Genomic DNA, 72,089 nt, shown 5'->3' on the forward strand with positions numbered 1-72,089 from the left:
GTTTCAGTTTGTCAGAAACATCTGCAATGGTTTCTAATGAGTCTGGTGTGTGTGTGTGTGTGTGTGTGTGTGTGTGTGTGTGTGTGTGTGTTTGTTGTTATTCGATCCATGTGTATGGGTGGGTTGGCCGCGCACGCGCAGTGGTGACAATGAGAACTGGCATGGAGGTACCACAGGCATGCCACACCCACAACTGTTTCTTTCTTCCATTAAACTTCAGCAACAAGTCCATAACTTGGGTAATGGCAGGACAAGCCGCGAGAGTCCTTACTTTAGCAGACGACGCCATGTTGATACAGGGCATGCAAGTTCTTTGTTTACGTTGTAGATGTGGATACGGGCAACCGAACTTGGCCGTGTGTGACGCACACCAGGAAAAGTTGGAGTTGCCGGTTGCCCAAGATGGCGCCAACGCGGTGGGAAGAAAAAAGCCCTGTGGGACACCAGCTTACGGATAACCGTGAACTCGCTCCCGGTTGGGCGCACGGGCGTTGCCCGTAGCCCCAACGGTTGGACGAAAACGGCCATTGTGACACCGCCTTAATTAAGGCAGTGAAGCCGCTGATAGGGTGGGCGTCGGTGATGACGTCATCGGACAAGCGTGTTTTCACGACTGCCCGTTTTCTCTTCCCGTTTACCCCCCCCCCCCCCTCTCTCTCTCTCTCTCTCTCTCTTACCATAGCCACATATGTTTGGAGGAAAACGTCCAGTGTGATACTACCTTTAAAGGTAAGTAAAGGTAAGTAGACGTGACCCGTACGTGTCAAAGCAGCGCGAAACTCGGAGTGATAATGCGCGAAGGTCGGGATGGTAAGAATTTAGGACTAACCGCGAAACTCGTGGATCGCGAAACTCGGATAGCGCGAAACTCGAAAGGGTACTGTATATATATATATATATATATATATATATATATATATATATATATATATATATATATATATATATATATATATATATATATATATATATAATGTGTAGTGTGTGGGGGATGGATGGTAGAGAGATAGTGAATAGTGTTGCCCGCCTGTTATGGGTCATACAGCGACGCGCCCTCAACGTTTTCTCGACCATGCGTGTGAAGTCGAGCGTCATCGAGTGGCTAGACGAGGGGTGGTCGCGCATAGTCGCCAGGCCCTGCGTTCATTGCGAACCGTCGCAACGGGTTTTACTTTCAAAATTGGGCTCCTCTGAGTACAGTCGCGCGCATTCACGCACGATTCAACTCGACATCCCCTCGCGAGCGACCCTCCCTCGCCATGTTGCTGTGAGATGAAACAGAGGCAAACTCGCAGAGACAATGGCGATGCTCCCACGATTTCGTGCATTTTCAAAATTGCCAACCGTCGCAGAGCGAAATTGCAGAGGTGTGATCCCAGCATTACCACTCAATGTAAATACTTTTGATTTTATTGGCGTTATCGTTCGACGTAAACACTTTCAGTTCTATTTGCATTACCGCTTGACGTAAATACTTTCGATTTTATTTGCGTTACCGTTCGACCTGAATACTTTCGTTTTCTATTTCATCTCTCCTCGCTCCACCTGCTGACGTCATTTTCTGCGCATCGGTTGACCATGTGTCCTTTGATCTTGTATATACCCACGTATGTACTGCAGGCTCATCATGCTGTTCTTTTCACTCTTGTCCATCCATACCTCAGAGCACTTGTATTCCTGGGTGTTTCAACTTATTAATTCCCTTACAGTCTCCAGCTGCCACTTTTCCCCTTTTTTTTTTTTACAACAGAGGAGACAGCTCAAGGGCACAAAAAATAAAGCAATAATGAAAAAAAAAGCCTGCTACTTGCTGCTCCTAAAAAGATTACAGAGTGGCCAAAAGAGAGGTTAATTCCAGGAGAAGATCGAGGTGTCCTGATACCCTCCTCTTGAAAGAGTTCAAGTCGTAGGCAGGAGGAAATACAGATGAAGGAAGATTGTTCCAGAGTTCACCAGTGTAAGGGATGAAAGAATGAAGATGCTGGTTAACTCTTGCATAAGGGGTTTGGACAGTATAGAGATGAGCATGAGTAGCAAGTCGTGGGAAGAGGGGAGGCCCTATTTACTATCATTATCTTGCCTTTCCCAGTTATTTTTTAGCCCTTCAACTTCTTCTGTTACACATATCTGCAGAATATTGTGTGGTTATGTGTTTTGCTCTGAGATGGATGGAGTCTCTTCACACCCTTACCTGTTACTCATCAGTGCTTGGGTAGTGGGTGTACGCTGGGTGTTATGGGTAGTATCCTGGGAGGGTTGCTGCATAGACGTCCTCCTTTTCCTCTGCTATCTACCAGTCTTAACCCCTTGGCTGCAAATTTCCTACAATAAGACATCCCCAAGCTACAGGAATGAATAAAAAAATGGCTGCTACAATATCACTGAAGAAAAATGTAAAGTGCTGCACCTTGGGAGGGGAAATCCAGTATACCAATACCACATGGGAAACACTCCACTATCCACCACAGAGGCAGAGAAAGACCTGGGAATATATGTTACCAGGCTACCAGTAAAGGCCAAATCTGTGCCAGTCGCAGCAGAGGGGTTAAGAAGTGGGTACAAGATGCATGTTGTGGCCAGGATCTTGCAGAGGCAACCCACTCCTACGTTTTCAGTCCTATCACTCACCTGTGGCACCCCAGTGAGGCTCTGAGGAGATGGACCTCCCTTGCACAGGGGATCTGAGTGTCTCAATGATTACCATCACACTTCTTCCTGTTTGAATACCATTGAACCTTTACACTTTTTATTGTGACATTTGAAAAGTGCATTGCATTGTGCTGCAAGGGTGCTACTGTAGAATATTTATAGCTGCCACATGTGGGGTTAATATTCTTTACAGCTGAGGGGAACATCTAACATAGCAACAATACACATAACAAATTAATTTATTTAATTATTATTCATTTTACAGTGGAAGTAAACCAAGGTTAAAACCAATGAAGAAGTCCAAACAAACTCCATCCATACACACTGATAACACCACAAAGTTTGGTCTTTATCGCTTCCGTTTGGAGAGTCGTTTGACGGAGGGCGTCGGTTTGCCAGGAACTTTCCTCTCCCGGTTGCGATTCTTGACATTGGTCACCTCATAAAAGTTGCTTCCCACCTTCTTTGTTTTCTGTTCTCGCTCCTGTCGCCGGCGCTGCTTTGCCGTCAAGGGTTTGGGGTCATGGAAGAGCTTGTGTTTCCTCCTCAACTTCCTTGTGCTTGTTGGGGCCTCTGTGGCAGGCTCCTCTTCCTCACTTGACAACAGGTCCTCCCCAATCATCTCTTCTTCATCCTCTTCTTGGTCCATGGCAGTACCTTCCACACACTGTTTCCCTTCCTCTTCACTCTGTCCTTCATTCACCACATCACTGTTCTGTTTCTCACTTAAGTTTCCTTCATCTTGTTTACCTTCATTGTCGTTTCTTTTCTCAGTAGTTGCTGCTGAAGCTGTTTGAGCACTGTCATTCATGGTGCACTCCAGTGAGCTGTCTTCTTTCTCAGTATCCTTTTCATCATCCTCACCTTCACTGTCTATATCTTCCTCCTCTTCATCATTGTAGTCTTGAGGGTTCTGCTGGGTGTCCTCCAGAGGTTTGTCATCGTCACCAAAGTACTGCAAACTTAGTGTGATCTTGCCTAAGTTTTGGCTCACTCCCACACCACTGCTGCCTTGGCTCTTTGCTGCCTCTTCCTCTGCCTCCTCTTCCTGCTGGAGTATTTTGACAGCCATTTCCTGGTTCTCTTGGTTCTTGAGTGCATGGAAGTCAGATGAGTCGTGTCCAGGTGGAGGTACAAAGTAGGGTATTTTTCCGCGCTGCCAATCATTGAGGACCATTTTAGCTACTGTGTTGAGGTCTGGCTCTCCACCCTTAAGTAGCTTCCCTGTGCGTCTGGCCACCTGTTCCATGAAGTCCTCTGGAGTATTCCATTCATCCACACGGTATGTGCGGCAAATGTAGTCTCGTTTGACGCGCTCCAGCAGCGGCAGGATGTAATCAGCGGGGTTCTTGAGGTACTCTGTACGCACTGCTCCCTTCAGCACCATGTCTATGGCACTCTCATGGGAAGGAGGAACAATGCCAGGACAGTCCACCAGGTAGATCTTCCTCATGAGAGTGACATACTGCCAAACTTTTGTCTCCCCGGCTAGTGGGGCTACGTTGCACACCTTCTTAGCTTTCATTGTGTTGATAATGGAGCTCTTGCCCACGTTGGGGAAGCCTATGAGGCCCACACTGATTTGCTTCTTGTCCTGATGCAGCTTGCCAAACTGTCTCAGTAAATTGATGAGGGCACCCTTGCCATAGGGATTTGTGATGGAGGAGTGGAAGGCCAAGGTGGGGTACTCGGAGCTCAGGACAGCCACCCACTTCTGGGTCACCCACACTGGTACCAAGTCAACCTGAGGGTAAGCAAGCAGGAACAGTGACAGCAGTACTCAGTGATGGCCTTTGTTCTTTGAATATGAATAATAGTAAGACTGATAGAGAATTACTGGTGACATTGACAGCTGAGTCTTTTCAGTCAACATTTTATTTAATTTTATAATTTTATGTTACAGTAAAAGGAACAGCTCAAGGCCAATAAGTGAAGAAACAGCAAAAAATATTATTACTAATTATAACAACATATTACTGTACACTTGAATTCAAATGCAATTTCCATCCTTGTTGTTGGGTAACCTTGAGATGGGTCTGGGGCAGAGCACAGGAACAGTACAGTGGAGTATAAAATTACATCGTGATAAGGTATGGATGCTAAAAGAACAATAGGATATTATGGTATGTTTTTTTAAAAATTTTTATAGTACAGGTATCCCTCATGTATCGCAGGGTTGGCTATTGTGAATTACCTATATCGCGGTGACATAAAAAAACTACATTTTGGGGCATCGCAGACATTTCTCGTTTATCACGGGCATGTGTTTTGATTGGTGGTGGTGACCTGTCAGTCTTCTGCTTCAAGGGGATGGGGAGAAGGTTTGTAAACAAAGGGAACATCATACTTAATGAGTGTGGCCAGTGTCACCTTTGTTCCAAATGGACGTAGGGCAGCCCGGCACAGTCAACCCGTTAGCCACACAACTCCTGCAGGTGGGTTGGCAGGTCCAACAGAACAGTGGATCAGCTGAATACAACAAACATTGAGTCCCACAAACAGTTCCTTCACAATGCTCCCTCAGCTGCTCTTGCCAGACATGGGGCGATTACGTATGTTATGTAATCGATTACGATTACTTCATATTTTCACAATTACGATTACGATACAATAAAATTAAGTGTAATCGATTACGATTACATGATGTATTAATCGTGATTACAGGATGGACTGAAGGTGAACTTGCAAATTTCAATCGATAACCTGTAATAACCAATGTGTGCTTGTGAATTAGGTGATGGTGCGGCCGGGCAGACATTCAGACAGACAGACGAACCAGTGACGGGTCAGCATCGCGTGGATCTGACTCATAGTGAAGGTGCCGAGGATGGTTAAGTTAGGCTTTCTTTTACGGGGAGCAACGAGTAGGAATTTTTCACTTAAGTCAAGTGGGAGAGAGGAACAGCTGTCTCTGAACTCCTGAGTTAGCAGAACAGGCCAAATATCTGTAACACCAACCACCGTTCGGTGCTAGTTAGCCGGCAGCCACGCCAAAGGGGGGGAGGAGGAGTCGAGTTGGGGAAAGCGCAAGAGCTGCATATTCAGTCAAGCCTCGCCTCTGCTCCTAACAGGTACGTGTTAAGTTAATTCCAACGGACAGTTATTATTTAGTGTTACAATGTTATTATTATACCTATAACGGTTAAGTCAGTCAAGCCTCGCCTCTCCTCCCAACAGGTTCCCTACTGACTGGGTGGTTACCCCCTTGTTGTGTTAGAATGTAAAGTTACCCCTTTGTTGGGCTTCCATGCCCATCCTCTGGTATTTTAGGAGCACGAATGTCTCATCCCATGATTAATTCAGTAATAGAAAAGGATACTTTTTCTTGTTAGTGTCATTTGTTTATTCCAATGCTTGTGGGGACTCATGACCACCTCCTTGGTGTCCTGAACCCCCATGACTACCGTGCTTCCATGATCAACCCTGTGAACACATATCGGTGGTAGGAAATATTTTCAGTAATAATCAAGTATCATTGAACCCTGATTAGGGTAGCTGTTATTTAACAACGGTTATGTGTTTAGGCTATGGCCAGTGTATCACATCTTCATGTAATTGTAATAGTCTAAGAGATGAGTGAGCCCTTTAAGGTGATTGGAATGACGAGTTGTAATCAGTATTGTAAAGTAACTCGGTAAAAGCTCGCTACCATTATCAACAGAATAATGAGTTGTCAATAGAATTGTTAATTAATATCAGTCTGCTCGCTACCATTACCAACAGTGATGAATTGTGAATAATATTGTTACTTAATTCCAATAAGCTCACTACCATTATATATCAACATAATGTGAATAAACCTCATAATTTAACATTTGTGTTGCGTCACCCTAACAACTAGGAAGCACACTTCTAGTAAAATATTAAAAACAGAGTTGAAGGCAACACACTAGTGGCATAAGCAGTGGGATACTCATCATTATTTGCCTAAGTGCTTACTAATCACAGACCATGTGGAAATAGCTTTATTAGGCCATTGCCAAATTCAAAAACAGCTCACCTTTTAAGTCAGGATTGTTAAGGTTATTCCCAAGTGAAGTGCAAGTATACATTCCTGAGTGAAGAGCGAGTATGCAAATGCAGTTTTATTACTAAAGTTTAAAAATATTAATCATTATTATTCTTAGATTAAAATTTATTTACAAGACTTACATACTCATACTTTGTTTTACTAAATTTACCGGTCGGGGAAAAACTTGTGAATAGGCCTCCTATTACAAGTTAAATACGGTTTTAAGAATCTAGCGGAATCTAAATATGTAGAATTTAAGTTAGAAATAGAATAGGGATCTTACTTAAAAAGGATCCATCATATTGCAACTGTCAGTTGAAGTGGTTTCTAAACATGGGTTCGGAAGTGATAATTTTCGTTTTTTTTTTTTTTTTTTTTTACATTGCAGCCTATTGCGCCGGTAGGCTTCTTCCGGTGGATCCTGATGGTCGGTCCAAGGCTTCTTTCCGGTAGGTCCTGATGGTCGGCCCAGCCCGTTCTGGCGCAGGCGAGTGTTTATAGTGGCGCCATCTTGCATTGGCTCATGCTGCCCTCCCAGAGCTCATCTTTGATCCTAGAATCTAGAGTCCGGGTTGATAGGTGGTCTTCTGGACAGCATGTGGGTAGTTTTAAGCCACTCGGCGGCGGCTGAAAAATCCCAGCTTGGTGGCACCGGGCGGGGATTGAACTCGCGTCCTCCTGAACACGAGGCCGTTACTTTGACGACTCAGCCACCGCTGCTAAATGAGGTATCTAAATATGACCTAATGTAATATTTCGTGGAAAAATCCTCTCCATTTTGATAAACGTTTACCTTAGTCTGTTAATCACAAGTAATATTCCATATCGGTGCAACTTGAAAGTAGTTGTCTGTCACTATGTAGAAAAGGTCCAACTAGAGAACGATTCAAGGACTATAGCATCCCTGGCAGGAATTACCATCAATAGGGAAACCGTTGTAAAAAGGTGCCTATCTGACCGATCTGTTTGCGGGAGGTCAGAAAACCCGATATGTGTTCACCCTCATCAGTCATTATAGTAGATTCGTAACATCCCACCCCCTTAAATCTAAACACACACAAGTGGTGGAGGCTCTAGGACAGTATGTGGCTGACTACGGGACGACTGAGAAGGTATCGACCTGGACAACGGGGGCGAGTCCGAATAGAGCGCCTTCCCAGATTTCTGCCAGATATTTAGAGTACATACTTGGTGTACGAGAAACAATTAACTAAAACTTTGCTAATGTAATTGCAAAAGTAATCATGATTATGATTACATTTTTAATGTATTTGATTACGATTACTTAAAAAATAAGAGGGTAATTGATTACTATTACTTGAAAAACTGTAATCAATTGTAATCGATTACGATTACCCCATGTCTGGCTCTTACAGGTGACCCTTTACTGCAAACAGCAATCACAGCTGAAGAAAAACTTTGGATAAAAAGATGCAGCAGAGGTGACAATGGCCACACTCACCTTGGCCCCTTTGTCTACACTGTCCAGCTGACCATGCACCCCCAGCGCGGCCTGGTCTTGGTTTTGGTTCAGGCCGCCACCTTGCCAAAACTAATTAGCTGAGCTCCGCTGCCATTGCCATTACAAAGGCACGATGGTACGACTGGTAACTCTGCACAACATTGGGTGGCTTCAGGCTCAACTGAACACAAGGCAGCCCTACTCTGGGGGTGGTTGAAGTGCAGCGTGGGTATTTTATATCTTAAGCCAGTTAGATATTCATAACTTTTCAATGATTTTTCTTAAATTTTTTTCAATCTTTGAGTGGCCAAATTTTTGCCATATTTTTGAGGTTTTACTGTATGCTGTCTTATTATCAACCCCTTCATTACTGGATTTCTGAAATGTTGTACTTGCATACAACATGACAATGTCTGTGGTGGAACTGATGTTGTACATGTGTACATCATAATTATAACAGGATGTATGGAGCCTTTCTGAAAGTTGGTTTGATATGTATTGGTGAGCACCCATGTTGTAGCTCATGGCATCCATGCAGTGATGTCATGCCATCATCCATGGCACTGTAACATGACATGAATATATGCCAAGTGCTTACATTCATTTTGTATAGTAATTATAACTCATTTATTATTTTTCTATTTACATGCTTTGATCTAAATCATATAGAATATAAAATGTAAAAAATTATTGCTGCTGGCACCTCAGCCATGCGTCCCTGAGCGGCAGTGCTGCCAGCCAGGGAGACAGCAGGTATAGAGGCTGGCAGGAAGAAAGCTGGGCAGGATGAAGTGCACGGACTGGTGTCAATACCTGCTTCTGAGGCCAGGAAAAGACCACAAACGCATTGCAGTGTGTCACATGGAGGGCAAAGTGGAAATCTTGCCCCTTATGCCCTGGTGTGCCTGGTTTGTGTTCTGAGGAACACTTACGAGCCTGGCACACCCAGTAGCACCCTAGCGTGCGCTGGTGCACCTGCCTTGGAGTGCACTGCCCCTGGATTTACACCACACAATTAATTAACCCTTTCCTTGCTAAGCGCTTGCATCGAGACTATCCCCTCAAGTGCGCTCAGGCACCCCAGCCGGGAAGGGGATCTCTTTTAACCGCTGTATCTCAAAAACTATTCATCACAGCTACAAAACAAAAACACCATTGGAAAGAGAAGGCCAAGATCTATAAGATTCAGTTATGTAAGCCTCTCTTGCAAACATACAGGCACGTTCGGGGGGTTTTTATTGCTGTGAGAGCAACTGGCGCTCACAGCGAGCTTTTAGCACCACCAGCAAGTGACGCTAGTGCTCGCTCTTTTAACCTCTGTATCTCAAAAACTATTCATCACAGCTAAAAAATAAAAACACCATTGGAAAGAGGAGGCCAAGATCTATAAGATTTGGTAAAGTAAGCCTCTCCTGCAAATGTACAGGCACGTTCAGGGGGTGTTGCCTGTGAAGACGTACATTTACACGTGCGTGACGGTCAGCCGTAAGGCAACTGCTGAGTAGATCTCTTGATGATGGGGTGCTGGCAGGGCACTATTGCCAACTGCAAAATTTACATCTATTTGGTCAAAATATCAGTCAGGTGATAGGTGAAGCTATGCAAAAATGCCGCTATATTGGACAACAACATCCACCAGTTGTTCGTCTGTAGATTTTCCGCGCTAGGCTGATATGATTTTCCACCAAATTTCGTGGAAAACCCACTGAATTGGCAATGGTGTGAGAAATAGTGTTGGACACTCTCATCCGCGGGAAATTTGAGTGTGACTGGAGCTCGCAGCAAGCATTTAGCACCACCGGCAGGTTATGCTAGTGCTCACTGCAAGTGTTTAGCAACGAAAGGGTTAAAACAATATTTTTAGAGTATAATTTTTAGGTTTCTTCTCTCTTACTATTACATTTACACATAAAATGAACACTGAATGTATTTGATTATTTACATAAAATGGCTTCAAATCTTATGTTCTTTCATCATAATATCATCTAGCCAATATGCATTTGGTGAAACACAAAAATGTAATATATACCAAAAAGTACTGATGTCACTCTGAATCATAAACACCCCTATTTTCAATGGCGTGGGTAGTGAGAGTCGGATCAGTAGGGGGAGGTTAGCACAGAAGTGGGGGGTGCCGGTAATGAAGGGGTTAAAAAGTCTAGCTGCTTGTATTTTATCATAAACACCCCTATTTTCAATGGCATGGGTAGTGAGAGTCGGATTGGTAGGGGGAAGTTAGCACAATAGTGGGGGGGAGTGTTGGTAATGAAGGGGTTAAAAAGTCTAGCTGCTTGTATGTTAAAGTGAGAGAAAAGGGTGAAGAATGGGGAAGACACTGTAAGTTGGAGAGGGCAAGGGACCAATTACAGTACCCTCACGAATTTCACACTATCTGAGTTTCGCGATCATCGAGTTTCATGCTTAGTCCTAAATTCTCACCATCCCACCTTTCACACATTATCACCCAGAGGCTTTCGCGCTACTTTAGCATTATGGGTCACGTCTACCAACTGTCGGCACCACACACGTTGCCTTAGCCCGGTAGCAGCGATGGGCCAAATTTGTGGCTTTAGCGTGTAGCAGTGACGGGCCAAATTTGTGCCAGGATATAAACCCCCCAAAATTGATGATACATAATCTGATCACAAATGCTTTGATAAATATTATGAAATGGTTTGTGTGAGGGGTGATTTTTTCTCATTTTTCTCACTTGGAGGGACCATTAAGAAACATGATCCCTGCTGCTACTGGGTTAAATCAATACGAACAGATGTACCAAACACAAACGAAAAGGTGACAACAAGCCTTGATCACACGGCACTTCAGGAACCATGACAAGCAAGAAGACACACCACCTGCTGATGCTGTTGCTGAAAAGATGATGATGATGATCTGTTTGAGTGTGGCAATGTGGCCCTCGAGGATTTGGGCAGCGACTTTGAAGACTTCACGTTGGCAGACCTTGCACCAGAGTGAGGCAAGGAAATGTTGATGATTTTCTTTTCTTTATTTCCTTTTTTTTTTTTTCTTTTTTACTTTTCAATAAAGTCTGTATCACAGTTTTTTGTCTTTACAAGAGCATCCTTCACTGAAATTACAACACAACAAACTATTTAAAGGTATGTATTTTGAGATAACAAGGAAGTGGGTAAAAAAAAGTCAGCTTCTCCACGGAATGGAACAAATAAGCGCTTTTTCAGTGTTTTCAATACCCCGAGTTTCGTGATCCTAGAGTTTAGTCGTATACCTTAGGAAGAAAGCAAGTGCAGAACTCAGGAGGGTACTGTAGAATAAATCCCATTAATTCTATTGTTTGGCTATCATGATTTTCTATATTACGGGGGTTTCATGGCCCCAATTAGGCACAATGCATGAGGGAAAGGTGTACGATACAGTACAAAGTTAAGCATGATTTTTCCCTATCTTTTTCGAACCAAGCCACAGCTGCTTGAGTCTGGGTGTGAACCTGCTTTTGACTCTCAGACGGGATCCGAGGAGAAGCCAGTCGGGTAGGAACAGTATTTATCCCAGCCTGTCTTAACCCCTTGACTGTGGATTTCCTACCAGAAGACATCACCGAGCTACAAGAATGGAACGAAAAGTGGCTGCTACAATTCAATGAAGAAAAATATAAAGTTATGTACCTTGGGAGGGGATATCCAGCATACCAATACCACATGGGAAACACTCCACTATCCATCACAGAGGCAGAGAAAGACCTGGGAGTATGTGCTACCAGGCAACCAGTGAAGGCGAAATCCGTGCCAATCGCAGCGGACGGGTTAACATGAACCCTGACTCCAGAAGCTAAGTCACACAGCTATGTGTGGTAAGGAATGTGTGGCCTCGGCTCAGCCTTCACCAAGGGACTCTGTGAAGTACGATATCAAATATAGGGTGATATTTTATTGTACTAGTATATACATTACAAAGGCAATTCACAGGTATGGCATGAAGTTCCAGTAGTTTTTTTGGTATGAATTCTTTTCCTCCTCTTCCTTTCCTTCTTTGTTTACTCCTCATCCTTTAGCTGTTCTTGTTCTTGTTATTCTTGTTTTTCACTACCATGACCGCTACCTCCTCCTCCTCCTCTTCTGCCACTACTCACGCTGCCCCTTCCAACACTTCCTTTGTGCCATACTGCTCTAGTAGGGTCTAAGTCTAAGATCTGAGTGTTTCCAGCTCAAGGAACATAAGAACGTAAGGAGTCTGTAAGAGGTAGGTCTGTACAAGGCATGGCTTTTTCTTTCTCTGCCATCAGGTCTTCAAGGGTTATGAGGCCAGGCATGCATGTTCTGAATATCCTCTATTGTTGTGCTAAAAGAACCAGCCCCTGGGATTCATGCTGCCTCCTCTGCATGTACTTGAACTTGTGGAGTGTTGTGGTGGTGTGGGAGGAATGAGACGGCCGTTGTGCCGCCTAAGCCATAAACAGTTCTCCTCCTATTACTTTTCCAATTTCTGCTTCCTTTTCTCACTTCTGTTTCTCCACACACTCGTACTCACCCTCACTCTCCTTTTCCTCCTCATCTTTCTAGTTTTCTTTCTCTTCTTTGCACCAGGGGTGTGGAGTCGGAGTCGGTGGAGTCGGCTACTTTTGGTCGGAGTCGGAGTCGGTAAAAATACCCCCGACTCCGACACCTTAACGTAATCATTTATCGTGTAATGTAGTTGTGAATTTTTTTTCTTTTACATCATCTGAATGTTGTCTAATAGAGTGCATGTAATTTGGATGTAAATACATATAAGAAAAAGGACCTCAAGAGAGTCTACAGGCAGCATCTAAAAATAAATAAATAAATAATAACAATAAAAAAATTTAAAAAATGCAATAGGGGGAGAGGGGCATGGAGGTCGGAGTCAGAGTCGCAACTTCAAAATTTCCCGGAGTCAGAGTCGCAACTTCAAAATTTCCCGGAATCGGAGTCGCAACTTCAAAATTTCCCGGAATCGGAGTCGCAACTTCAAAATTTCCCGGAGTCAGAGTCGCAACTTCAAAATTTCCCGGACTCAGAGTCACAACTTCAAAATTTCCCGGAGTCAGAGTCGCAACTTCAAAATTTCCCGGAGTCAGAGTCGCAACTTCAAAATTTCCCGGAGTCAGAGTCGCAGCTTCAAAATTTCCCGGAGTCAGAGTCACAACTTCAAAATTTCCCGGAGTAGGAGTCGCAGCTTCAAAATTTCCCGGAGTCAGAGTCACAACTTCAAAATTTCCCGGAGTCAGAGTCACAACTTCAAAATTTCCTGGAGTCAGAGTCACAACTTCAAAATTTCCTGGAGTCAGAGTCACAACTTCAAAATTTCCTGGAGTCAGAGTCACAACTTCAAAATTTCCTGGAGTCAGAGTCACAACTTCAAAATTTCCTGGAGTCAGAGTCACAACTTCAAAATTTCCTGGAGTCAGAGTCACAACTTCAAAATTTCCTGGAGTCAGAGTCACAACTTCAAAATTTCCTGGAGTCAGAGTCACAACTTCAAAATTTCCTGGAGTCAGAGTCACAACTTCAAAATTTCCCGGAGTCAGAGTAGCAACTTCAAAATTTCCTGGAGTCAGAGTCGCAACTTCAAAATTTCCTGGAGTCAGAGTCACAACTTCAAAATTTCCTGGAGTCAGAGTAGCAACTTCAAAATTTCCTGGAGTCAGAGTAGCAACTTCAAAATTTCCTGGAGTCAGAGTCACAACTTCAAAATTTCCTGGAGTCAGAGTCACAACTTCAAAATTTCCTGGAGTCAGAGTAGCAACTTCAAAATTTCCTGGAGTCAGAGTAGCAACTTCAAAATTTCCTGGAGTCAGAGTCACAACTTCAAAATTTCCTGGAGTCAGAGTCAAAACTTCAAAATTTCCTGGAGTCAGAGTAGCAACTTCAAAATTTCCTGGAGTCAGAGTCACAACTTCAAAATTTCCTGGAGTCAGAGTCACAACTTCAAAATTTCCTGGAGTCAGAGTCACAACTTCAAAATTTCCTGGAGTCAGAGTCACAACTTCAAAATTTCCTGGAGTCAGAGTAGCAACTTCAAAATTTCCTGGAGTCAGAGTCGCAACTTCAAAATTTCCTGGAATCAGAGTCGCAACTTCAAAATTTCCTGGAATCAGAGTCGCAACTTCAAAATTTCCTGGAGTCAGAGTAGCAACTTCAAAATTTCCTGGAGTCAGAGTCACAACTTCAAAATTTCCTGGAGTCAGAGTCAAAACTTCAAAATTTCCTGGAGTCAGAGTAGCAACTTCAAAATTTCCTGGAGTCAGAGTCACAACTTCAAAATTTCCTGGAGTCAGAGTCACAACTTCAAAATTTCCTGGAGTCAGAGTCACAACTTCAAAATTTCCTGGAGTCAGAGTCACAACTTCAAAATTTCCTGGAGTCAGAGTAGCAACTTCAAAATTTCCTGGAGTCAGAGTCGCAACTTCAAAATTTCCTGGAATCAGAGTCGCAACTTCAAAATTTCCTGGAATCAGAGTCGCAACTTCAAAATTTCCTGGAGTCAGAGTAGCAACTTCAAAATTTCCTGGAGTCAGAGTAGCAACTTCAAAATTTCCAGGAGTCAGAGTAGCAACTTCAAAATTTCCTGGAGTCAGAGTAGCAACTTCAAAATTTCCAGGAGTCAGAGTCGCAACTTCAAAATTTCCTGGAGTCAGAGTCGCAACTTCAAAATTTCCTGGAGTCAGAGTAGCAACTTCAAAATTTCCAGGAGTCAGAGTCGCAGCTTCAAAATTTCCTGGAGTCAGAGTCGCAACTTCAAAATTTCCCGGAGTCAGAGTCGCAACTTCAAAATTTCCCGGAGTCGGAGTCGGAAAATTTTAACTCCGACTCCACACCCCTGCTTTGTACACTCCTCCTTTTCCTGTCCTCATTCTTGTTATTCTTGCTTTTCACTACCATGACCTCCTCCTCCTCCTTCTCTTCTGCCACTACTCACACCACCCCTTCCAACACTACCTCTTCCCCCCTAGAAGCTTGCTCACAAGATATTACTTACACCTGTTTATACGAATGCAAGTGGTGGCGGGAGAGCAAGCCTTAATTTTGATCTGTGTACTGTGCAGATGATCCGTTATCGACAGATCAGCACTTGGGCTTCCTTCATATCAACTTTCATGCTTAGGGGACTCTTTCTCGATCAATGACTGCACAGGGAGGCACTATAATGAACCTAATAAGAGAGGAAGACAAAGCTAGGTCACCAACAATCATCACACACGCCCGCGATACACAAGAAACGTCCGTGATGCCCCAAACGTGTAGTCTCTAATACCACAGCAATATATGAGGGATACCTGTATACTAGTGTCTGATAGAAAGAGGTGGTGGATGTTGGGAAAGGTCTAACAATGGACTACTAATGGAATGATGTGGTGATGCTGATACTTGCCTTATTCAACACAAACACGAGGTGCTTGTGGGGAGTCTCTGTGCGCAGGTATTTTTCCACCAGCTTAGACCTGGTGCCCATGGGGTCCCGCGCATCCAGCACCTGAACCACCACGTCCGAGGAGTCGATCACCTTGTACAACTCATTCCAGATGCGTTTGCTCTGCCCAGCCTAGGAGAAAAATTGGTGCATTAGGATCAATTAGAGTGAAGAAGTTAACAGCATGGTAAGATGCTCTATACTAAACCTTTTGCCTTATGCTAATACAGTAAACCCTTGATTATAACAGACTAATTGGGGGGGAAGTTAGTCCGTTAATGCTGAAAGTCTGTTATAAGCGGCAAGAAATTAGAAAAAATGCAAAATAATGCCGACGAACCTAATAAACGTAGGTATAGTTTTTTTTTATTGTGTATGTTGTGTGTACGCTGTCTGTATAGCCACATAGCACACCTGGCGATGGACTATGAGGCACTGAGGCTGCCAAGTTGGCAGTGGTGCCCTGCGGGGGGCCATATTGTTATGGGTATGGGTAAAATTTTACAAGTGCGCCAATATCACACCGGCAGATGAAACTTTTTTTCTTATATAGTTTTTGGAGTGTTATGAAATAATCTGAACTGTTTCTGTCACAAATCATTAAATGATTGAGTTTTCAGTGCCTGTTGTACACCCGTCGCAGCCCAACGCTACAGCCGCAAAATAACTTGCAGAGAGAGATGTTCAACTTGCTTACAGTTGCTACATTTCACTCACCACTTATAAAGATCTCAAGTGGACAAACTAGAACAAAACCAGGCAAATGTTTTTTCCTGCCATTTCCCCCAGTGCGCATGCGAGGTGGACAGCAGAGCGACTTATTTTTTCGAGAAGGTATTTCTCACAACATCGGCTGCCATGTCATGTCCCTCGCTGCGTATTTCCGTGTCCAACACCGAGTGCCGAATGAATTTAAACTAACCAAACATAACTAAGCATAACCTACTTAACTGCACGGCTTAGCCCACCTTGACCCCTTAAGCTGTGTCAGTACCGACACTCACAAACACTTGGCTATTTTCCATTACGTTTACATCCTGGATTGATGCTCAAGACTTTTTTGTGGTATAAATACATTCTTCATTTAGTGGAAACCACAATGAGGAAAATATTTCATCAGGTGGGCAGAAAAAGACTACAGTAACCAAAGAATGGGGCAGCAGATAAAGGGAGGAGGGCGAGGTGGCCAGCAGACGCTTTTGTAATTACAGGTAACTCTCGATTTTTTTCCACTTATTGAACAACAATACAGTACAACAATATTTCTTCCTCACACGAGTGAGCTGAGACTGAGTGCCTGCCTGAGATATCTCGGTGTTTTTGATATTCTCTCTCTCTCTCTCTCTCTCTCTCTCTCTCTCTCTCTCTCTCTCTCTCTCTCTCTCTCTCTCTCTCTCTCTCTCTCTCCACTGATTGAAGTGAATAAGCATATTATTCCCACCATCTGCAGCTGTTTGTTGTATGGGTGTGGTTGTAACAATACAAATGGCGGCCGGGCTGGTATTAATATCTCCAGACTCGTGATGTACAGTTTCTGATATCATATTTAATTATTCTCACTAATATTAATAATTAATAATGAACACATGGATATTTTTTTCAATATGATTTTTTTATTAGCTTGTAGCTGTCATAGTCATACAACATCAACCTGTGACATCAAGATCAAGATCATACAAATGGCGCCTAAACGAAAAAACGAATACAAGGCATGGGCAATCCTCCATCGATTTCAATTTTGTATAGTAGTTATTAGATCGCCCTGTATTCTATGGTAACATGTTATAAGACAGCTACGGACTATGAAGGATTATATACAATGATAAAGGAAAGTTTGCCGTTGTTATTGGATAAGACAAAAAGACCCTTAAAACACCCCAAAAAAAAATCATTAAAATTTGTACATTTTTTTGAGAAAAGGAGAAACCTACCTCTTGTTTGATTTACATTGTTTTGATTTCGAGAGTTACCTGTACTGGAAGTGGGTGGTTCAAAAACTATTCTCGGTCGATCACTGTGGATTTCTGACCATCTGACCTTGTCCGTTATATCTGAAATCCGTTATAAGCGGGTCCATTATATCGAGGGTTTACTGTACTGTCTTCAGCCTCTCAGAGTCCAGTTTAACCCCTTGACTGCGGATTTCCTACGAGAAGACATCACCAAGCTACAGGAATGGAACAAAAAGTGGATGCTACAATCAATGAAGAAAATGTAAAGTCATAAACATCGGAAGGGGATATCCAGCATACCAATAACACATGGGAAACACTCCACTATCCACCACAGAGGTAGAGAAAGACCTGGAAACATATGTTACCAGGCTACCAGTGAAAGCCAAATCCATGCCAATTGCAGTGGATGGGTTAATGTTGCTTCCCTTGCTTCTTTTATCACTGTTGCTATGCTAACTACTCTTCCAAACTTGTTAACTGCTTCACTAAGTATTAACTTAATAATGCAAGAAAGGATCATGCAAAACTCAACCTTATGGTAATTTAAATGATCATAGGTGCTCATGTTGAAGTAAGAAAATTTAAATTGAAATTGGTAATGGAAAGTGAGCAATTTTCAGTAAAATGTCAGAACATTGGCACATGGGGAGAAATGATTTCACGTAACATCCCCAGCCTTCAGGGGCCAAGTGTTTAACCCTCAGACGGCGGCAGTATTTCAAGAGTATCTCCCCCCAAAAATGAATCGTCTATATATAGTCCCTGCCGACCTTAGGACAGTAGCATAAACATAGCTACACTGAATAAGAGATGTTTTAACTATTGTCTATAAATAGATTCTACCACAATCTGGAACTGTTGTTACCTTCTGGCATACAAAACTGACTGACTGAATTTTGGACCGTCTATGTAGAGTTCCACCTCCGTCTAAGGGTTCATGATTACATTGTGCTTCAGCATGTCAACTGTTACTGTACAGTGCCATCATTTCAAAACTGTGACCCTGATAATCTTGCTGTTTACCTTTAGGAACCACTCCGGGGGAAGGTCCTGGTTGTCAGGCTCTGGCCGCACTAGATTGCTGTCTTTCTCTGCATCATACTTCTCTGAGGCTTCCTCTGCTGTCTTTGCATAATCAGCTAGGTCCACAACCTGAAAAGATTCAATGGTGTGAGATTGTTTTTCTTGGGAATCTTTGGACAGGCAAGTCTAGCTTAACCCTCTCATGCAGCATTACGTGAATTGCATCAAAACATAATCATCTACAACTCAGCTTTTGACATGATTGAAAAATCCTCAAAAAATAAAGTTTTCATCAGAATCACGTCAAAATTTGATGCATTAAAGATCCACGCCAGACCTACCGAATAAACTAATTGTCAACTCTCTTGCTTGGGTGGATTTGAAGTGATCATAGGAACAAATTATACATAGAGTAAATTACGATATGGTGAACACAACCATTTATCTTTCACTATACAAAGTTTATTCAAAGTCAGCAAAGTTCACTGTATATCTCTTGTCCTTGGTTCTTTTTCTTTTATTAATGCAGAATAATCTATTACAAGACAAATGATGTATAAAAATGTCAGGGAAAAAGAAAATCCACAGGTGAAATTGAAACAAAAACTTATTAAACTTTCAGTGCGTGAAAGGATTAATGAATAGGTTACTTTCCAAAGAAACCATTTGCTGACTAAAAAACTCAATGTGTGAAGTAATGATGACATGGCTTCAAAGGAGTTTGGTTCCAGGACTTCATATTTTCCCCAGCTAACCATTTTTCTTTTTTCATTATTTTGCTTAACCCGATAGCAGCGACGGGCCAAATTTGTGGCTTTACCGTGTAGCAGAGACGGGTCAAATTTGTGCCATGATATAAACCCCCAAAATAGATGATGCATAAACTGATCACAAATGCTTCGATATATATTATAAAATGGTTTGTGTGAGTGATGACTTTTACTCATTTCTCTTGCTTAGAGGGACCATTAAGAAACATGATCACCGCTGCTATCTGCTTAATCTTATTTGTGTATTTAAAGACGTCCTAGGCAAGAACTCACAAATGTTAATGTAAGTACATGAATCTTGTCAACCATCTCTTTTCCCTTTATGTTATACCTCTGTCAGTCATCTTGAGAATCATGCACAGAAACTGTTGATAATTTTAGTTTTGGGCTGTTTTTGAGACTGAGGTCACGGGATTTGGGTGGACTTTGGGATGGTATTGGGCGGGAACACAGTCCACGACCCGGCAACTCAGGCTCCGGGGGCCCAACGTAGAGCCCTCCGAAAGCTACCCCCAAAACCAAGAAAATAAAAAGAGGGGGGAGGATGCCTTCCTCCACTGTAATGCAAGGGTCCCGTAGGCAGGCTCGCCAAACACAGATGTATTAGGGAAGTCGGCCACACAGTTGGGCCCCCAGCAAAACTGAATCAGGGTCGAGGCAAGTGACGCAACCCCAACCTCTACCTTTTTTTTCTTTTTTTTTTTACAGCTAAGAAGACAGTTCAAGGGCGTAAAGAAAAATATATAAAAAAAGCCCGCTACTTACTGCTCCTGAATAGAGGTCAAAGGAGTGGCCAAAAAGAGAGGTCAATTTCGGGAGGAGAGGTGTCCTGATACCCTCCTCTTGAAAGAGTTCAAGTCGTAGGCAGGAGGAAATACAGATGAAGGAAGATTGTTCCAGAGTTTACCAGCATGAGGGATGAAAGAGTGACGATGCTGGTTAACTCTTGCATAAGGAGTTTGGACAGTATAGGGATGAGCATGAGTAGAAAGTCGAGTGCAGCGGGGCCGCGGGAGGGGGGGAGGCATGCAGTTAGCAAGTTCAGAAGAGCAGTCAGCATGATAATATCGATAGAACATAGAAAGAGAGGCAACATGGCGGCGGAATTTAAGAGGTAGAAGACTATCAGTATGAGGAGGAGAGCTGATGAGACGAAGAGCCTGTGACTCCACTCTGTCAAGGAGAGCTGTGTGAGTGGAACCCCCCCACACGTGAGATGCACACTCCATACAAGGGCGGACAAGGCCTCAGTAAATGGATAGCAACTGTGCGGGGGAGAAGAACTGGCAGAGACTGTACAGAACGCCCAGCCTCGAGGAAGCTGATTTAGTAAGAGATGAGATATGAAGTTTCCAGTTGAGACTTTGAGTTAAGGATAGACTGAGGATGTTTAGTGTTGAAGGTGATAGCTGAGTGTTGTCGAAGAATAAGGGATAGTTGTTTGGAAGATTGCGTCGGGTGGATAGGTGGAGAAACAGTGTTTTTGAGGCGTTGAAGGACACCAGGTTCTTCTTGCCCCAATCGGAAATAATAGTAAGGTCTGAGGCTAAGCGTTCTGTTGCCTCCAGCCTTGAATCGTTAAGTTCCTGAAGGGTGGGTCTTCTATTAAAAGAAGTTGAGTAATGCAGAGTGGAGTCATCGGCGTAAGAATGGATAGGACAGTTCGTTTTGGAAAGCCGATCATCAATGAACAACAGAAAGAGAGTGGGAGATAGGACAGAACCCTGTGGGACACCACTGTTAATAGACTTAGAGGAAGAACAGTGACCGTCTACCACAGCAGAAATAGAACAGTCAGAAAGGAAACTGGAGATAAAGGTACAGAGAGAAGGATAGAAACCATAGGAGGGTAGTTTGGAAAGCAAAGATTTGTACCAGACCCTATCAAAAGCTTTTGATATATCCAGCGCAATAGCAAAGGTTTCACCGAAATGGCTAAGAGAGGATGACCAAGAGTCAGTTAGGAAGGCAAGGAGATGACCAGTAGAACGCCCCTTGCGGAACCCATACTGGCGATCAGATAGAAGGTCAGAAGTGGAAAGGTGCTTTTGAATCTTCCGGTTAAGGATTGATTCAAAAGCTTTAGATAGACAGGAAAGTAAAGTTATAGGACGGTAGTTTGGGGGATTGGAACGGTCACCCTTCTTAGGCACAGGCTGTATGAAGGCATACTTCCAGCAGGAAGGAAAGGTAGATGTTGACAGGCAGAGGCAAAAGAGTTTGACCAGGCAGGGTGACAGCACGGAGGCTTTGTTTTCGGCAAGAGGGTTTTTAAGTGCAGGATGGGGTGCAAACCCTTACATGAACCAAGCCAGACACAGGACACAAGACCCCTAGGAGGATAGGTCCAAAGATAAGTCCAACGAGAGAAGCGTGAACAGGAGAGGAAGAGAGAAATGAAACAAAGACAGCTCCGGGAGGTTGAGGGAGATGCATTCCTCACCCAGACAGACCCGCTCCTGCCTGTATCATCACACTCAGGCTATTTGAATTACCAGTTAACCCGGTAGCAGCGGGGACCATGTTTCTTAATTTCTCTAAGCGAGAAAAATGAGAAAAAATCATCACTCACACAAACCATTTCATAATATATATCAAAGCATCTGTGATCAGTTTACATATCTATTTTTGGGGGTTTATATCATGGCACAAATTTGGCCCGTCGCTGCTACAAGGTAAAGCCACAAATCTGGCCCGTCACTGCGACCGGGTTAATGATCAAAAAGCATCACACTCAAATGATAATATTTAGTTTTGCCGAGTGGCCTACGACTACCCACATGCTGTCCTGAAGACTACCCATCAACCTGGACTCTAGAGGAGCTGTCCAAGGGAAATCAAGAATAAGCTCCGGGGGGCAACATGAGCCAAGAATTGATGGAGGCACTATAAACACTTGCTTGCTCTATGACAGCCTCAAGCCAACCACCAGGCCCAACCAAGAAAGCCTACCATCACTATAGGCCAGGACATAGAAAAAATAAAATAGATAAAAATAAAAAAGGTTAATTGTTCAAATATTTATATGTGTAGAGAGGGTTATTCAATTTTACTAACACTATTTTGATTATGGAATCTTGAGAGACTTATAGCACATCTGGTAACACTGAGGTTGTTATTATAAGACACTTTTGCTTCTCACATCAACCATTTCTACAGGTCAAAGAGGGGATCAATTGGGTTCTAATGAGTGTTTTTTATCTTCATGGTACAGAAGGGTCAAACTACCACCAGGGTTATAAAACTACCCCTGGAAATGCCAAAACTCATAGGAAAGCCTTGTCAAATATGTGAACTTAAGTGACAAAATGTTTTAAAATACAACCCCGGGGCTGAGGGGCTGCACACCACACACAGCCCTGGCAAGCACTCACCTTTAAACTGGGCCTCTTCCTGCTCTTCTTCTGCCCAAACACACTGCTGTACGGCTCTGTGTCCAGAATGTGCACCCTTGTGTTTTTGGCCGTCTCATTGAGCAAGGAGATGGGCAGAGCTGTCTTCCTCATTACCACCTATACAGAAAACATCTCTTTAGTATCAATGAAATTAAGAACATTAACAGTGATGATATGGCTGTACTGGTAGATTAACCTGTACACTGCTATTGGCATGGATTTTGCCTTCACTGGTAGACTGGTAAGATATAGTCCCAGGTCTTTCTCTGCCTCTGTGGTGGACGTGGAGTGTTTCCCATGTGGTATTGGTATGCTGGAAATCCCCTCCCATCGTGCATGACTTTACATTTTTGTTCCATTCCTGTAGCTTGGTGATGTCTTCTTGTAGGAAATACATAGTCGAAGGGTTAATATTGATATTGGCTGATTTTTGTAGTATTAGCATCAGCCCATCAGCCACTTTTCAGCCAATGCTAGTGAAGCTTTTAGTAATTCTTTGAGTGTTTTTTTCAGCCAGAGTTTGTCCATTCCCATTACACTGGATCACCGCGGCAGAAATTATTGTTGATGAATTGCTGAAGGACAATGCACGGCTGCCTTATTTTCATTCATAAATAGCACATGACATGCCTCTCTGCAAGGCTGAGCATGATGCCACCAGAACCAACAGAAATAAACATGACCTGCAGCACTAGACGGTTCCTTTGAACTCTCAAGATGGGCTGACATTCTTGACCACCACCACCACCAATAATAATAATAATAATAATAATAATAATAATAATAATAATAATAATAATAATAATAATAATAATAATCATGCAAGGAGTGGTGATGAGTCTTGCTTGAACATCCTTGCTAACACCAAGGTGTGGCTCATAAGTTACAAATCCTTCAACTTGCCTTATATTGTGTGATATAAAATGAGACATACACATACCTATCTATTCTAATACAAGGACATCAGTGCTTTGAAATCAGAAAGTAGCAGGCGCTGTCCCACCTACAGTAGGGCCCCGTGTCTAGCAATAAAATGACAATGTAAAAACATTGCTAGTTCTGAAACTGCAGGTTTTGGGGCAAACTTCAAATAATAATGAATAAAAAGACAAACTTTTCAGAAGTTGACTTATGCTCTATTTCACCTGCTTTTAACAAATAAAGTACATCCTCAGGTCACCCACTGGGTCTAAAGGTTGTACAGGAACGATGGGACAGAATGCAGAAAAAAGGTTGTGACCAAAGAGAGAACAGTTTGACAGAATGAGCCGAAGGATCTGACGTTAGGAAAAGGTCTAGTGTTGGCTGCGTCTCCATGGGGGTCAGGGACACGTTTAGGATGCTGAACCAACTGCTCTAGGTCATTGAGGGCAAAGTTGTAGGCTTGTTCACCAGGCTGGTCAGTGAGAGAGAATGAAAGCCAAAGCTGGTGCTGAACATTGAAATTTCCGAAGATGGAGATTTCTGTGAACAGAGAGTGAGTCAGTATATGCTCCATTTTGGAATTTATAGAGTTGGTAGAGTTAGGTGAGAGATAAACAGCACAGAATTGTTTAGTAATAGAATAACAATTGAGCATAAGCCAGATGGTGAAAAATACTGAAGAGTCAAGGTTGTGGGCACGAGAGCAGGCAATGGTGTTGCGTGCGTAGACACAACATTCAGCTTACGATTCAAATTTAGGATAAAAATTATAAAAGGGAACAGAGTAGAGATTACTGTCAGTAGCCTCAGAATTCTGTGTTTTTGGTTAGGAAGGAAAGGTGAGGTTTAGAGAGATGGTGTTCCAGAGAATGAAAATTAAATCAAAGACTGGAAATGTTGCAGAAGTTGATGAAAAAGTGAAACTCGTTGGGTCGTATTACAAGACATTTCCCCGCCCAAGAACACATATTTGCCAAGGCTTTCGTAGGAGTCTGTGGCATTTCCAGAGGTAGTTTTATGACCCTGGTGGTAGTGTGACCCTTCTTCTGTACCATGAACTTAAAGAACCACTCATTAAAACCCGATTGATCCCCTCTTTGACCTTTAGAAATAGCTGATGTGATATGGCAAAGTGTCTTGTAATACCAGCCGTTATGTCATACCCTCGTACCTTCTAAACTTGATCTTACAAATTTTATTGATAAAATTAAATCTTAACATGTGTAGGTGGCAATAAAACACTCACCTTGTAGGGATCTTTCATGACCTTCCCCATCTCCTCCTGGAATGTTTGGAGTGCCTTCTGTCCAATGACCTTTGTGTTGCCAAACCACCGCTGGTTGGGCTCCACCCGCGCCTGGGTGCCTGCAACACATCATTTGGAGTCATGGTTAGGTTAGGTTAGGGTGACATGTTAGTTTTTTTTCTTTTTTTTTATGTGAACGCCTATAGCGCCGGTAGGCTCTCTTGAGGGGCCTGGATGGTAGTCAGCCCCAGCCCGTCATGGTGCAGGCAAGTGTTTATAGTGGCGCCTTTTATAACGTGTGGGAGTGGAGATTACAGGAAGTGGAAATATCATTGCATATATTTATTACCAAATGGCTAGAGAATAAAAAAATAAAAAATAAAAAATCATCCCTAGGGCATTCAAATTTCTAAAGCAAGAGTTAACCAGAACTATTTTCATTCTTTCGTCCCTTTCACTAATGAATTCTGGAACCACCTTCCTTTGCATTTTTCTTTTCCTATTATGTACTTAAATTTCTCAAACCAAAAATCGCTCCTTGCCTTCTGGTCTCCATCGAATTTCAATAAATAAATAAATAAAGTTCTCACATGATGATCAGAAAAAAGGATGTTATTCTGTGATGAGGCAAAATGACCTATGACAGAATTGTATGCTAAAAGCTACACTGTGGAGGACCGTGACCGTGAGTAAAATGGCTGAAATATAATACAGTACACCCTCTGTTTAAATTGACCTTCAATAAATGATATCTTGTGTTGTATCCTGCATATTTCTTATTTTTTTCTATCAAAAAATTTTTTTTTGCTATCTCCATCTGAACCACGGTTTTTTTTTGCCTGTTGAAAAGCCAGCCTTCAGAGCAGCAGCTTGCTTACGCTACTCCTTCCAGGCCCAGAAGGCGTACAGCAGTTTGCGGGTTAATGCAAGATAGATACCGAGTGATTTTACATTAAATGGAGTCCGAGTCCTCACAAAATGGGGGCGTTATTTCACTGGAACTCATCACTTTGGGACTAGCTAGTTTTCTTCTCTCAAAGGCAAAATCAAAGATACAAAATATCCCACCACAGCGATGTTCCTGCAAGCAGAAGATAGTACAAGTAGTCGAATGTGAATGTTAGCCTCGGTTTGGCGTCTAGATTATTATTATTATTTTTTTAATTTATTTACTTATTTTTTTTTTACATTCTGGCTTGTAACACCGGTAGGCTTTCTTTAGGGGGCTGGTGGTTGGCCCGAGCCTATCTTGGTGCAAGCAAGTATTTTGTGGTGCCATCTATTCTTGGCTCATGCTGCCCACCAGACCTCATTCTTTATTTTCCTTGAACAGTTCCTCTAGAGTTCAGGTTGATGGGTGGTCTTCAGGACATGTGGGTAGTCTTAGGCCACTTGGCTGTGACTGAAAATTCCCAGATGGTAGCAGTGGACTCGAACCCACGTTATCCAGGATGCAGCGAATGCAGGACCAGCACGCTAACCAGTCAGCCACCACCTCCCTTAAACTCCCTTCTTGAAAGCATTCATGTCGTGGGAAGGTGTTACAGATGAATCAAGGCTGTTCCAGAGTTTACCAGTGATTCAGAACTGGTGAGGGCTGCGGCGCTTGTGAACAAAGCAAGGAACAGAAATGTATGAGGTACGCCATGCAAGTTGGGAGAGCTGGTTTCTGGTGAATAAGTTATGAGCTGCGTCTGCTGCAAACAAATCTGAACTATTGCTAAAGTTAAAAATCAATAAAACTCTTCTATGTGTGTTTGTACATAAAATATCATAAGTATTATTATTCATAAGCTATACATACTATAAACTGTACTGTTGTTTATGTAAACTTTTTACAAACAAGACGTCATTGACATCTCACTTAACCCCTTGGATGCGGACTTCCCACAAGAAGACATCACCAAGCTACAGGAATGGAACAAAAAGTGGCTGCTACAATTCAGTGAAGAAAAATGTAAAGTCATGCACCTTGGGAGGGGATATCCAGCATACCAATACCACATGAGAAACACTCCATTATTCACCACAGAGGCAGAGAAAGACCTGGGGGTACATGTTACCAGGCTACCAGTGAAGGTGAAATCTGTGCCAATCGCAGCGGACGGGTTAACTGTTAGGTCCTCATCATGGAGTCTCCACACTTTTCTTTTACAACTTCAGGTGCTTACGGATATAATACCATACAAATTACACACTACTAATGAATGCTTCTTTCTATAAAAATCAGGTGATATATATATGAAATGGTAATAACACTGGATCATAACTACAACTTCCTGTTCAGCTGAGTAAGCTGAGTAACTGTAAGCACCTGAAGTTGAACATGTCCTGTTGGTGGTAGGGCCCTGTAGGTAAGGGCACCGGTCGTGGTACGAACTCTACCAGCCGTATGACTCGATGACTGTCCCAGAGTGCTCAATACCTATCTATCATTGTCTTTCACCCGTCCACTGCGATTGGCACGGATTTGGCTTTCACTGGTAGTCTGGTAACATATGCTCCCAGGCCTTTCTCTGCCTCTGTGGTGGATAGTGAAGTGTTTCCCATGTGGTACTGGTATGCTGGATTTCCCCTTCCAAGCTTTACATGCTTCTTCATTGAATTGTAGCAGCCACTTTTTGTTCCATTCCTGTAGCTTGGTGATGTCTTCTTGTAGGAAATCCACAGTCAAGGGGTTAAGAGCTGCTGAGGTAATACTGAGGGAGCTGGGGCTCGATCCACAAAGGCTAAGTGCATAGTTTTGAGAACATTGTGATGAACAAAGCTTGCGCGGTAATAACTACCAACTAATTGATGACGGCACGGGTTAGCGCGGGATCCACAAACCTTAACGTCGCTCTGTGTGACGCTAAATATATTATTAAATAACTACTGCCTCGGAGGTGTAGTAAACGCTAACAATATTATCATATTTACATACAAATGCTTATAAATCACGTTTTTCAACTTGAAATATAACTTTGCGAGTAGAGGAAGCCCATTTCTTTATAAAATGATGAGATATACACCCTTTGAGAGGTATATGATGAGTGTGGGCGGTATGGCAACACTGACGCCCGGCCAGGGGATTGCCAGACCTCCCTCCTCCTTCATCTTCCTACCTCCTCATCCATTCAATCATCCATCCATCTCTACATTTGTCCCTCCTTGGAGGGACCATGGACCTTTGTTGGGTGACAGCCCATGACTTGGGCTGCAGATATGGCGAGACAGTCTTAACTTTCCCTCGTTCCTTCCTTTGGTTCCTGTCTGCCTCAATATTTGTGCCATATTATTTTTAATTTGCTCTCTTCCTGCCTCAATCTCCTTATCTTTTTTTTCTTCCCCTGAAACATGTTCGTAGATAACAAGACATCAAACAGCAGAGTTACCTTGTCGTTTATGTGCAGCAAATGATGAAATACAGTCGTCCCTCAAATAGTAAGGTTTCCAATAGTTCGGTTTCAGTTTTATGTGGCTTTTCATAGAAGATTTTTTTAGGATTTTTAAATTTCCCGATGAGCAGGAAGTTTAAAAATCCTTAAAAGATCTTCCATGACAATCCGTATAAAACCGAAACCGAACTATTGGAAACCTTACTATTTGAGGGAAGACTGTAATTAAATTCCTAGATTATGATTTAGTACAGTTTGCCTGAAAAGGAAGAAAATGGGAAAAGAGAACAGGTTGTTTTGAAGCGGCAGCTGGAGGGGTCTCCCTACGATTGGCTGATGCTTCTGTAAACATACTTTTGATTCGCTGCAAGGCCAATGACGTCATCAACCAATCAGCGGCCTCGCTGACTTAGCGAGCCTGTAACTACCATCTAAGGTTTGGTTCGTGGATCTGACATTAAAGTCGGTCACTAAATCAACAGTGCATAGTTATGTTAGTTCGTAGTTAGTGAGTATGTTTGTGGATGCCAGCCCTGTTGTTAGTACCCATTTTTGGTTGCACTCTGCAGGCTTAGGGTTTAAAACATTTCATCGCCAAAGTTCACATATTTGACAAGGCTTTTGTAGGAGTTTAGGACATTTCCAGGAGTAGTTTTATGACCTTGGTGGTAGTTTGACCATTCCTCTGTACCATGAACCTAAAGAAACACTCATCAGAACCAGATTAACTCACTCTTTGACCTTCAGAAATAGTTGATGTGAGACCTGAATGTGTCTTATAGTACCGACCTTACTCCCACAAACCCTTACTACCCCCCCCCCCCCCCCTCACCTGCGGCAAGTTGTGTGGTTAACAAGTGAACCAAACCCGCCCCCATTTCTGTGTGATAAGAATGTCTGAGCAACCTTTCAAGGATCCCCCAACCATCACTGAGCATAAGATGGCAATGTGAGTGCTGTAATAAGTATAATATGTTGGTACAGTGTTTGGTGGGAAAATATGTTCAAAGAGAGGTACAATAGGCAGAGCATGTAGGTAAACTGGCTGCCCAATAACCAGTTAGAATTATTCCTATTGGTTCTTCTTTCTTCCTCTTCTGCTCCTACTCCTCCTCTTCCTTATCATCATTATTCTCTTCCCCTTTCCCCTCCCCTCTCCTCTCCTCTCCTGTCCTTCTCCTCCCCCTCCTCCTCATTATCATCATCATCAGTTCAGCTACAATGCAAGTTCACTATCACACGGTTTCATAACCAGTTGGCCGCGATAGGAGGATGGATGTAGGCTTAAGGAATTTTGTATGGTAAATAACTAGGTAGAAATATTATATCTCAGTGAAAATTGAATAGATTACGTGAAAATATCGACTTACTCCATGGTTGTCGGAGGGGTTCCCTTTCCAACAGCACCTCCTTGTTGGCTGGTATTTTCATGAATTTGTTTTACTTTTTTCAGCTTTATTACATCATCATCATCATCATCGTCGTTTAATGTCCATTTATTCCCTATGGTGGGGTTGGACGGGATATGAGCCTCCTCCACTGTTGCCGGTCCATAGCCATTTCTTCCGTGATGTTCAGCCTCCTCATATCTTCCTCCATCACCGTTTTCCACGTCTTCCTTGCCCTTCCTGGTGGTGTTCTTTTTTCAGCTTTATTACCTCAGTACACTCTTTTATCATGGAGATACCTTCATAAAACTGCCACTTTGCTGTTGACGCCCAAAACTATGAATTAAACGCTTTGTGAATCCTGCCCCTGTGCGCTCTCGTCTCTCGGCGAACAGAGGGAGCCCACGCTCATATCCTCGACTTGCACAAACAGGATGTTCATACACCAAGGCATTTTTAGATTTCTTTTTGCTCGTAAATCAAAACACCCGTAAACTAAGGCACTCGTAAAACAAAGGCATGTTTAGTGATTTCTTTTTGCTCGTAAATCAAAACACCCGTACACTGAGGTGTTACTGTATACTGCACCTGAGTTGACTAGCGGATGTTGACTCATTATTGTGTTGTACTCCTTTTAACCTGGTAGCAGCGACGGGCCAAATTTGTGGCTTTACCGTGTAGCAGCAACGGGTCAAATTTGTGCCGTGATATAAACCCCCAAAAATAGATGATACATAATCTGATCACAAATGCTTTGATATATATTATGAAATGGTTTGTGTGAGGGGTGATTTTTTCTCATTTTTCTCGCTTAGAGGGACCATTAAGAAACATGATCCCCACTGCTACCGGGTTAAGATTACAATTTCTCAGTTTTTGAGTGGCTTACCTCACTGACTCATGGAGTGCCTCTTTATGAAGTGGCAAATTACTTTAAAAAAATATTAACCCTTAGATGGTGGTGGAACTCTACAGAGATGGTCTAAAATTCAGTCAGTCAGTTTTGTATGGCAGAAACTTAACAACACTTCCAGATTGCGGTAAAATCTTCATATAGACGATAGTTAAAACATCCATTATACGATGTAACTATATTTATGCTATGGTCCTATGTTCAGCAGTTACTATATACAGAGGATTTGTTTTTTGGAGGAGCTACTCTTCAAATACTGCTGCCGTCTTGGGGTTAAAGCAGAATAAAACATGTCCCTTCTTCAGGATCTCAAGCTAAATAAACAATCTTCAATAAAGTTGTAAATTCAGCATTCTACAGTGCAGTAAAAGTCCGATAATCCAGCATCAAATACTCCGGAAATCCTGACCGTTTAGAATTTTCAGCTGAGGGTTAATTTTACCTTTTTTGAGCAACATGGAGAAAAATCACAAGAAAAATCCAAAAATACTGAAAAATAGACAGAAGCGGAGCACGGTACCAAAGTCAGCAGCCTCGCCAACACTCATGAGTCACCCGGTTCACAGAGTGTTTACCGGCTGGATGTCCGTTACACTGTTGTCTGTTGAATTTGCTTGGTGATATCTGTGTTCTTCCACCATGAGGGCTTCTACTATGAAACCTTTTACAGGGAGGATGAAGTAGCATATTGTCACCTTCGTAAAGAAACCGCCTAAGTCATTATTTTCTACTTTACAGGAAATCAGAAAAGAACTGTTATCATCTCATTTGGCTTAAGATTTAGGCAGGAATGAAAAGGCCAATTCTAGAACACTCAAACCCTGAATAACGAAGGCAACTGTACAAAAATGGGCGTCACATGATGAAAAACTGATGTAAACAAAAACCTGGTAATCGCTGAAAAATGACTTAGGCAATTATTTTATGAGGGTGACGATATTACAATCACCTTTGCCAAGAAGAAAATGGCAAATGCGGCATCAGCCAACAACATGTTATCTGTTTGTTTCCGTGTATCAGCTGCCGCTGTTTCTGGTTATGTATGCTTATAATAATTTTTTGCCCATTTCATAGTTTTATAACCTAATTTTAATAGAAAATAGCATTCAATAATAAATAATTCGCACTGTATGATATATTTACGTCCCTTGAGCCAAGAAATAAAATGGCATACACTTAGTGACTATGCCCAATGGTGCATACTTTGTTAACATGTAATGCAAGTCTTCAAATAATTTGTTTTGGTTAATCTCTTAGATGTGATGTTTAACCCCTTGGCTGTGGATTTCTTACAAGAAGACATCACCAGGCTACAGGAGTGGAGCAGTAAGTGGCTGCTACAATTCAATGAAGAAAAATGTAAAGTCATGCACCTTGGGAGGGGAAATCCAGCATACCAATACCACATGGGAAACACTCCACTATCCACCACAGAGGGAGAGAAAGACCTGGGAGTATATGTTACCAGGCTACCAGTGAAGGCGAAATCCGTGCCAATTGCAGCAGACAGGTTAAATGTGCCATGCAAAGTGTGCTAAAGGTCTGAGGCAAGTACTGAATATTGGTGATTGCTGGACCGAGGGTGATAAACAGCTGGAGCGTTATGAACATTATGAGGCCCCCTTCTAGTAATCTGGAAAATCTGTTAATCCAGAAAGTCCATGACCCCCTGCATACATTCCACATTAAAGGACTTTTACTGTACTTCGTTTTTCTAATATCATTCAGAAAAATCCAGACTTGCAAGTTTTTCAGACGACCCTCCCCTCTTTTAACCCATCCGCATGGATTTGGCTTACACTGGTAGCCTGGTATCATATACAGGTCTTTCTCTGCCTCTGTGGTGGATAGTGGAGTGTTTCCCATGTGGTATTGGTATGCTGGATATCCCCTCCCAAGGTGCAGGACTACATTTTTCTTCACTGAATTGTAGCAGCCACTCTTTGCTCCATTCCTGTAGCTTGGTGATGTCTTCTGGTAGGAAATCCACAGCCAAGGGGTTAATCTGCAAAACTGAGTCCACTGTCTTTAAATTCTTAACCCGTACAGTGTTTAGTACGTATATATACGTATCTCTTAGGGAAGTGTTTAGTACGTATGTATATGCATGCTCTTTTGAGGGCTTATACGCCCTTTATTTTTGTTTGTGTATGTAACATTGTTCATTGACAGTAAAGAGGGATAATTTGACAAGTCTTCTTATTTTTTAATAGATGTTAAAGGGCCTTTCTGGACATTTGTCTGCCTTTCAAGAAAAATCATTATACAAGAAGGTAAGTTACTTTCTTCTAGGTAATTACTCCTTGATTCTATAATCAGTAAGGCATGAGGAATTGTAAATTATGGTTCAGAGTAATCGGAAATGAAAGCTGATCGTCAGAAGCTTCATAGTATTATGTTGAACTTTGAGAACTACACACAGCCGTGAAGCGAGCGGTGTTGCCTAATGCCCATCCAACCATTTTGTTGTACTTACAATTCCTGTTTATTTTTTTAGGTTTTGTGATGTAAAGAAGTACTTATACATTACTCACGCTTCAGGGTTGTGAGAAGTGTTTATTATAATGGAAAGAATACAGGCTCTCAAAATTTCTAATATAAATTTCCCTTTGCTGGCATGACATTGTTAGCTCTGAGACGGAGAAAAATAAGAGGACGAACACTCTAGGGTTCCATTCCTCACATATAAATATATATATATATATATATATATATATATATATATATATATATATATATATATATATATATATATATATATATATATATATATATATATATATATATATATCAAATGATTTGTATTTTTTTTTTACATTTTAATGGGCAAATAAAAAAATAACAAAAAAAGTGCAAACAGGCATGACCCCTATCTATGACAAAAGACGACGCTGTACGGGTTAAGAATCACTCACCTGAGCTGACTCTGTTCTGAAAGATGGCAGGCTTGACAATCTTTCCTCGGCGATCCCTCTTGGCTTTGCCAGTACGGTACATCTGCAGCCGCTTGATGGTGGCCTTGTCCCGGGCATAGGGGGCACCTCGCAGCTTTACCTGATAGAGATAAATAAAAGATAACAAATGCATAGGAATTACAAAGAATGCAAAAATTTCATTGTAATATTTTCAGTGATATATTAGGGGTCATAGGGGGCACCTTGCAGCTGTACCTGATAAAGAAAAGACGACAAATGCACAGGAATTTGAAAGAATGCAGGAAGTTTCAGTATAATATTTTTAGTGATGTATTTCACCAATGTTACTTACAACCACACCTGGCAATTGCACTGGACTGGGAAAGAAATGTAAAGATGTGAAGGGGACAGGCTAACCACCACTGTGAATGGGGAGCAAGCGCAGCTGTCTTGGGTAGCGGACCTGTGAGTGGAGACTGAGACCCCCCTTTTTTTTTTTTTACGTGTACGCCTATAACGCCAGTAGGCTCTCTTGAGGGGCCTGGATGGTAGTCGGCCCCAGCCTGTCATGGCGCAGGCAAGTGTTTATCGCGGTGCCATCTTCTCTTGGCTCATGCTGCCCCACGGAACTCCTTGATTCACTTGGACGGTTTCCTCTAGAGTCCGGATTGATGGGTGGTCTTCAGGACAGCATGTGGGTAGTTTTAAGCCACTCGGTGGTGACTGAAGAATCCGAGGTGGTAGCGTGGGGATTTGAACCCACGTCGTCCATCATGCAGTGAATGTGGGCCCAGCACACTACCACTCAGCCACCGCCTACCCTTGCCTGAATCTCACCAGCATCAGTGCATGGTGCCCTGTATGCACCAACCCAGTACTCCCAACAACACTAACAGCAACCCCTGCATGCAAAGAAGTAGTGGAGGGGGCTGCACGGCTACCTCAAATAGAATGCTTGAGTTTTTAGAGGAGAATTACCCAAGTCAAATGATTACTGAACCAACTTGACAAAATGATATTCTAGATCTTGTTATAGTGACCCAAGCTAATCTAGTCAGTAATGTTATGGTTGGAGGCCATCTCGGTTTTAGTGATCACAAACTACAGTCGGTTTACCAAAGTCTGAGGTGTGCATCATCGTGTGCTGGCAACCTGCTGTCACGGCATGTCTGATAGCGAGGATAATGTATGATAGCCTACGCACAGGAAACAGTCGTCATCATCAAGAACATGCAAGCAACAATAACAACTACCATCAATAATAGTAGATTTTGAGTTAAAAATCATTAGTAGTATTATCAACAACAGCTGCTACGCTAATATAAAGCCTGATAATTTTCTCAGTGGCTGTTTAATCATTCTAATTGGCAATCTTGTAAATTAACAAAACAGCTGTATGTGGCAGTACTAATAATTTTTAACTCCAAAATTATTTATGGTACTTCAGCATAAATGGCGCCACTATAAAAATTGCCTGCACCATGATGGGGTTGGGCTGACCACCAGGCTCCTGAAGAAAGCCTACTGGCACTACAGGCGGATGTAAAAAAAAAAAAAAATAAATAAATAAATAAATAAATAAATAAATAAAAACTTATTGTTTCCTGCATACTATTGATAATGACTGTTTCCTATACGCAGGCCACCAAACATTATCCACGATATTGGACATGCCGTGTGACAGCAGGTAGCCAGCGCACAACAATACACATCTCAGACTCCAGACTTGGGTGAACAAACTGTGGTACGTGTCAAAGTTAGAACTCAAACAGAAGTGACTGAAAATAATACAACAGTGCCTGACTTCGAAAGTGAAAATTTCATAGAAATCCAACAAATACTAACAGAAATACAATTATCGGATGATTTTGATGTAGAGGAGGCCTGGCTTAACTTAAAAAATGAATTACTCACTCAGCAGAATACATTTGTTGCCTTTTGTGTGAAGAGACATAACACTTATAAAAGTCCACCTTAGTTTAACGGCAAATCAAACATTCAGTTATTATTATTATTATCATTATTATTATTATTATTATTTTTATTATCATTATTATTATTATTATTATTATTATTATTATTATTATTATTTATTATTATTATTTATATTTTTCTTCTTTTCATTACTAAATTTCATATATTTTTTTTTATTCTGAATACTTTTCTCAAATATAAAATTAATAATGATAATATTACTATTTTGTTGTTTATAAAATTGAAGAAGGGCTTTGGATTAGTTTTACAGGTGGCGGCAATATTTTCTTTGTACCTGCGCTCTGCCTGACTTACTAATCTTTCCACTTGTCGCCTGGCTGCATGATGAAGTCTAGTACTTTCAGGCATGTTTTGCACTCTCTTTAGCCTCAAGAACAAATTTATCTCCTTAACCTGTGCAGTGTTTTGTACATACAAGTACGTACCTCTTTAGGAAGTGTTTAGTATGTACTTACACCTTTGCCCTTTCAAACAGTTAAGCTGCTGTCATTTATGTTTTTTATCTTTAATTCGTTACTCCAGGAGTATTAACCATTTCACGCACCATGACACAATTCGCATCAAAATGGAATCGTCTACATCTGAGCCTTTGACTAGAATTGCGTCAAAAAACTCTTAAAAATTCACCAAAAATAAAGTATCTTTCAGAATAGCATCAAAATTTAATGCGTCAAAGATCCAAGCTAGACCTTTAAAATAAACTAATTGGCAACTCTCTCGTGCCGTTGGATTTGAAGTGATAATTGCCCGTGTCTTAGTTGCCTCTCAGCAGGCGGCCTGTGAGCACGGACTGTCATCCTTTTAAATTGTGTCCAGAGCCTGGTAAGCCTGGGTTACAATTGTCAGACGAAATGGGTGAAATTTATTCTTAATTCTGATGTAATGTGATCGTGCCATGATACAATATTTTGTTTCATACTCACGGGGACCAGTAACTGTTACTATTAGAAAATATGGCTAAGAAATTGTCAAGTGAAGAGATTTTGAGACCCATTTGTACAGAGCATGATGATGATTCTCATGAAAGTGATGGTGATGATGGAAAAAGTTAAAAAAATCTCCAGCAGGGAGTGTTAGGGAGAGAACTTAGTGGTAATTATTATGATTATTATTGCATCTGGCAAAGTTTTTCCAGACAGCAAATAGGTGCGCTAATAGTCATGTTTGTTATTATCATCAAAACTCTATTCCAGCAAAAATTGACTTCTGTTTTGACTACCTTTACCTGACTGTTGTGTTTTGTTTGCTGCCCTTGAGCTGTTTCTTCTACTGGGGAGAACAGAATAGACAGAAAAATATAGTTTTCCTTCATTTTCTCAAGAACTACTAGTCATATGAAAATTTCAATGTGTTGAAATCCTCATAAAAATCCCTTTATTGGCAAATATAACATAAAAAGTTGACTCAGGAAGTTCTGAGCTATGAGGTGGTGAACGTAAGCATTTCTGATTTATCTTTAATCAATGTTTTTTTTTTTTCGGAGTCGGTAAACTTCGCTATTTATTTGCATTTCTTGATATTTTTTTCTTTCATAAGGCAGAATAGTCTCTTCCAAAACTAGCAATATATAATAATGCCAAGAAAAGAATACTCGTGGGTGAAATCGATAACATGATAAAAAATTTCGCTGCACGGTCAGGCCATTCCACGAGGCCCCTTAGGGAGCCCCAGACGGATGTCGCAGCGGAAAGAAAAACTTATAAAACTTTTGGTGTGTGAAAGGGTTAAGGAAGTACTGGAAACTCATAAAGGCAATGTTTTTCATAAATGCATAGTTATTGAGAAAATGTATGTAGGTGTAATGTTACCAGGCTACCACTGTAAGCCAAATCCGTACCAATCAAAGCGAATGGGTTAAATGTACCGGACAAAGTGTGGTAAAAGTCCAGGCCGGGTACTGAATATTGGCGATTACCGGACCAAGCATTGTAAACATCTGTGAATGTAGCGACTTCCAATTCCTGGACTTTTGTGGTTCCCAGTCCAGAGCTTCCCCTATTAGTTCGGGAAAGTGAGGGAATACTGTATATGTAGACATAACATTTGGAGTAATTTTTTGTTAATTTCAAATAATTTTAAGTCACTATTATTTTAAGTTATCCTGTTAATGCAGGTCATTGTCGATCATTATGTTTTTGTGAGTTTAGGCAGACCCAAGAACACACCTCCATTGAACCCATCATTATATAGGACTTGATTTATGATATTTTGATTTACAGTCTGGTCATCAGGTACACAACCCAATCATATCTGTAAGCGGAGGCACTGCCTAGTTATCAACACTTGTTTTTCCCATGAACCAAACTAAATAAAGGATGAAGAGTAAAGAAATTATTTTTCATCTAAAAATGAATGAGTTTGACTTCTTGTTATTTGTAGGAGAGGAGGAAGAGGGGTGATGGTGGAGGGAGATAGATCTGCATTCAGCATTATGAATGGTAGAAAAAATGAGGTTTTAAGGCATCAAAAAACTAAAAGTATGTTTACCAATGGCACTGCTGACAACTAATGCTCTCCTACTGTTCAACCCATCCACTGCAATTAGCAAGGATTTCGCCTCACTGGTAGCCTGGTAACATGTACTCCCAGGTCTTTCTCTGCCTCTGTGGTAGATAGTGGAGTGTTACCCATGTGGTATTGGGATGTTTGTTTTCCCTCCCAAGGTGCATGACTTTACATGTTTCTTCATTGAACTGTAGCAGCCTCTTTTTGTTCCATTCCTGTAGCTTGGTGATGCTTACTTGTATGAAATCAGCAGTCAAGGGGTTAAACGATTATGCATTTGGTGAATTTGAATTTGGGGAGCTTTCTCTGGCATTAATTAGTCCCCAAATGTGAGACTTTACTGTACTGTCACTGATTATGATCTGGCAATACTAGATGATTTTATACCTGATATCAAAATTACATATGAGGCGTGCCGCGCCAGAACCTCGTAACCCTGAAATTTGAGAAATTGAGATAATGGCTGCCCCAGAGAGCAGAGAGGTGGAATTGTCATATACCGTGGTCGGACAGAGGAAATCCGACCTTCCAGCCACCTAAAACAGGGTGCTAAGACAGTTAGCCTGGTCTCGACACGCAAAAAAAAGTCGCGACTAACTCCCTGAGGCGTGGGCCAAAACCACGTAACCAAGACGCACGTGTAGGATGAGCCAGCTATCATAATGAAATATTCACATATTACATTTTACAACACGTACTTAATAATTTTGAACATATTATGAAGTCAATGTAATGGATAGGAGTATTAAAGTTCGATGCGGATTAAAAAAAAAATTTCGCTCGGTAAAAAAAATCATAACATTTTCATTTTCACAGCTATCATCATGAAACCTTCACATATTCCTAATAAAAACAAGTACTTTTATAATAAAATGGTAAAAAAATTCCAGCAAATTTTTTTTTTTCCGCCACTGAGTAGGGGTTTCATTAACTTATTTCAATAAAACAAAAATTTTCCGATTTCCTATCAGAACCTAATTAACAAAACAGAACTCTTCAAAACCTTTCATTTGATGTATAGTTATTACATATTCTGACCATTCTTAGGTGCATTGTCAGTGTTTAACTTTATGCGCGATTTTCTCAAAACTACGATTTTTCGGTTACGAGGTTCTGGCGCGGCACGCCTCATATAAGGTTGAGCATGTATTGGCAACAATACACTATGCCAAGAGCCAATGACTGAAGAACTACAGGTACCTCTCACATAATGGGAATTCTAATTGTGCACATTGGAAGAAAGCAGCAAGCAAAATCTAATGTTTACAGAATATAAACCCTTGACTCGGTGTGCATTCTTTGGAAAAAATGTACTTAAATTCTGCAAAATCCACTTTACTCCAGGAATACAACTCTCGTGTCAAATGAAAGCTAACTGTACCTCAAAGTGCCCAAAAGTTCCTCATACATATTCTTACCTTGTCCAGAGGTCGGTCCGGGTTCATGGAGTTTGAGGACTTAACAAAGCCACTCCCCTTCTTCTTGGCTCGCTGCACTGTCTTCCCCATCTTGAAGGCTCAGGTTACCCTGTAGGATGAAATTCATTGCAATATAAGCAACTGGTATAACTAGAATTATAAGTTTGGAACTACTTTCCTTCATGCTATTTCCTCCTTTTTATGATGAGCTCTTCTAGGAAGGGAGTATCATGACATCTCTCAAACCAAAATTGATCTTTGTATATACAGTAAACCTTCAGTACAACGGATTAATTGGAGGGAACTTAGTCCATTAATGCCGAAAGTACCTTAGAAGCAGCAGAGATTTCCACCCAGACAAATGTAAACTGTTAAGATTCATCAGAGCACACAGCCCCATCCATCACACATACATCATCATCATCATTTCATCGACGCCTGCTCCTAGGAGCTCCCACCAGGGGATGGCCACGACAGAAGAGCTTCCAACTTTCTCTATCCAGACACTCCCTCCTTGCCTGCTCAAAGTTTCTCAAAGATCTTTCCCCCCTCTCCCTAACGTACTCTTGCACCCTATCCCTCCATTTCACTGGAGGTCGTTCTCTAGCATTCCCTCCCTCTATCTCACTCACATACACCCTTCTGGTCATCTTACTCTCCTCCATTCTCTTCATGTGGCCAAACCACTTTAAAGTCTGTCGCTTCACTTCTTCCACCACTCCACACTTCTTCCCTTCACCCCTGTGACACATTCCAAAATGCTCGTACACACTTTCATTACTCATTCCATCCATTCTACTCACACCACAAGCACTCCTCAAATAACTCATTTCCACTGCCTGCACTCTAGACCTCTGACTTTCATTCCAGGCCCACGTTTCACTTGCATATGTGAGGGTTGGTACTATTATTGTATTTCTCAAATCCCTCTTTACCTCCATGCTCACACTTCTGCCATTCATGATTCGTCCCAGAGACCCTACCACCCTTTCTCTTGTCTCTCCCTCTGTACCACCATGCTTACACATAACTGATCCAAGGTACTTAAACTCATTGACCTCCTCCATTTCTTCATCATTCAAAATTATTTGGCATTCCTTTTCACATTCAATTCCCACTCTATATGGGCATGCAAAATCTACAACCTCGCTTCTACTTCGCTCACAAACCATCACTTTACTTTTGTTGACATTTACTTTCAGCTTTCTCCTTTTACAGACACTATCAAAAACACTGACCCAATTTTGTAGGTCACTTTCATTTTCTGCAATGAGCACCGTGTCATCAGCAAACAGTATTGAATTCAGTACCCACTTCCTTCCCTCATCGAACAGTCTTACTCCAACTTCTCCAACTTTGCCCTTCATTTCTCTAATGACACCATCCATATAAATATTGAATAACCATGGTGACATGACGCACCCTTGTCTTAAGCCCACTTTTATCTCAAAATGTTCACTTGTTTCTCCAGTAATTTTGACACATGCAGATGCATCCTCATAGAAAGGCTTTATTGCACTAAGCAGTTTTCCTCCCACACCATAAATCTTTAAAACATCCCACAATGCAATCCAATAGACTCATAAGCTTTCATAAGCTGTCAAAAGCTTTTTCCAAATCCATGAAGGCAGCGTATAGTTTCTTTCCTTTTGCTATTATTTTTTCTACTACCATCCTGAAGGCAAATATCTGATCCATACATCCCCTTCCCTTCCTGAAGCCTCCTTGTTCTTCACTGATTTTCTCTTCTGTAAGTCTTTGCACCCTCTCTATTATGACTCTTCCATATACCTTTCCGGGTATACTCAGGAGACTTATACCTCTATAGCTCCCACATTCCCCTCTCCTGCCCTTCCCCTTGTAAACTGGGACAATGATGGCTTTCGTCCAGTCTGCTGGCACCCCCCCCCCCCTCCCATGCTACTTCACATATCTTGACCATCCATTTCACGACTTCATCTCCTCCACACTTCAACATTTCTGCTGTGATTCCATCAATTCCTGCTGCCTTTCCATTTTTTAATATTTTTATTGCCTGATTTACTTCTTCATGTGTTATACTTCTTTCTTTATATACTCCTCCTCTACCTCTACTCAAAACTGCTGCTGTTACAGCTGCTGGACGTCCATCCTCAAAATTCATTAAGTTTTTTAAATATTCTCTCCATCTCTCTTTCACAGCTTCCCCGTCTTTCAACATCTTGCCATTCTCATCCATAACTTCATTTATTTTACTTGAGGAGATATTTTCTGCATTTCTTTTGTTTTTTACTACTTTCCAATATGATTTCCTGTTCCCTTTATATTTTTCACTTAGTCTTTTTACAAAGTCTTCATCAACTCTCTTCTTACTTTCTTTTATTGCTTGTTTTTATTTAATTTTGCATTCTCTATATTTCTTTTTCCTTTCCCTTTTTACTTGTTCAGACACATTTCTTTCTTGAGTTTCTGAATTAAAAAGTTCCCTTTTCTCTTTTACTATCCTCCTTATCTCTTCTGTCCACCATGAATTTCCTTTTCTTTTTCCATCTCTCACCACTTTCATCCCTAACACTTTTTTTGTTGTAGTTACCATTACTTCTTTAAAGGTTCCAAAACCTTTTTCAATATTTGTATTATCTTGTGCACTTTCCCATTTTTCACTTAAGGCCTCTGCCATTTCACAGTTATACTCATCTTTATTTCTTTATCCTGTAACTTTTCTATCTTCAGTATTTCCTTTTTTACTTTACCTTTATTTTCAAACACCCACTTTTCTTTCATCTTTAACTTTGCCAGCACTGCAAGATGGTCAGATCCATCGAACATTCCTCTTACTACCTTTGCGTCACAAATTTCTTTTCTAAGCCTTTCATCTACTGCCACATAATCAATCAATCCTTTTTGCTCATTATCTTCTCCCCTCCTCCATGTGTATCGGTGGATATTCTTGTGCTGAAAGAAGGTGTTCGCTAGGAACATTCCCCTCTCAGCACAGACATCCACCAGGCACTCTCCATTTTCATTCTTCCCAGGTATCCCCCATTTTCCCACCACATCCATCACACATTCATCACCCACTTTAGCATTCATATCTCCCATCATAATAAGTTTCCTTTCTTTCTCAAAACTCTTCAAACATGCATTCACTTCCTCCCAAAAAGCTTCCCTTTCTCTCTGTCCTTTTTTACTTTTCACATTTACTGGTGCATAAATACACACCCATGCATACTTTTCTAAACCTACTTTTCCTTTCACCCACACAATTCTTGATCCCTTCCAACCATAATCAGTCACACCATTCCACACTCTTTCAGACATCACAATAGCACATCCTTCCTTACTCCTGCCTCTATACTTCTCATCTATCCCCGTCCATACAACCCCCCCAGGCACACCCTCCCACGTACCCTCTCTACCATCACTCACACCAGTTCCTCGAATATGTGTTTCGCTCACTCCCAACACATCCACTCTACCATTCACAAAATTTTCAGTCATCACTCTCCTCTTTTCCTCATCACCTACCCCATTCACATTTATAGACACCAGTCTCAAGCATTCCCTACTCTCCTGCCGCCCCCTGGCCATTGCTCCTGCCTCTAAAACTTGATAAAAATATTAGAGGCCACCAATGGGTGTCCAGTCCAATGTAGTATTATGGAGACTTGCTCCTTGTCCGGGCTAAAAGGATTAAAAACAACAGCTGATGGTCGCTGCCCTCCTCCACGTTGGTTTTATCCTGCAGGGTATATTAACGGTGCGTACTGCGTGAAGGTGAGGATGGGGTAGGCTACCTTCCCAGTCAGAGGGTAGCCGTATTGCTCTTTTCCCAATACCCCAAAACAAGGGAGCTCTACGCATCGGCAGCAACGCACATATTGGTGTTCACCTCTCCACTAACTTAAAATTCAACACTCACATAGACCATATCAGTACCACAGCCAACCAAACACTAGGGTTCTTGAGGAGGAATCTACACTTACACTTAAGTACACTTAAGTACGTTTCGCAGACCAGTCGAATGAAACGACTCTATGCTGCACTCCTATGATGTTGACATAAGTTAACTGAGGGTGGTGACATGGTTGGGTCAAACTTATAGTCTGCAGTTTCTCAATACTTATCTAGACGACATTTAATTGCGTTAATTGTTTGAGCCTCAACTATTTCAGAAGGGAACCAATTCCACATATTAACTGCTCTGAAGTAGAAGTTATTACTCTGTGGTCTGTACACATCATCGGTAGGGCGGTGCTGAAACAGTTGTCTGTTGTGTTGACGGCTTGGCCTGTCCAGAGGTGTGTACGATGGAGGGAGTACTTCCTGTTCATATACACTAAAGTGTTTCCACATTTCAATCATATCTCCCCTTAGGCACCGATACTTCAAAGATGGTAAGTCACGGTGCCTGAGACGGTCAGAATACTCAAGATGTCCAAGTCCATCAACTAACTTTGTTGCCCTTATTTGCACCTGTTCAATTTTACTTTCTAGGCTCCTGTATCTAGGTGACCAAATAACTTGGGCATATTCTAGGTGGCTGGGGACGAAGGCTGTATATAGCCATTTAAACATATCTTGACCAAGGTATGAAAATACACGTCGAATAAGCCCCTTCATCGAGTTAGCAATCTTGATCTTGCCCAAAATATGTTGTTCAAATTTCAGTTCGGAGTCCACTATAACACAAAGATCTTTTATTGCTTCTACACGTTCTAATTGTTCATCATTTATATAATAACAATGTTCATATACAATATTTCTAGGAGAGCCCAATGTAAGAACTTTGCATTTTGGTGGATTAACTCTTAGCAGCCAAGTTTCAGACCACTGCTGTAAGTTGTTGAAGTCAGTTTGAAGCTGAACAGAGTCATCTCTCTCTGTTATTTGCTGTAAGATCTTGATGTCACCTGCAAACATGTAAATGGTGAACTGATTGTTTCAGGCAGGTCATATATATATATATATATATATATATATATATATATATATATATATATATATATATATATATATATATATATATATATATATATATATATATATATATATATATATATATATATATATATATATATATATATATATATATATATATATATATATATATATATATTATGAAAAGGATAGGTCCCAGGACACTACCTTGGGGAATTCCATTCAAGACAGGGGCTGCAGATGATCTTTCCCCGTTTACAACCACTGATTGATGTCTGTCTGTCAAAAATGTAGTAATCCACAAGAGAATCTGGCCCTGTATTCCTCAGCTCTCAAGTTTGCAAAGGAGACAGCGGTGAGGGACAGAGTCAAAAGCCATGGCATAGTCCAGGTATATGACATCAAGTACTCCTCCTGTAGACATGATTTCAGAACAATGTTCCAAATAGTGCAATAATTGCAACACTGTTGAGCATCCATGCATGAAGCCATATTGGTGTTTAGAAAGGATTTTGTTAATAATAAGGTGACTAATAATAGTTTCACGAGTAAGAGATTCTAGTATCTTGCATAATATTGCAGTAAGGCTTATTGGTCGATAATTTAACCCTTTCCATCCGTGACGCAGACGTCGGAGTCACAGTATGGAAAGGGTCAAGAGGAAATGGAAGAGGATTAATCCTCTTCTAAACCTCTCAATCCTCCTCTATATTCCTCTTCCATTTCCTTTTAAGAGGTTTAGAAGAGGATTAAGAGGTTTAGAAGAGGACTAACGGTGACGCCGTCGGACGCCGACGTCGGCATTGCCGGAGCGAAGGGGTTAAGGGTATTTTTTAGGTCCTTGCTTATATATTGGGGCTATTAATGCTTCCTTCCAGTCTAGTGGTACTTCTCCCAGTTCAACACTCTTACAATACAATATGGATAAAGGCTTGACCAATTGGGTAGCGAGTTCCTTAATAATTCTTGGATGAATTTCATCAGGACCACAGCTTTTATCTATTTTAATAAGTTCCCCATTCCAATGCCTACAAATGGCGGTGTGGGATGTGAGGGGGGGGGGGGGGGGGCATGTTGAAGTGATTGATTTAGATTAGTCCTCCTTTCTCTGTCTTCTCTAAATTTCAGTTTCTACATTCTCTAGTTTGGCACCAAGCAATGTCCTCCCACAAAGTTGCATATGACTTGACTTGGTATTTATAGACTTTGGAAAAGGCAGCCTTCTGCTCCCCTTACATCTTCGCTACATTCTTCTCCACCTGTATCTCCTCCGAGGTCCAGGAGGAGCATTGAGTTTGCATTATCCTCTTCCTCTGCTGAATCTTCTCCTCCCAGAAGTGATGCAAGAGGCCATACACGAGGAAGAGCAGGCAGAAGAGGAATAAGAGGGAGGAGAGCGAGACAAACAAGTTGGGAGGGGAAGGAGAGTGCGGGGTGATAACGTTATCACACCTCGACAGCGTGTTAGTCTAAGCCATAGCAAGCCAGAGTCGGGAAAGAAACCAGATACAGCGACTCAGTCACCAAATATCTGTAGTAATAGGCGTACTTAACAATCACCAAATGGGGGGGTACAAACTTGGCGGAGGGACTTTTTTGGCAGCAATAACGGGCTAAAGAGTAGCCTATCCAGATGTTTTGTTTTTATTTACTAATGATCCACGAGACATCCTAGAGTTAAATCAAAGTATGTGCTTATCTTTGTATTCATTCATACACACACTGGTGATATTTCTGTGGTGTCTGATTCACTTGTTTGAGGGAAATTCTATTGTGAAAAACAGTCACATTCGTGTCACTAGTATAAGTGAAACTAGTAATGAAAGTTTTGCCACCATGAAATATACTCAAATAGATAAATATGAAAGCTCACGAAGTCACAATAAGTGACATCACCTGCTTTGCACGATAAAAGTATGCTATTTATGGTATCTGATACCCCCAAAATGGCGAATAGGCTGGCTTGGGCCTCGGAGCCACAGCCTCAACGTTGCCAGATTGTCGTACTCAGCTGATTATATTTCCCGACTTCCTACCCCTAAACTGTCTTCTGGGCTCCAATAACAAAACTAATTTATAGTTATCGTTAAAAGAGTTAGATCCTAAAGTTTCTTGGCAATAGTAGGCATCAGAAAGCGGTAAATACTGTGCTCTGAGTACGATGACCTGGCAACGGTGGCTGTACGTATTTTCATATTATTGTTCTGTTGTTTATTCAATGTTCTGTTCAAGAAAAAGAATACCCATAGTTTTAGTTAGTTTTTGGTTATAAGGATTCTTTATGAAATACAATTATAACATTACCTTCTACTAGTTAGGGAACGTACTGAATCCTGGATCGGCTACTGTGATGTTAGGTGCGCCTATTACTCCCATTCAACACAATGTATCTCAATAACTACAGAATCTAGACACTTTGGGAAGATTCCATTTGAAAGAGGAAGTTAATGATAGTCAGAATGCATATTTCATTCACTTCGTCTCTCTAGTTAACAGATGTTAACATCTTAAGAACACTAGATTCAGATATGGTAAGGGAATGAGTTGGTCGCTCAACATGTACAGGCAGTGGTTGAGGTACTGGGCCAACTGGCTCTTTGCTGAAAACTGAACAAAACTGTTTTTGCAATATTTCTGCTTCTCCCTGATCGTGACATAAACTATTGGGGTCATCGGGATATGCCAACAGTGGTGACACTCCACACTTAGTTTTCTAATTTGTTCTTAGTAAATTTCCAGAATGCTTTGGGTTGAGTCTTAGCCTGTGCTGCGATTTGTTTCTCATAATTACGTTTAGCTTTACGACAGTTCTGTTTACATTTGTTCCATACCCGTAAGTACTCAAGCCTGTAAAGGTCAGCGTCAGCCCAAAATCGGTGTGCTATCCATTGACGATAAGCCCTTTTCTTGCCCTGCAGTAGTTTTCTTATCTCTGCATGCATGGGAAAACCATTATTTCAGTTAGGTTTACAACCAATCACCATGGATGGTACGAATTCATTTCTTAGTTCCAAAAGCTTACTTATAATTATTTGCCACGTATCTTCAGTATTTAGGTTAAGAGTGTTCTCCTCAAATCTACCTGCCCAATCTTATTCAGCAAAGGTTTGTCTCATAGCATCATAATTCCCATTATTGTACCTGAATATTTTTAAAGTTTGGTCATATCTGTACAGCAGTGGTATTTGAGAGTAACACATGGTCACTAGGGCCGAGAGGTGCAGAAAACTGTAAGTCAGATACCATATCTTTTTCATTAGTTAATATTAAGTCTAAAGGCGGCTTTACACCTGGCAATTCGCGGCTGGCAATACAGGCGCGACGAGCTGCTGGCAGCATTTTGGGTCTGGGCGCGGAATCCAAGAAGCGTTAGCGATCTCGCTAACTGAGATACCGATGTAAACATTCGTTAATGGCATCCAAGAAGCTAAACTATGACGTCACAGCCTGGTTAACTTAATGAGAGCCCCAGACCCCGCATAAACGTAGCAAAGTTCATCATGATTAACTTATTTATAATTTTTTAGCATTATATATAGGTTTTAGAGTACACAGAGCAAAATCAATTATAAAATGACGATCTGTACACACTGCAAACGACTTAAATATCAACACAAGCGCTGCCTCGCTGCTGCTTACCTCCACCCCGGCCCGTGCCCCGGCCCCCTCCCGGTAAAGAAAGTGTCACTGTCACAAGAAAATCTGGCATCTCTAAGCACCATTGCCAGATTGTCGTACTCAGAGCATCGTATTTACTGGTTTCTGACCCTTAACTATTGCCCAAAAGCACTAATAATCAATCATTATGACAATAACAATATATGAATCCAGTTATCGGGGCCCAGGAGAGAGTTTTTGTGTCGGAAATCGGCAACCATAAGAGGCTGAGGACGACTTGCTGCCAAGCAAGCTGCTTCTTCTCCCGTTATATCCTGTATATTCACGTTTCTCCATGATGACTGCCTCTCTCTTCTCCACCTCCTCAACTATTGTCAGCAGCTCAGACTCACTGAACCTCGGCCGCCGCATTTTCCTTAGTGGTTGAACCATTTTCTGGGTAAAAGTACTTTTCTGCCGTGTGTAAGGTGAGGGTTATCGTACTCAGAGCATAGTATTTACCAGTTTCTAACCCCTAAGTTGCCTAACTATTGCCAAGAAACATCAGGATCTAACTCTTTTAACGATGACTATAAATGAGTTTTGTTATTGCAGCCCAGAAGACCGTTTCTGGGTAGGAAGTTGGAAATATAAGCGGCTGAGTATGACAATCTGGCAACGTTGGCCGCCACAGCTGAGGAATGCAGCCGTATGATTGGCTGAAAAATTTTCAAAGACTTGCTGTGATTGGCTGTCGAGTCTGATGACATCATCGTGGCGCTTACCCAATCAGTTGGCTTTCTGCAGTAGCGAAGCCCGAGCGATATCGTTAAGTCTCCTCTTTGGATCTGAATTTAGCGATGTTGTCCGGGCAAACGCTCGGTAACGATAGCGATGTCAGTAAGCAGCCTTCTCTTTGGATCTGGGCCTCGGTCTGTGTCTGGGAGCTCTTCTCGCGGCAAGTTCTCTGCAGCTGAGTGTGTCTGTCTTGTATTGCCGACTGGTGGCTGGGTAAACAACATGTCGGCGCCAATAAAACAAGAGATGACAGATGCAGATAACAAGATTTGGAGCCAGGAGGCCGAGGTGGCATTGCTAGATGAAGTGAGACAGCATCAACGCTTGTGGGACCCACAAGATAAGCTGTACAAGAAGCAGAGTCTGCGCAAAACAACTTTTGAGAGAGTGGCAGCAACATTGCGGGAAATGTTTATCTCTCTGCGAGATATTGAAGGAGGTAAGGAACGATTATTTTTGTGTATTATATAATCACACTAAGTAATGCCTGGGGGTTGGGATGGCATGTTCCTCCCTTCTCCTTTGTTGTTAAATGCAACAATAAACAATCAATCAATACTACTGATGATGAAATTCGTTTACTTAAAGTATTTCTACAATATTAGGCTAATGGACCAAACTCATTGTGGTTTTAAGATATGGTAGTAGCCTTTTGAGGTGTCTGGGATGAATTCATGCCCTTGCATTTACTAGCAGTTTACGTCTTGATGCTCCCGGCGGCTCCTCCCACGTGTGAAGGTACTTGCTCCCGAGAGCACCCAGCCGGTCTAGGTGCTAGATCGTCACGGCTGTATTGCCGGCCAGGAATTGCCAGGTGTAAAGCCGCCTTAAGAGTGAGGGATTATCAGTTCCTCTTGCTTTGGTTGGTTGGTTAACATGTTTGTTTAGAAACATATTTTGAACAAGTTGAATAAATTCACATTCATACGAGTTCGCTGGTACAGATGTCAGGAGGTCCCAGTCAATGTGTGGCAAATTAAAATCTCCCATCAGGCATATATGTGAATAAGAGCCATGACAAACTGTCTGTACCAAATTAGTTAAGGCCGAGTTATTAATGTCTGAAGAATTAGGGCTTCTATATATGCACCCAAGTAATAACTTGTCAACTCCTCGTAGTTTTATCTCAAGGAAAGCAGCTTCGTTAAAAGATGGTAATGTGGAAAATGTGCGATACTGATTTGTTGAGTGATGTATGTATATACAGAATTATACCCCTGCCCTCGCAAGGTGCAAGATTACAAAAGTATGGTACAGGTAACTCTCGATTTACGTGAGTTTGGTTTACGCATTTTTTAAATAACGCGGGGTCCAAAATCCAAATAAATGTTTAATTTACACGTTTTTTCACTTATACGCGATATTTTATGGAGTGGCCACCAGATGTCTCACGCAACTGGACTCACACGGCGCCGCAGCCACACAGCTGAGCTCAGTTCTTCCCGCGCGCCACTTGAACAACAATACAGTACCCACGCTGCCACGCTACTCAACAATAGGAGTGGGCAGGTACCGGTGCTAACGGTACCAGCTATACGGTACGGTACCAGTACCAGACTGCTCGGTACCGGTACCAATACTAGCCAGTTGTTCCCTCGGCCACACAGCTGAGCTCAGTTCTTCCCGCGCGCCACTTGAACAACAATACAGTACCCACGTTGCCACGCTACTCAACAATAGGGGTGGGCAGGTACCCGTACTAATGGTACCAGCTATACGGTACGGAACCGGTACCAGACTGCTCGGTACCGGTACCAATACTAGCCAGTCGCTCATGGTGTCCCTCATTACTTCCTCACACGAGTGAGGCTGAGACCGAGTGGATATCTCGGTGATATGGATATTCTCTCTCTCTCTCTCTCTCTCTCTCCACTGAATGGAGTGAATATTTATTTTTCGAAAGAAACCTACCTCTTGTTTGATTTACATTGTTTTTGATTTACACGACCTCTTCCAGGACACAATACTCGCGTAAATCGAGTTACCTGTATAAAATTTTCAATAGTAAATCCTGGGCTAACCTTTCCTTGAAATTCTTTGGCTTTGTCTCAGTTATGGCAATGATATGGGGCTTCATGTCAGGTATTTTTGCTTTCAGTTCAGATGATTTGCTTGAGGTCAATGTGTCTGCATTTGTATAAACCACCGTTATGTATGGCTTGGCCATGTGGACAAGTGCTTGCTCAGCATTATTAAAAATTGAAGGTACATGAGGCTTAACTTTACTTAATTTTCACTGCTCATTTCTTTTTATTTTAGTTGGCAATTCTTTAAGATCATAAATATATTTATATATTCACCAATCATATGCTGCACTTCTATATTCATATCCTCCAGACCATCAACAATTTCAAGCTTGGATATCACATTACATGCAATTCTGGCATTCTTGAATGACTTAAACAAACAAAGAATGTGATAGTAGTGTTTATAAAAGCACCTGTGTTGAGAATTATAAACTTGTTTATAAAGCCTCAATTCCCCCATACTTATAAGCAAAAACATTTCCTACACTTAGCTTGCCCTGATTTTGCATATTCAATATCAAATCTTTTAATACTAGATGTTGGATGATCTGAGGTACTCGGTACTGATTGATGGGATATTACTGTGAGGCTGAGGTTTCTGCCTCTCTGGTCACTTTCATAAATTTCATATTCCAGGGGGGTCCTCAAACCAGCCATTTGGACTGGGAACCTGCTGATAGTAGTTGGGCATTCAGGTTTTTTGCCTCTTGAAGGATAGAGTTTCTTGTTGTCCTTTGTTCCTGTGTCGTAACGTGAGCAACATTAATAAATGGTTTTCCAGTTGCAGCATCACTTGGACCTTGATTTTCCTCCTGATGTTTCCTCCACATACCCAGTCTCAAAGATAACTGCCGTTTCTTTTCTTCCGATAATAGCTTTATGAGAACTGGCCTGTCTTTTCTAAGTTCGGATTCGGGAACTCTTCTCCCCAGACGGTGACAGTCCAAGATGTCACCCTCCAGGATGTTAGCACCACAAATCTTAACTATTTCAAGGAAATATTTAATGTCCCTCATCTTAGCCTCAATATCATTCTCTGCACTGTCCCTAATGTTATGAATGACTAGATTATTTCTCCTTGCTTCCTCTTGTTTCATTTTGAATAATTCTTGTCTCATTACTCTACAAGTAACTTCTATCTGTTGCTTCATGCCGCTCAGTTCTTTGTGATTCTCAGACAACTCAGGCATATCTATTGTAGTCTTGTTAGTTTCCAGGGTCAGTAGCCTGGCCTCTAGACTTCCCATCCTTGACTCTAATTCCTCACTCTTTTGATGGTCATTATCTACTACATCTGCTATCTCTGTCACTTTAGCTATCAGTTCATCATGCCTGGCAGCTTGCTCCAGGCTAAGGCTTTCCAGTTTGACCAGATGGTAGTGCAGTTTAACACTCCCTCTCTTGCTGTGACTGCAGTTCCATGACAGCTGATCACTGGCCCCAGTCATGTATTCATAAACCTTATCAGGTATATTTTTACAAATTGTGTGGAACCAAAGTTCACATACCTCACATTGGATGGCCTTATCATCATCTTCAACCACCTCTCCACAGTGTCCACACTTGAAATCACAAGCCTCACCGTTCTGCTGGGGCTGACAATCCTGACGGGGCTCTTGGCGCAGTTTGTTTACGGCGTCACTCGGGTTATTTCCACCGTTCCTTGGCTTATTTCCACTGCCATCCCCCTCGCTCCTCACACTGCTCCTCAATTCCCGCCGATCCGTCATGCTCAAATTATGTCAAAGATGAAAAAGAATTGATTTTATAATGAAAATTGAGGAGCCCTCCCAGACACATCTGACCGTCACCAGCGCCACCACCCACAGGTGTACATAACTGTACACCTGACATAAAATATACAGTGTATAACACACTTGTGAGACCAACACTGGAATACTGCTCCATGGTGTGGGATCCTTGCACACAGAAACATTGATAGGTTAGAACAAATCAACACCAAGGCGGGTAGGTTCATTATAATTACTCTCGAACGCCTGGCATCACAACACGGATGAAACAACAGATAAACATGGAACCTCTCCACCTACACTGACAAGTACACAGACTTACACTTATGTACAAGATCACAAACACTACCATCGACATTGATCCACATACTTACACAGCGCAAACAGTCAACGTACTCATCACAGATAACCAAAAATACCAAACATATCACACTAACACTGACGCATACAAGCACTCATACTTTCATTGCACCATACGTGACTGGAACAGCCTCCCCGAACAGATTTTAGATTGCGGTACAACAGACTCATTCAGAAAGCAAATACACACTCACTTGTCACCACAACACACCAACACTAACAATTACACTTGATTCACTTCCCTCCCCTGCACACAAGGCTCCCCCGTCCCCCCAACAGCCAACACAAATATGCGTGTTATGCACCTGTACAGTCCTCACCCCAGTGAGCATTATGATATTTTGGTGGCCTACACCATCACGGGTGTGTTCAGTAGGCAATAAGACTCACCTTCACGGAACAACTATTTGACGGAACACTGCCCTCGATGCCTGTAGGGGCGCCAGGCGGACACGTTGTAGGCGATCAGGCGGATCAGCTGCACCAACACGTGTTTTGATGGGCTCTTGGTCTTGGTCTTGGTTGCGAGTCTTTTCAGCTCTGCTTCTTCTTTTGAGGTACTTCTTTACACTTTATATATAATATATATATATATATATATATATATATATATATATATATATATATATATAGATAGAGAGAGAGAGCGAGAGAGAGAGAGAGAGATTTACATAGATTTACATAGAAAATCAGACCACAGACCCCATGGTCCAGACTTGGTGGTCTGTCCTTAAACCTAAGTGATTTTACATTAATCAGAAGACTCCAAAACGTTGCATTTCTACTCTAGTTGATATTAAGTTGAAGGAAGTGACGGTCGAGCTTATTTTTGAAGGAGTCAATCGTGTTACACTGGACCACTGACGGTGGAAGCTTATTCCATTCTCGCACTACAACGTTGGTGAAGAAAAATTTGGTGCAGTCTGAATTTACTTGTCTACATCTGAGTTTTACGCCATTGTTCCTCGTGCGCAAAGTGTCATCGATCATAAACAATGTTGATCTGTCTACATTCGTGAAACCATTAAGTATTTTAAAACATTCGATCAGTTTTCCTCGGAGGCGACGTTTCTCAAGAGAGAACATATTAAGGGTAGAAAGCCTTTCTTCGTAGGATTTGTTGCGTAAGGAAGGGATCATTTTCGTTGCCCGACGCTGAACACCTTCTAATTTAGCAATATCCTTTGCATGGTGGGGAGACCAAAACTGTACCGCATATTCCAAGTGGGGTCTGACTAAACTGTTGTAGAGCGGGAGTATTACATCTTTATTCTTGAATACAAAGTTTCTTTTAATGAAGCCCAACATTCTGTTCGCTTTATTTGCTGCATCGATGCATTGCTGTGAGAATTTGAGGTTTGACGCGATTTTGACCCCCAAGTCTTTGACGCATTGAACGCTTTTGAGTTTAACGCCGCGCATTTCGTATTCGAACTTCTTATTCCTCGTTCCAACTTGAAGGACCTGGCACTTGTCTACGTTAAAGGGCATCTCCCATCTATCCGACCAAGCTGAAATTTTGTGCAAATCCTCTTGGAGGCTTTGCCTGTCTTCGTCAGTGAGAACCGAGTTGCCAATCTTTGTGTCGTCTGCAAATTTACTAATGCGGTTATTGAGTCCAACATCCACGTCGTTGATGTAAATAATGAAGAGCACTGGGCCAAGGACCGAGCCCTGAGGGACGCCACTAGTGACAGGCGCCCACTCTGAGTTAAATCCGTCAATCACTACTCTTTGTTGTCTGTTGCTCAACCAATTCGCGATTCATTGGTTTACTTGACCGTCAATACCTATTTGCTTTAATTTGTAAAGTAATTTATGATGCGGGACTTTATCAAACGCTTTCTGGAAATCAAGATAGACTACGTCCAGTGATTTGGTTACGTCATAAACAGTGAAGAGGTCGTTATAAAAGGTTAATAGGTTTGATAGGCAGGATCTTTTGTTTCGGAAGCCATGTTGTGAGTCCCCAATCAATGAGTGGCTTTCAAGGTAATTCACAATTTTGTCTCTAATTATGCCTCAAGTAGCTTACCTACAACCGAAGTTAGACTAATGGGCCTGTAATTACCTGGTACTTTTTGTCTCCTTTCTTGAAAATCGGTGTCACGTTAGCCTTTTTCCAATCTGAAGGGACGATGCCTTGTCGCAAGGACATATTGAATACGGTTGTGAGGGAGGAGAGTATTTCGCTCTTTGTTTCTTTCAGCAGAGTTGGATATACTTTGTCAGGTCCAGGACTTTTATTTGTTTTAAGTGAATGGAGAGCTTTAAGGACTTCATCGGTTGTTATTTCAAAATTAGGCAATGCATGCTCGAGATTTACAATAGTACTGGTGTTGGTGGTAGCGAGAGGAAGACTGTTAGTATTAAACACCGAGGAAAAGTAATTGTTTAAGAGGTTTGCAATGTGTTGGCTGTCAGTCACTAGTGCACCGTCGCTGTTTGTTAAAGGTCCAATACCACTTTTGATCGCCTTTCTGTTGTTTATGTAACTGAAGAAAGATTTCGGATTATTTTTACAGTTGGCTGCAATATTTTCTTCGTATCTACGCTTTGCCTGACCTACTAGTCTTTTTACTCGTCGCCTGGCATCATTATAAAGTCTAATGTTTTCGGGCGTGCTTTGTTCTTTCTTTAACCTGTAAAACAATTTTCTCTCATTGACTGATTGTTTAATTTCGCTATTAAACCACGGTGGGCTTTTATTAGTGTTAATTCGCTTCTCGCACAAGGGGACGAATGTGTTCTGCTGAGTGAGTAAGTGATTTTTAAGGCTTAGCCAGGCTTCCTCTACGTTGCCGTCATCTGATAGTTGTATTTCTGTTAGTTTTTGTCGGATTTCTACGAAGTTAGCTCTTTTGAAATTGGGCACCTTTACTTTATTTTCAGTCACTGATGATTGAGCTTTAATGTCGACGCGCACTAATTTATGATCGCAAGAACCGAGGTGTTCTCCTACCGTGACACTACTGACTAGGTTATCTTGGGTCGTTATAACAAGGTCGAGTATATTATTTTGTCGAGTTGGCTCAGAAACCATTTGGCTTAGATAATTTTCTTCTAGAAATTCGATCATTCTATGTGACTCGCCTTCTGTACTTGACAGTGTCGCCCAGTCGATATGGGGGAGGTTAAAGTCTCCTAATATCAGTGAGTCGCTGTTATTAAGTGACTGCCTTAAGACGCTGTACATTTCAAGGTCGTCATCGAGTGATTGCCCGGGAGGTCTGTAGGTGACAGATATATTTAAGTTGACTTTTGCAATGTTTACTCGCACGCACAAATGTTCAACGTTACTGTTTCCCGGTGTTTTGTCAGTGGGTTGCAAATAGCTTTTGACATAAAGGGCGACGCCACCGCCTCTACGGTTTACACGATCTTTGTTGAAGAGTATGTAGCCATCTATGTTGTATTTGGAACTTAAATCAATATTTGTGGTGTCGATAAATGTTTCGGTTATAGCAATTATGTCAAAATTTTCTGTTAAAGCAAGACATCTCAGTTCATCAAATTTATTTCTTAGGCTACGCGCATTGAAACTAAGGATTTTTAAGTTATCTAGAGGCTTGGTAATAGAGGTGGTGGTACTTGCGGGATCACGGTTACGGGTTTGTTGTGATGCACGGCGTCTATTTACACGGGCGGGGTGGAGGGACGTGGCCGTGACTCGTTTTTTGTTCGGATGACACACACTGCTTCGTGCTTCGAGAGAGAGAGAGAGAGAGAGAGAGAGAGAGAGAGATTTACATAGATTTACATAGAAAATCAGACCACACAGACCCCATGGTCCAGACTTGGTGGTCTGTCCTTAAACCTAAGTGATTTTACATTAATCAGAAGACTCCAAAACGTTGCATTTCTACTCTAGTTGATATTAAGTTGAAGGAAGTGACGGTCGAGCTTATTTTTGAAGGAGTCAATCGTGTTACACTGGACCACTGATGATGGGAGCTTATTCCATTCTCGCACTACATCGTTGGTGAAGAAAAATTTGGTGCAGTCTGAATTTACTTGTCTACATCTGAGTTTTACGCCATTGTTCCTCGTGCGCAAAGTGTCATCGATCATAAACAATGTTGATCTGTCTACATTCGTGAAACCATTAAGTATTTTAAAACATTCGATCAGTTTTCCTCGGAGGCGACGTTTCTCAAGAGAGAACATGTTAAGGGTAGAAAGCCTTTCTTCGTAGGATTTGTTGCGCAAGGAAGGGATAATTTTCGTTGCCCGACGCTGAACACCTTCTAATTTAGCAATATCCTTTGCATGGTGGGGAGACCAAAACTGTACCGCATATTCCAAGTGGGGTCTGACTAAACTGTTGTAGAGCGGGAGTATTACATATTTATTCTTAAATAAAAAGTTTCTTTTAATGAAGCCCAACATTCTGTTCGCTTTATTTGCTGCATCGATGCATTGCTGTGAGAATTTGAGGTTTGACGCGATTTTGACCCCCAAGTCCTTGACGCATTGAACGCTTTTGAGTTTAACGCCGCGCATTTCGTAATCAAACTTCTTATTCCTCGTTCCAACTTGAAGGACCTGGCACTTGTCTACGTTAAAGGGCATCTCCCATCTATCCGACCAAGCTGAAATTTTGTGCAAATCCTCTTGGAGGCTTTGCCTGTCTTCGTCAGTGAGAACCGAGTTACCAATCTTTGTGTCGTCTGCAAATTTACTAATGCGGTTATTGAGTCCAACATCCACGTCGTTGATGTAAATAATGAAGAGCACTGGGCCAAGAACCGAGCCCTGAGGGACGCCACTAGTAACCGGCGCCCACTCTGAGAGAGAGAGAGAGAGAGAGAGAGAGAGAGAGACTGCGCGACAGTGCGAGTCCTCCATCTCCCTGCATTGTGCTAAGTGAAGCTTGCTGCCCGCCGCTGCGGCCGTGGGTGTGCCCAGTTCATGTAAAACCGACGGCTTCACTCGCCTCGATCACTCCCACCCGGTTTCGGATAATATTGACGAAAGCGTAGTCACCTCTGGCATAGTAATACCGTTATGCCGGACGTGTTACTTGGCTTCCGTGTCACTGTCAGGAGACTCCGTGGGAGGGAGATATGTAAACACCTTGCACAGCTTCTGTAGTGTAGTATTCTTCCTTAGTAGTACAATTCACTCTGACTCGATCTTCACTGACCACTAGCTTACTATGACTGGGACTGTCCCCTCTCGCCCTCTTCTCCTATATATATCCAGAACAGTACAGTCTGGAATGTTACAGTATATTTTAAATCATACAAGAACATGTTGCAAAAATATGTGCGAGTTGGCAACACTTCCCGCCTGGCGCCTTGGTGAGATCGTTGAGGGCTCGGTAGTCCACGCAGCACCTGAAGGAACCGTCCTTTTTCCTGACGAGCACTACAGCAGACGCCCACGGGCTGCTGGACCGCTCGATTAACCCCTGTTGCCGGAGATCATCCATCTCCTTGCGACGGACTGGTGCCATCCTTCGAGGAGCTTGCTTCACTGGGCGGTGGCTACCTGTGTCGATGTGGTGCTCTACCAGGTCCGTACACCCCAAGTCCAGGTCTCCTGTGGAAAACACATCTGCATTCCTCACGAGAAGCTCCCTGAGCTGTTCCACTTGGGGCTCCTCTAGACACTTGGAGCTCCTGTCAAACAGGTCGCGCAGGTAGTCGGGCAGCTCCTCCTGGGGCTTCGTCAGGGTTCTCCTGCAGACACAGGTACTCGGTTTCTGGTCGATCTCTTGGCACAAACCCACCATGGTCCCTTGTTTTACTTTCTTGGGCTGAAGAAGACATTGGCCACGACGACAGGCACTTCCGCTGCAGCAGGGTCTACCAAAGTACTTCCTACAATCACCCCGTTTTCTACCGGGCATCGACTTTCACTCTCTACCACACACAGACTAGCCGGGGGGGCACCCGTAATTTGACAGGGTAACCGCATCTCTGACCTCGGAGGAATAATGGTGGTGCGCTTGGCTGTCACTGGCAGGCCCTCCTTGTGCACAGTCGTCAGTGGCACCCTTCTTCCTCCTACAGTCAGTTGCTTAGCGCGGAAGTCCAGCTCGCACCTGTGGGAGATAAGATAATCCATACCTAGGATGCAGGGGTCGTCCATGTCAGCCACGTACACAGAGAGGGACTCTTCCTTTCCTCCGAGCTCAAACTTCACGTCCACTGGGCCTCTGAGCTCTGCATAGTGTCCAGTGACTCCGCACAGTCGATGCGACGTCTTAGGAAGCCGACGATGACTCACCACGTCAGGCCACACAAATGTGCGTTCCGAGCCTGTGTCGACGACCACAGGCCACAACACTCCGTCAACCTTGCCCTCCACTTGGCAGCTCGTCATGGTGGTTCTCCTGCACATTGATATCTTCGGGGCATGTACAGGACAGACTGGTCGTTGCCACCGTGAACCAGTCCTTAGTTTCCCGAGTGGTGGTCCCTCGTTGGGGGCACATTTTTCCGACACTCATTCTTCCAGTGCCCCTTTTCTCCACAGGTCCAGCACTTGGGTCCTTCTCTGGGCTTCTTCTTAGCGCCACCTTCATATTCCTTCTTCCTCTTATAGCATTCGTTCTCCTTGTCCCCAATCTTCTCGCAGTACCAGCACGTTCCTTGGAACCTGTCTGTGTCGCTGACAGCGCCCTTTCGTGCCCTAAAGCCAGAAGTCGAGTCGTCCCTGAAGCTTGACAAGCTAGACCTAACAAAGGACTCAAACTCCATGGCACGTGCCAGAGCTTCCTGCATTGATGTTGGCTTAGCTTGGTTCACTTGTATCTTCAGCTGAGGGCTGTCCAGGGCATCGATGAATTGATCACCCAGCAAAACCGTCAGCAGGTCAGGGGTGGCACCTGGGTATGCCTTGTGCGCCATGCTCTCAAGGTCCTGAGCGAGTTCCTGAAGAGACTCGCCGCGCCTCCTGTTGCGGGTTCTGAACCTAACCCTGAAGAGCTCGTTCTGGTGCTTGGTCCCATATTGTTGCTCCAGCGCCTGTGCCAGCCCGCTGTAGCTGCCCTTTGTCGCATTGTCGAGCTGAGCAAGGACCTCCAGCGCCGCCCCTTTCAGGCTAGTGGCCAGCTGTACCGCGCACTCTTGGTCATCCCATCCGTTCCGAGCTGCCAACAGCTCAAACTGAGCGCGGTAAGCCTCCCAGGAGACCTTGCCATCAAACTCCTGAGGCTTCTTTCTAACAGGCGAACTCAGCAGACTCATGGGGCTGGCGGAACTTCTTGCGGGGATAAACTCAGGCGAAACAGGGCTCAAACTACCCCGGCTTGCGTAGGAGAAGCATCTTGGGTACAACTAGCCCCTGCAGGCACTGGCTGTCCGTTTCCAGCCAAGCAGTCTTCAAGGGCCTTCACTCTGTCACTTACTTCTAATATTTCTTTTTGTGTCATCTCCCGTACCACCTCCATCTCTTGTTGAAGACTTGTGTGTTCTTTCTCCACTTCTATCAGGCGTTGTCCCAAGTTCGTGGTCACATCAGTCATTTCTCTTTGCACTGATTCACTTCCATATTGTACTGCTTTTAGCTGTTGCTGTAATCCTGTGAAGCGATCTTCTAGCTGTTCTTTGAGTTCTTGGAGTGTTCCTTCTTGTTGTTGCTGTGCTCTTTCTTGTTGTTCTTTGAGTTCTTGGTGTGCTTTTTCTTGTTGTTCTTTGAGTTCTTGGTGTGCTCTTTCTTGTTGTTCTTTGAGTTCTTGGAGTGTTCTTTCTTGTTGTTGCTGTGCTCTTTCTTGTTTCTCCCCCTGTAGTCTCAAGGCTTCCAAAAGTTCAGTCAACATGTCGTCCCTCTGGGCAGCTTGGGAACGAGTCTCCATGGCGAAAAAACAAATGGCTACACTCCTGACGCCAATGTTATGCCGGACGTGTTACTTGGGTTTCGTGTCGCCGTCAGGAGACTCCGTGGGAGGGAGATATGTAAACACTTTGCACAGCTTCTGTAGTTTAATATTCTTCCTTAGTAGTACACTTCATTCCAACTCTTCACTTACCACTAGCTTACTATGACTGGGGCTGGGGCTCCTCTCGCCCTCTTCTCCTATATATATCCAGAACAGTACAGTCTAGAATGTTACAGTATATTTTAGATCATACAAGAACATGTAGCAAAAATATATGCGAGTTGGCAACACTTCCCGCCTGGCGTCTGGCCGCGCCCCACGGGGCGCGGACGGCTCGCCTTGCTCCCCGCCCCCCTGCTCGCTTCTCCCGGAGCCTTCTAGAGGCCTATGGTCGCCGGGGGAAGCTTCCAGCACAACAGTATTATGCCTTTGTATTTTTATAATACAACTGTGTTACGTTATTATGCTTTGGCCATACATTGAAAACTACTGCTTTATAGCTGGGGTAAGTACTGATACCAAGTAATGCGTACTTTAGTGTAAATCTGACCACATAGTCATCCAACTTTGTCTGAGGTACTCCAGAAGGGGATGGTGTATACAAATGCATATTTTATGGTAATAACACAATGCCAGTGTGTTATTCTCAAGACACATATGTATCAACTACTAGTTTCTAAGTGGGGATAGTGAAAACGTGATAGAGTAAACAGTTTTGGGGTAATCGAGGCATATTATCACCCCTACCGTAGTGCTGGGTCGTCCATGACGAAGCCGAGTGGGAACAGGCATATATTTTAACAATAAAGGCATGCTGCGGTAATTTTTCTGCAACATTATGTTAATAATTTATTCGTTGGGATTTATGCTTAATGTGTAAACGAAATGTGGGCTATTTGGTTAAGGGGGAAGTCCTTTAAATTGATTCGGGTCCAAAATATCGATTTTTTCAAACTTCGTGTGTGTAATAGTGACATGTAAACTCACCCCTTGCGAGCAGTTGCCAGACGAATAACGCACACCTGTCCACGTAATAACGCGTAAATGTTCGTGCCCGCCCTCCTGCCACGCCCCCATTGGTCTCTTTCTTTCTTTTCATTGTTTTTTATCATTTGTTTTGCTGTTTTCGTATTTTTTTGGTTTATTAGTGAAGTACTATAGTGTGAGCTGTGTTTACTGGCAAAACGGCCACTCTCCGCACACAAATAACGCCAGTGGGATTGATATCAGGGAAGGGAATATTCATGCGCTGTCTTCACCTGTTGATCCTGTTATTAGTTCATTTAGTGAGCTATTTTCTACCCCATAATATGTTATTTATATATTAGGGAATATGTAATATGCTTATAATGTATTATATGCACCTATATATAAATAACAGGGAACCAGGAGCCTGGCTAAAAGAGCTGAACCAGGCCAAGTAGAACCTTCCCTCACTGATGGTCATACAGGTGACATGAATATAACTTGATATGACTTCAACCTCAACTACGGACTTTCCATGAAGTGCTGAGGGGGTCATGTAAGTAGAAAATTGAATTTGGTAATGTTTTGTGCCATTTTTATGGGGTAGTGATATTAGAACATAAAAGTGCAATTATCTCAAAACTTTTTTTTTTTGCATAAAAGTAAGAATAACTCGGTAAGTAATTATGCAATTTTAATTATTTTGGTTTCAAAATGTTCACTGCACTTGTATCTGTCAAATTGGGACAAATCATGCCTTATATCTCCCCAAAATACATATATGCCTTAATTTTAAAAGTCGATTTTATTGCTACGTTTACAAATTATCCGACGTAGGTTCTTCTGGATCTCTCCTATCAGTGGCCAAAGGAAATTGATAATCTCTTCATAGTTTTGACGCCATTTACGTAATTCTAAAAAAACTCAAATCGCCAGACAATCATTTTTCCTCTTCAACATTTAAGCAGATATTTTGATAAAATTTCTATGACAGACGCAGCACCAATCCCTGCATACTGTGTTAAAAAGGAATAGGCGCACCTGACAATACCATAGCCGATCCAGGATTCAGGACGTTTCCTAAGTTAAAGAAGGTAATGTTATACTTGTATTTCGTAAAGAATCCTTATAACCAAAAACTAGCTAAAATTATGAGTATTCTTTTTTTTAACACAACATTCAATAAACAACAGAACAATGATATGAAAATACGTATAGCTACCGTTGCCAGATTGTCGTACTCAGAGCATAGTATTTATTGGTTTCTGCAGACGCCTAACTATTGCCAAGAAACATCAGAATCTTACTCTTTTAACGATAACTATAAATTAGTTTCGTTTTTGGAGCCCAAAAGACAGTTTTGGGGCAGGAAGTCGCGAAATATAATCGGCTGAGTATGACAATCTGGCAATAATCTGTGGCCGAGGCAGCAGGAGCCCGACATATTGCGGGTGTCAGACACCTTAAATAGCATACTTTTACTGCACAAAGCAGGTGATGTCACTTATTGTGACATCACCTCCACAGAAATGTTACCAGTGTATGTATGAATGAATACAAAGATAAGCACATACTTTGATTTACCTTTAGGATGTCTCGTGGATCATTAATAAATAAAAACAAAATATCCGGCTAAGCTACTCTTTAGCCGTTACCTTTAATGGCGCCCAAAAAACAGTCCCTCCGCCAAGTTTGTACCCCACATTTGATAATGTAAGGTGCGCCTGTTGGCCTAGGTTAAAAATTAAGGTTAGGAGGACCGGAAATGTCATACTCGTGATCGAACTCGAGAACTTCTACCTTAATAAACACAACAAATTCAGCACCTTACCCCACCGCGGTCGTCGAAGTTGAGGCAAAGTAAATAGATACTCATTATGGGCAAAATCCTGAATAGAATCACATTTCAACTTGAAGATGTATTCAGAATTCATTCTTTTATCAATGTTGTCACTGGGTAATGGAAATAATTCGTAGTTGTCTGGTAAATTTCACATCACCACCCCTACTGTGCTGGGGGTCGTCCATGACGAAGCCAAGTAGCAAAGGGCACATATTCTAACAATAAGGCATGCTGCGGTAATTTTTTCTGTAACATTATGTTAACACTGTATTCGTTGGGGTTTGAGCTTAATGTGTAAATGAAATGTGAGATACCTACTTTCTTAATAAACAACAATTTCAGCACCTTAACTTGCTGCGGTCGTCCAGGTTGGACATGGTAGAATGATATTCATTAGGTTATATAATTATGTATCAGAGACAGAATAGAATCACATTAACTAGAAGATGTATTGAAAATACATTCCTTTACCTGTTATGGTACCTGATAAGCGAAATAATAATATCAATGGAGATTTTTTTTCCTTGTGGTAATTTGCTAAAAAAAAGTATTTTTCTTATTCACATTTGATTAAAAAAAAATGCTTCTGTTTGTGGTTTCCAAACTTCTTCAGTAATACGTACATCATTTTAACTTACACACCTCCATCTTTTTAGATTGTTGCAATCAACCCTTTACAACACATATTTATCTGTTGGGTCAAGTCACAGGTCATCATAGAATTGTGCCCATTGATTGGCCTGATCCCAGGCTTCATCGATTGAGGCGAGTATCAGTCTGGTTGCGGCCTGTGATTAGGTGATTCATCCTTCTCTGTGGGGTGTCCGGATATATTGGGAGTGTAACACCAGGGGGTATATTTTGGGGGGTATTTGTGTTATTTGTGTGTGTGTGTGGGGGGGGGTGCTAGTTTGGGGCGCGGAGGACTGGTGATGGCCGGCGGCGTGGGGTGCATCGCGGCGGCCGGGCCGGGAGCCGCCGGCCGCGCCGCGGGGCAGAGAGAGAAGTCTGAGCTGCGAGACACGAGAGACGTGCGCGCTGCCCGCTTCTGTGCGCCTTGCCCGCTTCTGTGAGCCCTGTGCAGTGTCCGTGCCCCCCTCTGTGTACTGGGAGTTACTGTGCCTTGTAAACAAGTGTTCTGTACGTGTTGGAGGTGTTAAGTAAAACGGAAAACCTGCACTGTGACCCTCCTTGCCCTGCCTTGCTTCCCTCGTGTTGGGGCAGCCTTGGGAGTGTCGGCGCGGTGTGTCTTGCTGTTCTGGGTTGTTCACGGTCCGTTGTGTGGTGGTCCGGGGTTGAGGCACACCGCCTGCCCGTTCTTAGAGTCAGGTGTGCGGGCCGGTGGTGTAACATTTGGTGTAATAGGAGTGGGATTAGTGAACAGTGAGGCTCGCCGTGTCGTCACGGCGTATCAGGATGGCCGCAGTGAGGGAGACGAGGAGGCGGGCAAGGCCGAGGTTGGCGGGGGCAAGTTTACACCGAGCCAGATGGACTTGATCGCTGCCGTGAGGGCCGTTGTGAGGCAGAAAATGGCAGTGGCTCGTGAGGCACAGGCAGAGAGGCCACGCGAGCAGGCTCGGAGGGCAGACGAGAGGGCACGTGAGCTGGCTCAGACGCTAGACGAGATAGCACGCGAGCAGGCTCGGAGGGCAGAAGAGAGGGCCCGCCATCTTGACGAGGTTTGGCAGAGCAGTCTCTCGTCTCTGAAAGTGGAAACGCAGCCGTGCACGGACCGGGCCGGCGACAGCGCGAGGAGCGAACGGCTGGAGGAGGTGAAAACTCTGAAAGGTGAGGCTCAAGGCCTGAGGGAGGAAGTGGAGGCGGAGAGGCAGCAGCGAGAGGTAGCAACGTCGCACACGGAGGAAGAAGGCCCAGTTCTGGCGGGAAACGCCGGGGCGGCGGTCCAGCTGGGACCTTTCTGGGGCCCCTGGCAAGGACCCCTGGAGCCAGTAGCTGCCGCAGGAGGTTGGGGAGCCAACGGAGCCGCTCCCTTGGGTCCAGCTGGCGCCGGAGTCGGACCCATTCACCCCGCCTGGTGGCCTCCCTCACCCCCTCCCTCTCCTCCATGCCAGCCGGCTCGCAGGCCACGTGGTCCGCTCTCTCCCCGATGCAGCCCCTCAGCTTCCCGCCGTTCGGAGAGGCAGCGGCGAGAGGTAGCAACGTCGTGCGCGGAGGAACAAAAGGCGTCACGTGTGCTGGCGACGGGTGCCGGGGTGGCGGACTGGCTGGGCTCCGCGTGGGGCCTCTGGCAAGTGCCCCTGAAGCCTGGTGGCGTCGTGGCGGAGCCGGTGGAAGCTGGGGAGCCGTCGGAGCCTCTCCCTTGGGTCCAGCTGGTGCTTGAGTCGGACCCATTTACCACGCCTCGTGGCCTCTCTCACCGCCTCCCACTCCACCATGCTGGCCGGCTTGCAGCCCACGTGGTCCACCCTCTCCCCTCTGCGGCCCCTCAGTCTCCCGGCGCTCAGGGAGGCTTAAGCCAGCGGAGCACGACGGGAAGCTGGCATGGGAGGCCCAGTTCGAAATGCCAGCTGCTGCCAAGGGCTGGGGCGAGGCTGGGGAGGCGCTGCTGTTGGCAACACCGCTGCGGGGCTCAGTGGACGAGCCAGGCCGCTTGGCGATGGGCGCCGATAGGACCTTGGGGCGGCCTGACATGCTGGCCGCCACACGACTCCAAGACGCGCCACAGAGGCTGTGTGGTGTCACGGGGCATTGCATGCAGTCCAAGGGCCCAGTGGAGGTTCGTATCGGCGTGGGCAGCGCTGTGCAGCGCCGGCTGGTGGACGATCGTGATCGAGACGAGCCGTGCCTGCTGGGCCTCGACTACCTGATGCAGAGCGAGGCCTGTGCTGACCTTGGACGGGAGCTGGAGAGGCTGCGCGGACAGACGCCTTTGCTCCCGGAGTTTGGCTGTGCAGTCGCGGCGGAGCGACTGCACCTTGCCCCGGGGACGGCGACCAGGGTCCTGTGTTGTCGGTCGAGCGCGATGCCAGTGGAAGGCACGGTGGAGTCCACGGAGAGCCTGCGGCTGGCTGACGGTGTGGCAGCCGGACAAAGTCTCGAAGGAGCGGGGGAGGAGTCAGTCACGGTGCTGGTGGCTAACTCCTCCGACGAGGCTCGGAAAGTACCCGCTGGTGCCAAGCTGGGCACCTGTGAGGAGGTGGAACGACAAGAGGAGGTGTCGGGGAGCGCGGAGTCGGCCGCTGTGAGGCCGCTGCCCGACTTCCTGGAGGACTTGGCGTATCGGAGCGCCGCTCACCCGACGGAGGCGCAGACAGAGAAGGTGTGCCACACTCTGGCTCGGTGCGCGGACGTGCTCGGCAGGGGTGACTTGAACCTGGGCCGCACGGGGTTGGTGAAGCACAACATCAACACGGGAAATAGTGCGCCCACCAAGAGCCCGCCCCGACGTGTCGCGCCGGCAAGGCGAGAGGAAATACAGCGCACTGTCAACGAGCGGGCGGTGCAGGGGGTAACGGAGCGGACGGACAGTCCGTGGCCCTCAGCGATAGTCCTGGATAAGGAGAAGGACGGCACGCCGCGTTTATGTGTGGACTGCCGGGCGCTGAGGGACGAAACTGTCAAGGACTCTTGTACCCCCTGCCGAGGACCAATGACACGCTCGACGCGCTGGCGAGGGCCTTAGAGTTCGGGGCCTTCTTGACGACGACCAGCGGCCCAGGGGCGGCCACCCCGTCCTGCCATGACCTCCGGGGCCGGATGGCGAAGGTGAAGATGAAGGCAGCGTCGAGGAAGGCGAGCCCGGAGGGTCTCCATGGCTCGTGGGGGGGCTGTAGCGAGAAAGGGTGTAGGCGCAGTCGGTGCCCGGGGGAGCGAAGGACGCGTTCCCTTGACCGGCTGAGCCCCGACGCCCTCCAGCCTCGCTGTAAGGACTGTGGCCAGTCTGGCCACCGCTCGAGCGCCTGCCCCAGGCCCAGGGACGCGGCGCGGGCGGGAAACGCGGACGGGCTGGAGAAGGGGGCCGACTTCCAGCCGTCTCCCGCCCCCGAGCCCCGTCTTGAGTAGCTACCACCGCCAGACCAGCGCGTTGCTAATGGGAGGACTAGCGGATGTCGCCACGTCGCGTGACAGTGGACGCCGGGGCTGAGGAGTCCTCGGCACGGCCTGACACGGGGTAGTGTGTGCTGCTCGAGGGGCCAGTGGAGGCTCGTATCGGCGTGGGCAGCGCTGTGGAGCGCCGGCCGGTGGAGGTCGCCGATCGAGACAAGCCGTGCTTGCTGGGCCTCGACTACCTAACGCAGGCCAAGGCTTGTACGTGGTGGCCTCGGACGGGAGCTGGAGAGGGTGACCGAACAGGTGCCCTTTGCTTCAGGAGGTTTTCGAGCTTGGCTGCGTGGGGAGATAGTCACAGCCGGGCGAGGGCACCTTGCCCCAAGGGTGGAGGTCTGGAGGAGCCGGTGTCGACTGTCCCGAGCGTTGCGTGGAGCGGATGGCGTGGAAGAGCCCACTAGGGACTGGCGGCTGGTCGATGGCGTGGCTGCCAGGCGGAGCCCCTTGGGGGCGCGAGAGGAGACTGTGGAGGACGTGGTGGAGGACTGATCTATGTGTATTCCATGTATTTTTGTGTGTTGCATGTTGGGGCAGTCGGGTCGACTGCTTCTTTAAGGGGGGGATAGTACGTTACGCCAGTGGGTATATTTTTGGGAGTATTTGTATTATTTGTGTGTGGGGGGTGCTAGTTTGGGGCACGGAGGACTGGTGATGGCCGGCGGCGTGGGGTGCATCGCGGCGGCCGGGCCGGGAGCCGCCGGCCGCGCTTCGGGGCAGAGAGAGAGGTCTGAGCTGCGAGAGACGAGAGACGTAGCGCGCTGCCCGCTTCTGTGTGCTTTGCCCGCTCTTGTGAGCCCTATGCAGTGTCCGTGCCCCCCTCTGTGTACTGGGAGTTACTGTGCCTTGTAAACTAGTGTTCTGTACGTGTTGGAGCTGTTAAGTAAAACGGAAAACCTGCACTGTGAGCCTCCTTGCCCTGCCTTGCTTCCCTCGTGTTGGGGCGGCCTTGGGAGTGTCGGCGCGGTGTGTCTTGCTGTTCTGTTCACGGCCCGTTGTGTGGTGGTCTGTGGTTGAGGCACACCGCCTGCCCGTGCTTGGAGTCAGGTGTGCGGGCCGGTGGTGTAACAGAAGGATTACTGTATCACCCATAATACAACAATCATTATGCATAACATTTTTAAACGCGTCACAAGTTTCTCTTCGCAAAAGCTAGATCGAGCACTGACCTTTCTCTTCGTAAAGTCGTCCTAAACATGTATATACTTTATATTTTTAATCAGAATTCCATATTGGATTATTGACAGCTTGATCTTCCCTTGCTTCCACCATGTGCCTTTCATTAAGAATACAGGTACTTTTCTCTGTCCTCTCTGGCTGTTATCTTGGAAAGATGACAGTGTTGTGTGATATACGTACTTCACCAGTGACTTTTTTTTCAAGCCACTACTCTGCATGAGCATGTTTGCTGTGCTCTGTACAGTAGTTGCTTGGACAAAAATATTAAGGGTGAACTCTTATCACATAGAAGTGGTTCTGTTGGAATTCCTCCTATTGTTCTCAGAGATTGTGGTTCCCTGCCTGCATCCTGCCTGGTATAACATTTTCTGACACTGTCTATCCACATACACATTTCCTTCTTGCTGCAGGTTTGCTTACATTCAACCTGTTAAATTACTAAGGGTGACAGCTCTAATCCTTCAAACTATCAACATTGTGAAGGAAACGAAAGTGCAGGGGCCCAAGGCTGTTCCGGGCTAACAGTTTTCCTTCTGAGCCAGGTGTTTTGCTCCCCCCCCCCTTTCACAGTGTAGTCAGGAGAAGCGATACGCAAGATGTTAACTCCGTCTTTAATATGCACTTCAGCTCGCACAGCCCACGGGAGACAGGTAGGACGGCCGGTGTGGTAAGGCCGCTCACACAGCCCACGGGAGACAGGTAGGACGGCCGGCGTGGTGAGGCCGCTCATACAGCCCACGGAAGACAGGTAGGCAGGCCGGCGTGGTAAGGCCAGCAAGGGCGGCCCGGGTATTTGGTCTCGGGGCCAACAGTGTCTTCCCCGGGTAGACCGCGGCGGTGCTACGGCTGAGTGATGGAGGGCAGTGCCGGGCCGGGCGTAACGCGGCAGCAGCCTCGTCAGGTGGAGGACTCGTTAGGTGGTGAAGGGGAGCCAGTGCCTAGCGAGCTGGCTCGACCGAGTCCTGGAGTCGTCTCCCGTCCTCAGCGCACCAACGTCCGAGGTTGCTTCGGCTGCTGACGTCAGGGCCCCCCCACTCGCGCCGGTGGAGCTCGGGCAGGGCGTTCGAGGCGTTCCGCTGCGGGTAGTGTGAAGCCTCGCTCGGGATGAGTGTAGGTCGAGTGAGGTGTTCCGGGGCTATGTTGGAGTTGAGGAGTTAATAGTGGTCTTCCCTTTACAACTCTCCGCCGACAAGACTCGATACAGAGTATCGAGCTAGAAATCGGAAGACAAATATAGCCTAGCTCATATGAATGAATAATACCTAAACCAAACCGACATAAGAGAAACCATAGAACCAAACCAAGAGATTCAACAGTAAAAGAAACCCATTGATTTATGTAGCATCCCACAATAACTAACATCTGCTTAAGAAATCTGCTCCAATATTATCCTTCCCAGGAATGTGTACAACTCTGAATCGATACCCTTGAAGACAAAGTGCCCATCTAAGGAGACGATCATTATTCCCCTTGAAGTGGGTCAAGTAGACGAGAGGTTTATGGTCAACTTCAAGCACAAACTCCTTGCCCCGCAGATAGTAGTCAAAATGCTTAATCCCAAAGATGACGGCTAAGCATTCCTTTTCAATTGTAGCGTACCTGCGTTCTCTGTCTAGGAGCTTCCTGCTAGCGTAAGCTACTGGGTGCGGGTAATCCTGAACGTACTGCAACAACACAGCGCCCAAACCTTGATTTGATGCATCGGTCCGTAAAACGAAGGGACGTGACGGGTCAGGCAACTTGAGGACTGGCTGAGAGTGCAGTGCTGACTTGAGTTGTTCGAAACAGGTCCGCAGCTCATCTGACCATACCAGTGGTTCGGGGTTCTCTTTCCGCAGGAGGTCGGAGAGTCCACTGGTGTAGGAGGATGCCTGAGGTATGAAGACTCGGTAAAAGGAGATCATGCCTAGAAAGGGGCGAAGCAACTTTTTAGTTGTAGGAGGTGTGACTGAAGATATGGCAGATACTTTACTTTCCTGAGGCCGTAGTGTGTTACCGTCCACAATGAAGCCTAGATATTGGATGGATGTAAACCCGAATCGGCATTTTGAAGGTCGGGCCGTCAGTCCATGTTGTCTGAGACGGAGGAGGACAGCGTGGAGGACGTCCAGGTGTGTTTCCCAAGTTGAACCTGATATGAAGATGTTGTCGAAGTAGAAGGTGACTCCCTCCAGACCGGCGAGGACGATTCGCATGAGCCTAATGTAGGTTGCACATGCTGTGACGAGTCCAAAAGGGAGGCGACAGAACTCCATTAGTCCCAAGTGTGTAGGGAAGGCCGTCAGTGCCATGGCTCGGTCCGTCAGAGGTACCTGGTAATAGGCTTTAGTTAAGTCTAGTTCAGAGAAGTACTTACTACCGTAAAACTTGTGAAGGTCCTCCGTGATGGTGTTGATTGGCTCCGCGTCAAATATAGTCATGGAATTCAATACCCTGTAGTCCACGGCAAGGCGGTAGCTGCCAGAAGTCTTCTTTACCATAACGACCGGGGAACAATGAGGTGACCTTGAGGGTTTGATGATTCCCTGACTAAGAAGTTGTTCCACTTCCTGTTGGAAGAAAGGCCTGATATGTAAAGGAATGGGATAGAGTTTAGGCTTGATTCGCTCGGAGGAGCAAAGGTTGACGTCGTGCTCGATAGTGGAGGTACAGCCTGGAATTTCTGATAAGACATCGCTAAATTTGTCCGTGAGGTAGAGGAGATCGTTCTGCTGATCAGGAGTGAGTTGTTCTCCTACTGCAGGCAGGGGATCAGAGACGTCGCGGTCTGCACGGCCATCCGGGGTTATCGGAAAGTCCTCGGCCGGGTCAAGACAGTCACCCTGGGACAGAGAGAAGGCTATTTCACAGATATCTTGTCCGTCACTAGGGATGGAAGGCTCATCTAGGATAGTAGCTTGGTTTATGTGGGCGCGTCTGTGATACAGCTTCAAGAGGTTAGCGTGATATAACTTTTCTTTACCCTTCTCATCGATCAGATAATTCACCCTGTTTTTACGCTCTAGAACAGTGGTTCTCAAACTGGGGGTAATTACCCCCATGGGGGTAATGAAGCCGTTTCTGAGGGGTAATGAGGTATTTCTAAAATTAAAAATACTTTAGAGTAAAATTCAGTAAATTGATAAATAATAATAAAGTAGAAGTGCAGTTTTTTTTAACAAAACTGCATACCCAATCCTGCGAATGCATATAATTTTTGGGGGGGGGGCGTAAACCCCCTTTAAAACATTCGTATTCTAATGAAATTTCGCCCATATGTTCCCTCCGGTTAGTAAAGCATTATGTAAGAAATTTCATTAGAATACGATAATTTTTTCCCTTTCTCAATTTTTTGGGGGGTCAATTCCCCACTCCGTAAACCCCCTTTAATATTGAGGTATCAAAAAACTTTATAGCCCACG

At 43.8% G+C, this 72,089-nt stretch overlaps 1 protein-coding gene across 1 annotated transcript; it reads right to left on the reverse strand.

Annotated features, from left to right (window-relative positions):
* Positions 1-2,876: 2,876 nt before the first annotated feature.
* Positions 2,877-53,307, reverse strand: LOC126998735 (uncharacterized). Its single transcript, XM_050860726.1, has 8 exons — positions 53,198-53,307; positions 39,355-39,463; positions 33,437-33,575; positions 24,844-24,962; positions 22,653-22,790; positions 18,509-18,637; positions 15,492-15,662; positions 2,877-4,393 (listed from the first exon to the last, which is right to left on the reverse strand). Exons 2-8 carry the CDS (start codon positions 39,442-39,444, stop codon positions 2,999-3,001), a joined length of 2,181 nt encoding a protein of 726 aa, XP_050716683.1. The 5' UTR covers positions 39,445-39,463; positions 53,198-53,307; the 3' UTR covers positions 2,877-2,998.
* Positions 53,308-72,089: the final 18,782 nt, after the last annotated feature.

The sequence above is a fragment of the Eriocheir sinensis genome, chromosome 2 (assembly GCF_024679095.1).
Source record: "Eriocheir sinensis breed Jianghai 21 chromosome 2, ASM2467909v1, whole genome shotgun sequence".
Classification (NCBI taxonomy): domain Eukaryota; kingdom Metazoa; phylum Arthropoda; class Malacostraca; order Decapoda; family Varunidae; genus Eriocheir; species Eriocheir sinensis.

Coding starts and splice junctions, on each gene's coding strand:
- LOC126998735 (XM_050860726.1), bottom strand. CDS start 39,444: ATGGGGAAGACAGTGCAGCGAGCCAAGAAGAAGGGGAGTGGCTTTGTT. Junction 18,638..22,652: donor GGAAGAGGCCCAGTTTAAAG/GTGAGTGCTTGC, acceptor GAATCTTTTCAG/GTTGTGGACCTAGCTGATTA. Junction 15,663..18,508: donor CCCCGGAGTGGTTCCTAAAG/GTAAACAGCAAG, acceptor TTTTTCTCCTAG/GCTGGGCAGAGCAAACGCAT.